General features: G+C 35.9%; 1 protein-coding gene across 1 annotated transcript; it reads right to left on the bottom strand.

Moving 5' to 3' along the window:
- Window positions 1-36,882: 36,882 nt before the first annotated feature.
- Window positions 36,883-63,027, bottom strand: LOC124237228 (UDP-glucuronosyltransferase 2C1-like). Its single transcript, XM_046656685.1, has 6 exons — window positions 62,307-63,027; window positions 55,768-55,916; window positions 49,893-50,024; window positions 43,168-43,255; window positions 41,606-41,825; window positions 36,883-37,162 (listed from the first exon to the last, which is right to left on the bottom strand). The coding sequence occupies exons 1-6, from the start codon at window positions 63,025-63,027 to the stop codon at window positions 36,883-36,885; spliced, it is 1,590 nt and encodes a 529-aa protein (XP_046512641.1).
- Window positions 63,028-72,089: the final 9,062 nt, after the last annotated feature.

The raw sequence follows: 72,089 nt of genomic DNA, 5'->3' as shown, positions 1-72,089 counted from the left end.
GAGTTTTGAATACATCATTCCCCTCTCTTCTAGCCTGTAAAGTATCTGCTGAGAAATCTGCTGACAGTCTTATGGGGGTTCCTTTGTAGGCTATTTTCTTCCACCTTACTGCCCTTAATATTTTCTCTTTTTCATTCACATTCAGCTTTCAGCAAGCTTCACTACTATATGCCTTAGTGTTGGTCTTTTTACATTGATAAAGTTTGGAGATCTATTAGCTTCTGTCACATGGAGTTCCATCTCTCTCCCCAGGTTTGGGAAGTTCTGAGCCATCATTTCTTTGAAAAGGCTTTCTCCCCCTTTCTCCTTCTCTTCTCCCTCTTGGATATCTACAATTCTTATGTTGCATTTCCTAATTGAGTCAGATATTTCTCAGAGAATTTCTTCATTTCTTTTTAGTCTTAGTTCTCTCTCCTCCTCTGTCTGCAGCATTTCTATATTCCTCTCCTCCAAATTGCTAATTATGTCTTCTATGTTATCAATCCTACTGTCCAGAGAGTCCAGATTTTTCTTAATCTCCTCCATTATGTTCTTCATCTACAACATTTCTTATTGGTTCTTCCTTATAGTATCAAGCTCTTTTGTGACATAGCTCCTGAACTCATTGAGTTGTCTATCTGTATTCTCTTTTAACTCATTGAGTTTTTTAATGATGGCTATTTTGAATTCATTGTCATTTAGCTTATAGATTTTAGTGTCTTTGAGATTGTTTTCTGGGTACTTGTCATTTTCCTTCTGATCTGGAGATTTAATATATTTTTCATACTGCTTAATGGTGTGGATTTGTGCCTCCGCATAGACATAGAGATTGGTTACTGCTTCCACTTGCTTCTACTGGTGGAGGGTGGGCAGCAGCTGTGTAATCTGCACTGACCAAGATCCCTGTCAGCTGTTCCTCACCAAGCCTGGGCCCTCTTCATGATCACAGTGGCCCTGTGGGGTCTCTCGTCAGCTGTGGGGACATTCGCAAGGGGGCCTAAGGTTGCTGGGGCCTACTGTCACAGACCACCTAAACACGCTCCCTCCTTAGGGTCTGCAGTGGTGTTATGGGCTTTCATAGTGTCTGGGTGCAGGTTCACCTAGACTCGCAGTTCTGCCACCATCAGGTCCTGCAAGATCTCACTTGTCCACTATGGGCTGCTGCAGAGCTATGGGTATCTACTGCAGTCTGCGGTTAGCTCACCCAGCTGTGCCATTTCTGCCCCAGGGCCTTCCAGCCTTGTGAGTACTGGGAAGGGCTTCTCCACTAACACTGAGCAGAGCCTTCCCTGTGGCTGCTGTGGGACTGTGGATTTTTACCCCTGGACGAGGGACCAGTCAGGCTGGGGCTCCAAATTGTCATTGCCCACTCACACAGTTGTGCTGGGTCTCCCTTGCCCCCTCCAGGCTGCAGCAGGGCTGTGTGTGTTAAATGCAGCCAAGGGTTGCTCAGCTGGAAGAGCCTCTTTTTGCCCCAGGGCTTCCCAGCATTCAGATTGCTGGGTGGGGCCTCTCCATTAAGGACCTAGCAGAGGATTTCCCTGTGGCTGCTGTGGGACTGTGGGTTTTCTCCCTGGGCCAGGGAGCCTTCACGTTGGGATCCAAATTGTCACCGCCCCCTCATGCGGTCCCACTGGGTCTCCCTTGTCTCCTTGGGGCCACAGCAGGGCTTTGTGTATTAAATACAGCAGGTGGGTTGCTCATCAGCCAAGCCCCTTTTGCCCCAGGGCTTTCCAGTTAGTCTGATTGCTGGGCAGGGCCTCTCCACTAAGACCAAGTAGAGGCTTTCCCTACAGCTGCTGTGGGACTGTGGATTTTCCCACTGGGCTAAGGAGCAATCGCGGGGGGTTTAGGGCTGTAGTCACCTGTTTCCACAGTCATGCTGCTGATGTACACGCCCACCCTTGATGCTGTGGCGATGCGACGCTGTGGGCGTGTCAGCCAGTAGAAAGTCGCTTGCAGGTAGTAGGCTGTCTGGGGGTCAGAGAGTTTTCACCTGTCTCCACTTCCTCTTGGGGGGATGTCCATCCACCTTCCGATGTATAGCAGCACGGGTCTCTCAGGCATCCTAAGGTGCTGTGTGGATGTCCTTTGTTGTAGCTCAAAGGGGGAGAGACAAAGAAAAACTGCTCAGTCCACCATGTTGCTGGTGTCACTCTGGCAAATGAATATATTTATGCTGTGGCAATAATTTTACTCTTCAAAAATAAAAAATAAAACAGTACAATTGTCTGCCCTGAGAGGTCTCAAACTAAGATCTGTTTTCAACCCATATTTCCCTTCCCAAAGACTACTACTGCCATTGTGATCTTAAAGATTAATCTTTTTTCAAACCACAAATGTCACAAAAATTGCTTAAGAATAAAGTACACCTATGCTGGTTGGAAACTTTTCTCTAAATGCATTCTAGAACCTACCCTCATGACAGATAAGCTTCAAATTTCAATCATCAGCACTTATTTTCTTCATGATAGAAGCTGTATAACTCACTGATATTTTTCAGCTGAGATAAATTCTCACTCTAAATCTTGTTTGCTGCAAGAAATATTGATCTGCAAAGAATTCTGTTTTTAAACGTAATTCTTGAATGTAGCATTTAAATGTGAATGTGATTCTGGAGATACAGTTTGTTTGATACAGAATAGAATCGGCTCTTGTTTGCCATATTAAGGTTTGATTCAAGAGACTTGATTCAAATTTATAGTTATCGAAATGCTTATAGGTAGGCAAGAAATGTCAGCAAGATGGCATAATAGGAGGTGTATCATGCATGTCCACCCACAGTAACGATAATTTGGCAGTCACCCATGGACAAAAGTGCTTTTGTGGGAGCTTTGAGATCATGATAGGAAGTTGTAAAATCCTGATGGAGCCCAAGACTAAGGATGACCATTTTAAAAAGTCAGGCCTGCACCCAGGTGGCAGGCTGGCTGATCATAGTCCCAGCTGCAGACCCAGAAACAGCCATATACTACTGTGGGCTTGTCTAGAGCCCTGAAATGCCTTGGTCCTGCCACTGGCACAATCTACCAAAGGGTCTGGGTGGAGCCACACCTGCTGCTTCCTTGAGTAACAAGCCTCTCGACCTTATTCCCTACTGCAGATCCTGAAACAGCCCTGTAACTCAGCTCCAGTCCTTCACAGCTATGATACGAGACCACTGCTGCCAACACAGAAACCAAATGGGAAACATGCCCATCTGTAACTTGGAGGCTTGTCCACTTGCCTCACCCCAAGTGTGGGTTCTAAAACAATGCTTTGATTTAGCTCTAACCCCTTCTAGTCATAGTCCAGGAGCTGCCTTGCCTTCCCAGGGACCCAGTAGGAGAGGCACCTTTTTGTGCCCCTAGAGGCAGGCCTGCAGACCTTGGACCCAGCTATGGACATTAAAAGAATTCTCTGTCTTCTTCCAGCCATACTCAGCTGTGAACCAGGGCCACTACTGCCTTCCCATTGACCTGCCCAGTGACCTAGTGGGGGTCCTCCCAGAGACTTGGGGAGAGCTTCACCCATGCAGCTCCTGGTAACAGGCCTGCCATATGTGGACCCCACTGCAGACACGTTAGAAAACAATAAGAATTAGGTGCACATGGTATCCGAGCAGGGACAAGCAGATTGAGCAATAGAGCCTAATATAGAGCCCAGAAAAACATTTATGCATGTGTGAGTATTTGCTGTATGATAGAGATGGTTAGAGACCTCAAAGGTGAAGAGTATAATTTTCATTATACTGCATTGGGACAATTGCTTATCTTTATAGAAAAAAAGAGAGACAGAGAGGGAAAGAGACTGGCCTCTTGTCTGCCAGCATACATGAAAATAAACACTAAGTTATTGAAGACCTAAATGTTAAAGGCAAAAGTATCAATTATTTTTAAAACATATTATAGAGTAGCATTTTCATGGTCTTGAAACTGGGAAAAGTCTTTAAAAACAAGACGGTAACAACGCTAATTGTAGAAAAAAGAAATAATGATAAATTTAAGCATATGAAAACAAATAACTTCTACTCATTACAGACATAATGAAAAGAGTGAATAGATGAGGTACAGAGTGACCAGAGAAATTTGCAACGGATTGTATCAAATGTCCCATCACCCAAAATTAGGTGGTCCAACTTAAGTGTGGAATGGCTTACTGATGACTAAGTTATAGCAATACTTGGGAAGCAACACCCTGAAAGGATGAAGTTCTGTTTTATAAGAGGCAGTGCACGCTTTGATTTAGAGACCATTATATAGTGCTGTCTTCCTGTAGCCAGAATACTTCGGTGCAGGAAACAAAGAGTAGAAGTGGGATTACACTGTTACACCTGCAGATTTTTTGCTCTGCATTCCAGCAACTCATCTTAAACTTAACAGGGAATGCTTCCACCATAGGATACAATAATGGTTCCATTGAATTGGAAGATAAAACTACCATCTAGCTTTTGGGGCTTTTTATGCCACTGAAACAATAGACAAGAAAAAAATTAAAAAGTTTAATCTGCTGTATGAAGTGATTCATTCTAGTTACCAAGGCAAAGTTTGGTTGCTGCTCCACCACGGAGGTGAGTAAGACTGTGTCTGGACTTAGGGGATTCCCTGGAATGCTTCTTTTACTTCCACACAAATTTTAAATGTTAATAGAACAGTGATGCAATCAGAAAAAGGCAGGATGATTAAAGACACAGACCTTTCAGGAATGAAAATTTGGGTCACTTCACCAGGTAAAGAACCCAGAGAAGTTTATGGTTGAAGGCCAGGGAAAAATGAGGTGGAAACTAAAGAAGGAAGCCATACTTATCAACAAGGATATCATGAACAATCTACATGACCAGTCTACAGACTATAGTAGCCTTGATATTTTCCCTCTGCTTGTCACATGCATGTTTTATTTGTGTACACTATTTCTTCTCTCCCTTTCACATTTTATTTCACATACAAGTTGTTAGAGGTTAACTCACAATTCCATCTGTGGATAACAGAATCTTTATTGGAACTGTAAATGAATTTGAAAACTGTTTTTTAAATATTTATTTTGGGGAAATAATATATACACAAATTCAATTATTTATATACAATTGAATGTAAAATTCGTGGGAATAGAAGTCAATTCACAGAATACATAGAATAGGATTGAAGTAAGAATATTATTATGTGCTGAATAAGTCTAATTTTATGGAACCATTACCTCTAATGATTAATTATCTTGGTCATATATCTCCATTCTGGAATCAGATGGCCAAGCAAGAGACAAGCTCTCTGATTTGGGGCAAGACACATTACTACCTATAAAATATGGATGGCTTAGTGCTGTTATGATTAAATAGTGAAATGATGTACACAAAGAACTCATTTCAGTTTAATTTGAAGACACTCAATAAATCTTATATTTTGTAAGCCATCTATTCATTTATTTATTCATTCAACTCACTTATCTCTCATTTACAATGGGACAGACAGTGTGGTAGGTAGTGATGGATGCCTGTTATCATGAAAACTAAATTCATTTGGGGGAGAGGATGACAGATATTAAACTCCCATTTCAACAATTTTTATGTAAAGTAATCTCACCTCTCCAATTCTGTGTGTTCCTTTTGCAGTACTTGTGATGATTTTTTCCTTGCTTTTATTTTTTTTTAAAGGTTGGCACCTGAGTTAACACCTGTTGCCAGTCCTTTTTTTTTCATTCTTCTCCTCAAAGCCCCCCAGGACATAGTTGTATATTCTAGTTCTAGGTCCTTCATTTTTGTTATGTGGGACGCCACCTCAGCATGGCTTGACGAGCGGTACCGTGTTGGCTCAGAGGATTCTAATGGTGGAAACCCTGGGCCACCGAATCGGAGTGCGTGAACTTAGTCACCTAGTCACCAGGCAACCCCCTGTTTGTTTGTTTTTTCTATCTCCTCTTGTAGACTGTAACTCCTAAGAAGTAGGGACCCTTTCTGACTAGTGTCTCTCTGTCACCAGTGCATAACACAGTATGTAACATCTGTCAATAATTTTTGCTAAAGATTTTTAAATAAATTATCATTCTATTGCACTTAGAAATTTGATAAGTACTCAAAAAGATGAGAACAAGAGACTCTAAAAAATAACTGAAAGAAGTAACAATTGAGGAGAAAGAAAGAAAAGATCCTAAACTTCCCAGTCTAAAGGGGAAGCCTGAGGAAATAGTTTTAGAGTTCAGAGCACCCAGACAAAGGATTACTCTATCCCTGGAAAAGCTAATGAGAAGTGTTTTTAAGGTTCACAAATGTGCTGTGTCCCGCTTCACCACAAAAGATCTCCTGCAGTTCTATGAGTACATCCTGCAGCACACATCCGACGGTTCTTCCTGCCAGAGCCCAAATGTGGCCTCTGTTATATGTCCCATGTCTCTCTGTCTAGGCACCTCTTCAGCGTACACAAGTGGAAGGAACCCCAGCCAGTGCCCGAGAAGAATGGGTCTGGGGAAGATGAGGAGGAGAACAAACCCAGGCACAAGGATAACTCATCTGATGATGTGTCAAACATAAAATGCAAAGTGTGCACAAAAATTTTTGTAGCTGAAGCTGCCATAAATATCCACACTTGGCGTGGCCTTCATTAAATCCAAAAGAATGAATTCCATGGAGAAATAGCTACAGACGTCCATAAGGAAAATCTCTGACCACACAGGAATGAAAAGGCATTTTTGTTACAAAACATTTGCAGCATAATAGAATTAATAGTACTGTCGGGTCTGTTGCAATATATTCTCTTTCAATGTGCTTTCTTCATGTCATATATGTCCTTGATGAGTATTAAAACAACATTTGAGTTTAAAAGAGTTTGCATATATCGAAATTAATAACTTTCTATAGTGTTGGTTACATGTTCATATCAGTATTTAGTGGAAAATATTTTGAATTTTTAGAGTTAATTCTTTTATTTTTTTAAATATTTTTTATGACAGATCTCTTAATAGCAGGAGCAGTTCCTAAATTCAAATAAACCATTTTGTATGTTACAAAAAGTAATGAGTTAACTAATTCCAGGTTAAGATAATGCCTTTTTTAGTGTTTTTAATGTTTAGAACTTACTAGATAAATTACAAGTGATTGTTGGTTTCAAAAACACTAGGGACTTTTAATTATCTTAGCACTATCCTCAGCATGCCTGCTCTAAGTAAGAGCTTCCACATTTGAGACACAACTGTGGTCATGGGTTCATCACAGTGATTTTCAAGGCACAGAAGGCAGTGTTTAAAGCAGACTTGCAAGTAGTTTCTCTCCCTGTGGTGGATAAAAATTTAGGCTAAGAATCTAGTAAGAGATGTATATTTCCTTAATTTAATCTCGAGGAATGGGGAAGGATGTTATTATAAAGTAAAAGAGAGGACTGGTTGTTTTCTGGGCAAATTTGCAAGCTTGATTTAAAGGGCATGAGGAGACAAAGTTATGAAAAGAATGGGACTACTGTAAAAGTTACAATTATGTAGTTAGATCAATAAATTTGTATAGGCAAGTTTTTGTCATGTAACTTACTTAATATTACAGGGAAACAATAAGCGACATCAAATATTCCTCTGACTCTTGACAGTAAAACAAGATAGAACTGACTTAACTGTTTAATGTTGAAAGAGTTGGCATTTCCTTTCTGGGTCCAACTGCCACACATTCTGGTACCTTGAGTTGGTGTGCACAACTTCAACAACTGACTTATGATGCCACAGTCTGAGTCTGACAATTGGTTGCTAGAGTAAGCACTGAGCCAGCTGGTTTTTGTTCAATATTTCGATAAGTGTACTTATTGTTTGTTTTGCTTTATTGAAGTGCAACAATGGTCCTCTTATGTCTCTTCCATTTGTAGTTCTCTAGGAGAGTTATATTATATTTTAGGGGTTTTTCTGAATGTTTTTTATTTTACATTTTATATATTGTATTTATCCCTGAAACTGTTATGTACTTAAAAATAAGTTCTTTTGTATGTGTATAGATACTTGTGTGATATAATGTAGTCAACATTCAATGCCTCAAAAGGTCCTGCTGCCATTGGGCGTTATGCACTATGTCCATCATAATTATGTTATACATCTTTCATATGTAAATAAACATAGGACATTAGCCTCCAAAATAATAATAATAATAATAACGTAGAAAACTATATTAGATAGTAAGGTGGAGGAAAATCTGCCAAAGAAGATGAACTTTAAGGTGAATTTTGAAAGATGAGAAAGAGATCAAAACAGAAAAAAACAATTGCAAGGCTACTGAGAAAGGAAGAATTTCTCCCCCCCCACCTTTATTGAGGTATAGCTGACAAATAAAATTGTCTATATTTAAAGTGTAGGATGTAATGATTTGATAGATATACACCTTGTGAAGTATTGAGCACAATTTGATTAACTTATCACCTTTCATAGTTAGGTTTTTTTTGTGTGTGCAAAAGATCCCTTAAAATTGGTTTTAGAAGACTTACACTACACTACTGGGGGCTGAAACAATAGACACCTTAGGCACCTCTGTGCAATCCCTCCACCACATTGAACATAGTCTCAGTCTCAGAAACTTCGGGTGTGGCACAGGCCTCCAAAGTGAGTGGACAGAGAGAGAGAGAGGTACGGACAGAGAGTGAGAGAGAAGGAGACAGTGACAGAATGGATCACATTTTCTAACCAAGCTTGGAAGATAAGCTGCATCACTTCTACGGCATTCTTTTCGCTAAGACAGCTGAAAGATCTGACAAAGCTCAAAGGGAGGAGACATGATGGGAGATTGTAAAAGTATTTGTAGTCACATCTCAAATTACCACAAATATAACTCATTGCATTAAGCCACCAGAGGTCACTAAGCTGCTGTGAAATTTATTAAATATGACGTTAGAAACACAGTAAAGCTATTAGGAATTGTAAGAATTTAGAATTTTACAACTATTGAAATTTTAAACATTGTAATATATTTATCCCTAAATATTTTCAATAAAAAGTATTTGTCCTAAAAAAGGGTCCAATTCAATAAAATTGATACTATACCAAAGAAAAGTAGTGGTGTTTTCTTATATCATATTCAGAAAAAAACACTGATAGAAGCCAAGAATGTAGTCTGACATAGGAGAACACGGAGGTAAGAACACCAATCAAGAATCTGTTGAAAATTTGTAGGTGAGGCATAATTAACACCTGATACATGTAGTGATTTATTTATCAGTTCTCAACAAGAGATGACAGTAAAGAGAAAGTCTTCATTGAATAAACTGTCACCATTGTGGCAACACAGGTTTAATTTTCTTAAATGAGTACAAAAAAAGAGCATATATTCTATCTCATGTGTCAAACAACACCAGGACAATAAATTTTTCTCCTAGTCCTTTGTTATTTAATAATGAGATGCAGCAAATATAGTTTAGTAATTTGTCCCAGAGTGACAAGATGTGACTATTTTATAGTGTGTTTATTAAAACATGTAGATTTCTCACTAAGACACGATTGAAGACTTCACCTCACTGTGTCAACAATCCAAAGTTTTGTCATAGACTTTGTTCAGTTACAACCAGTTGCCTTCTTTACAACGCTCTCCTTGATAACACCAACCCAGGCTCCAACACCTTAGAATCATCTTCCTCTGACTTCCCTTTTCTGAAACAGTGATAAAACCCTGTCAAGGAGCTATTCCCTATTCCTGTAATAAGACAAATAATCCTAGCTTTGTTTGATCCGCAGATTTTTTTTTTTTGGTGTTATTTTGAGAAATAAACACATGAATTTAAGAATTTAAAAGGATCTAAACTCCGAACAGAATTCCTTCAAAGCAAAAAGCTTTCTTGAATTTAAATGTCACTCCGTGTCCTATATATTTGTTACTGAATTGATCCACTTTCCCTCTTGGCAGTTTTTCAGGAAGTCTCTTTTGGTGTGTAGACTTTCCTGATTGTGAAGGTTATGTGTAATATGACTGGATTATGAGGTTGCATATACTTGCTTTGGTAAAAGAAGGAAAGCGCTCCTATTAAATCATCTATATGTACAAAAATAAGACCCTCAATTTATTTGCCACAACCTTTCCAGGTGTTTCAAATTCCCACTACCCTAATGCTCCCTAAATGAATCCTCAGATGAGACACTGATCTATTAACCTTTTTATCCGGCAATATTACATTAATTGAGTGAAAAAGACACACATTTATGAATTTACGAAATAATTTTCCTTTTCTTGAAGTCTCATATTCTTTTTCTTTCTGGCACATCCTCTGCTAGCATTCGGCATGTTACGCTAATCTCAGCTCTCATTAAGGAAATAACTTTTCAAAACTTCCTGTAGTTACTTTCTTTCTATTTTCATTCAAAGTCCTAATGAAAGCACAATGACATGTATTGATATTATTTTTGTACAGAAGGTTTCGAGCATAAGTACAAATTTGCTCTTGACTACAGGTGCTATCTTATCTGGGCCCAGATATCGCAAGAGAACTAAAGCCTTGACTGACAATGAACATGACAAATTTTGCTTGTAAACTAGTTATTTTGGGTAGATTTTACTCCTTGAGACTGATTTAATGGGTGAGACATCTGATCAGTGTGTGTGTGAAATAATTGGAGGCCACAGCATAAAATTACTGAAAACTTTCATTTATATTTCTAACTCTATAGTCTGTTGCGTAGGTGAATATTAAACTAGGCGTTTCCTCCCTAAGACGTTACTTACTATATTTGTTTTCTAGACAGCTAGTGAGATCAGACAATTTAAAAGTTTGAAATAGAATTATATCTGGTTTATGCACCACTGAATAATTTTTAATGCACCATTACCACTAATTACTAAGAGATGCTGATTTCCACAAATTTTATTATCAGGCTACAATTATCTCTGCTCTCTTTTGTGCTATGAAGTTCTTTGATCTCATATAGAACCAGACCAAATGCTGGAGTGCATTCATAAATATTTGCCAGTATCCACTTATATATATACATACTCATATATGTATCTCAGAAGGAATCCCTCCAGTCTAGATACAGGTGAGACTGCTTAAAACTTCAAACAGATTTTAAAATTTTCATCTGCTTACCTTGTTTTCTAAAATTAATTTCTTTTGCTAAAAGGGTCAGTAGTTGAATTGAAATCACAATAGCTAATATTAATCATTATGTGCTTGGCACTGTGTAAGGGCTGTCCATATTTAGTCGATTCTTATTATTCCCAGCAGTTATGTTCTGTGAAGTTGCTGCAAACACATCATTAGTGAATACTGAATCATTGCTCCCAGCAGAAACACAAGCTTAGGCTCCTACAAGCCTCTCATTACAGGATTTTCATCAACTGATCAACACATAACCTTCTTTGATGTGTGCTTCTGCTGAAAGACACCTTGTTTAATATATGCTGTTGATTCATTAGCATTGAGATCATAGCCAACACTGCTACAACTCATGGAACTGAATGAAGCTTATCTAACAAACATATTTTCTCCCTAAGGCATGACATAGTCATCTTGCTTCTGCTGAGGAACATTACAAAGCACTACAGCACCATCCTTGCGCGTCCTTCTAAACAGTGCAATCACCAAAAAAACCACAAAAATGCAAAAATGTGGCATTAAATAGATTGGGAAGGGACACCTCAGTCGTAGTTATCATATGATTTGTACTTCATTGTAAGTAATTGCATATATTTATTGAACATTTATCATTTTTCTGACCAACTAGTCTATAAGCTCCTCATGGGGTGCAACTGTGTCTATCTCAATCACCTCTTCTTCTTCAGTGCAGAGTATAGAATCTAGCATCTAGTGGACAAAAAACACACATTTGTTGAAAAAACTACTCTTTCTTATGTGTTGGACTCTGAAATAATATTTTATAGTGGCTATATCCATATGATCCTGTATTTCTCTCATCCTTGTAACAACTGTTGTGTAGCCCAGAATCTTCAGTAATAATGAAACATGAAACACATAATATGTATGAGAATGGTGTGAAGAAATTTTAGGTATTGCCCCATGTATTTCTATAAGACAGTATCTGGATTGGGAAAGAAAAATTCTTTTCCAGAGGCCAATGTTTTATCTTAAGCAAGGGTTTAGTAGATTTGCACTGGAGTCCTCCAACAAATTCAAAATTAGGTGAGTGGATGAGAAAATTCAAAATCCCAATAGTTTCATATCAGCCATATATCAGCTTTCCCCATCAATACATACAAAGTAGTGAGTCTTCCTGAAAAGAAATTAGGAAAAGGAAAATACATAAATTCATGAATTGATATCTATTTAATTTAATTTTTTTTTTTTGAGGAAGATTAGCCCTGAACTAACTACTGCCAGTCCTCCTCTTTTTTGTTGAGGAAGCCTGGCCCTGAGCTAACATCGTGCCCATCTTCCTCTACTTTTTATACGTGGGACACCTACCACAGCACGGCATGCCAAGCGGTGCCATGTCCGCATTTGGGATCCGAACCGGCGAATCCCAGGCCGCTGAGAAGTGGAACTGCGAACTTAACCTCTGCCCCACTGGGCCAACCCTGATATCCATTTTTCTTGGAAAAAATAAGAATAAAGTTTCAGGTCTCTTTAGGCCAAGATGTTCAAGATATGCCAGTGTTTTAAAATTTAAGCAAGCATTTAAATAACAACCACCCCCAAAATTGGAAAAAAAAAAAAAAAAACATGTTAAGTGAGAGAGTTAAATAGTTATCAAAGTATTCTCACCTCTACAGGCTGTCCAAGTTCAAAAATTTATAAATATTCATTCCTCTTTTCATGCATTATAAATTCAAGATAACTGATACATTATATTTCTAAGTGAGTATATCTCTGTAATCATTTAATTATACAGGATGGATACTACATTTTAAATGACCATGTTCTCATTTTCCATCTTCATAGTATTAGGTTTCTTCTTCTTTTCTGATATTTGTGACAGTTTTACCCAATCCTACAGCATTTTAGACATGTTTTATTTTCTTTCCTAACTGATGATCCTCAGTCTCCATGGAAAACCCATGTGACAGGGTTTCACATGGGACATGTGCCAGGCTCAGAACCCATTTTATGCTCATTGAAATGTAGAAATGCCCTAAGGTCCACATAAGTGGTTGAATAAGAAATTGTTTTCTAAACACCATAATGATCTTCCACATAAAATATAGATCTCTAACATGAGGATTTACATTGTTCACACTTGTCTCAATCTCTTCTCCAGTTGCCCACAGAATAAACAGTTTACCCATGGGAAGCTGAATACCCTTTAGAAGTCCAGAGAAAGCAAGCAGAGAAACCCCAGTCACTCAAGAGTCCTCCTTAGTGATGCTGCTCTCACCAGGAAACAACAAGCCTTCCCTTCCATAGCTCAAAGACTCACTCTCCCTTGTGTATTTTATAGAAGAAACTACGTTGCAGGACCAAAGTCCTGGACCATCCGTGATCAGGAAAGTGCATGTTGAATCAGATGCACTAAGCGAAAGCATGTCTTTCACCTCCATCTCCATGTCATCTATTTTTTTTTCCTGAACAAACTTGAAACATTCTAACATGGATTCATTATTACAATTTAATGTAAAGGGGTTGCTGCTTGATAACTGCATGGAAAGCATGTGAGCATGAGGCACTATCCCATCATCCAGTCTATTAAATATTTTCCCATACCTAATTTGTGTCTCTAGTCTACAGACAAGTTATATATATGGAAAAACTAAAGTGAGTATTACCCAGCATGTAGGAATGGGCGGTAAGGGAGCTTCACCTGCAAAAAACCTGAAAATTGTCCCTTTTAAGTATTTAAAACTTAGCCAAGAAATCTCCTTTGTCAATTTCTATCCCTAGAATAAATCAACAGTACTGTGATGGGTGGCCATTCAAGGAATGACACAAAATGTTTGGAAAGTCAGGATGGAAAATAGACTTTGTTGTAAAAGTCTATTTGTATCAATCGTTTGTACTTCTATCCCTTTATTTACCTAAAATGTTCCCTGAGCTTGTTTGTGCCTTTAGATTATTTGCTTATTCTTACCTCCCACAGACCCTCTAACCCACTCACCCACCACATTCACTGTCCAGCTTTCTACTTTGATTGTTTGCCATTTTATGCCTTCTTTTCCTTCACATTACTGTGCATGCCCTTACTATGGAATCTCATCTAAGAGCATATTTTCTATGACTTATTATTTCTGATTAATTTTTAGCAGGTTAATCTTAGACATTTTGTTAGTTCAATTGTTTACTTAGTCTTTTATTGTGGGCAGACCTACCCACCCTCCCCCTACTCTTACCAACCAGTTTTCTTCTCTGATTGTTTGCCATTTGATGCCTTGTTTTCCTTTGCATTGCTTTGTATCCCCTTGCTCTGGAATCTCATCTAAGAGTTTATTTGCTATAACCTGTGGTTCTTTAGTTTTTAGCAGATTTGTTTTTGAGTCTTCAGTCTTTGGTTTTATTCTCCAAGCCACTGCCTCCTGTGTCCTCATAAATTATGCATACAGTCAAAGGTTATGGTTTTAAAACTCAGATCTTTATTTCCTCTGTAATCTTTAATTGACTTTACATACCTTTGTCTATTGAGAATAATTGTTACAGTTACACTAATTATAGTCAAGTTCAATTAGAAAGGGATTTCTTTTTTCAGATTTCAAAATATTTTCCATAGTGCCAAACAAAAATATTCTTTACATATGTGAGTAAAAGGTGATGAGGGAGCACCTTTCTGGTAAAGCTAAGTTTGGCTAGTTGAAAGATGTGTACTGGCAATGGAAAATGTCTGTTAAATAGGCCACCTAGATCAAGAAAAACTAGCTTTCTTGATCTTCTGTGTTGTAGTATCTTTGGTGCTTAGCAATGTCTCTTTAAGTTATGTGTGGATTTTTGAAGTCAAAACGTCTCACTTTTCTTTCAGTTAATGCAGTACACCAAGGTGTTAGGTCCAGGGGCCAGACAGCTGTATTTGCATCCCATTCCCGGCATCTCTTCCCCATGAGAACTTGGGTAAGTTATCTGAACTTTCTGTACTTCAATTTTCACATCTGTAAAATTGGGATAATAATAGTGTCTATAAAAAGGATTTCGATGTGTGTCTTCTATGAGTCAACAAATATAAAGGATCTAGAAGATTTCCTGGAAGAGAGTAAATTCTCAATAAATGTTGACTAATTTCCTTCTGCCTCTTGGAAGCAAAAATCATAGCAGAGCTCAGTAAATGTTGTGGTTGAATGAATGTGTTCAAAGAATCATTAGCTACCATTCAGATATGAAAAATATACTAAATCTCATATTTTGCTTTATTTTTTAAGCTGAGGGGAAGTAGTAACTGTTGAACAAGAAAACAGACATTAATAACTCTAAAGTAATTCCCAAAGTTTTAGGGTTGCTTAGCAGATGACTTTTAATCCATTGAGAAGGAAAGAGTAATACTACATAATACTCAGAGACAACTCATCCATAACTAAGGATTTTCCTCTCATCAGAGATATTATATGATTAGACGAAAGAGATAATTCAGATATAATAATAGAAAGATTAAATTTAGAAAGCAGATATCAGAGACATTGGTTCTGAAAGCTGAAAGGAAGCTGAGCTGTGAGCTCATAGAAATATTTAATTATGAAGACAAGTAAACATAGAGCTTAAACAAGGTAGGCATACATTCTTATACATAAAGTAAACTTTTCACTAGAATCATATTGGTAAAATATATTTCCTCATGACTGACTTTCTATTGAGTTTTAAATATATTTAATGAAGTTTCTTACTGTAGTATATTAAAAATAGCTATTAATTCTTTGCAACTTCTCTTATCAAGAGGTGGAGGCTAATTTTCCATCCTTTGACTTTGGACTTACCTCATGACCTTTTTCAACAGTGGAAGGTGGAAGGGGCATTCATGTTCTAGGCTTAGAACATTCACACAATCAGTTCTGGAATTCTGCCATCCTCTGAAATAGCACAAGCTTGCCTATTAGAGAGGCTACATGGAGGAGACAAAGTATCCAGCTACTCTGCCAAACCCTAGCCATGTGAATGACACTTTCTTGGACAATTTTGCCCCAGCTAAGCTGATAGCCACCTGTAGCCTGATGAGTGAGCCAAAGCAAGGTACAAAGAAGCAAGAGTTCACTGAATCCAAAACAAATTGCTGGCCCACAGGATCATGAGGAAGTAATATGGTTGCTCTTTTAAACTCTAAGCTTTAGGATGGTTTGTTACACAGCAACAAATAATAGAGACATTATGATTTGTGAAAAATGTTGTGCATATGTAGCTCTTTAAATAAAGAAGCCCTGAGAATATTAATACGGTAGACCAGTGTAAAATGGAGTTACAGCTCTAGTGCCACAGAATTTGACAATAATTTGCACAAACTTTCTTGCAAGATTGATAGATTTTGACAGAAAAATATCTTATGTCCATTTTTACACTAAATCTAAGAAAATATAAATTCCTTTAAATTTTATATATATTTGTATATATATACACATATACATATGTATATATACATGTGCATATATATATATATATCCACACACACACAGATACACTCTAACACACACAAAGGAAGCAAGGTTTCTTTCCGCTTACTGGAGGGATAATGTAATAAACAAACCACTGACTTACCTAATACCTCACTGTAAAATTCATCCCACTTCTTCTTGTTAAAGATCTCAAATGCAAAGTTAAATTATAGGAAATATGACATATTGGCCACCCTTTCTATAAAAGTCATTTTGTTACTAAGTTCTGATATAGCAGCAGGTACATGGGAAGGAGGGAATGTAAGCCCTCCGCAGAGTTTTTGGTATGTATTGCCAGTGGTTAATGGAAGATTGCAGAGCAAGATAGGTTAAGTATTTCAGACAACAGCTCACCACAAGAAGAAAGACATTTTCAAGAAAAACATCAAATTTAGATTCTTGCAGTTCTTTCATTAGTTTCTTTTTCAAAACTATATCCTCGAAAGCTTTTGAATAGATCAGAATATTTATAATAGTTTTTTTCATCTTTGAATCATATGCCCGCAATGTGTTCTTCAGCAATTCATATGACGACATCTCGATCTATTTCATGAAAAGTAAATCAAGTTTGTTCTTAATAAAGGATGTAGGATAAACTTCAAATTTAAGAGCAGATTTTTTGTTGGGATCCACACATTTGGATGATGAAGATACCAACACAGTCACTTCACGGCCCCCTGAACAAGTTCATCTAGGATCATCTTTAAATTCATCCAATGATTGTATCCCATTGGCTGCACCAGCACTTTTCCACAGAACCCACAGCTCAAATAACAATACAGTACAAGAAGAGAAGTCCATTTCTTAGACATCCTGGTAAAATTCAATCTCTCTATAAACTTCTTTTAAATTTGATGTGGCTCTCATTTATATCCAGGAAAGAATCAATTAAGGAGTTAAAATATAACTGGCACATATCAAGTTTACAATGATTAAAAGAACTCATAGTAGAGGTTTTGGAAAGCAAATAAAAGAAAAATTAAATGATCTTGTGCTTGTATGTGCTTGTAATAAATGCCAGGATCATTATAAACACTATTGTCTCTAGGTTAAGAGGACATTACCATTCATGTTCATGTAGGGAGTCTCCTGCTAAGACAGCAGCATTGTGTCAACACAAATCTATTCTAATTTAATTCAGCATTTACAGGCAGGCTTTCAGAATTTCCTCCTTCATATTTGCACACCAGTTATATTAACTCCATTTCATTTCTCTTGCCTTTATTTTTCTGACTGTAGATACTCCTTCCCTTTCATTTTCATTTGTATCCGAACATGGATGACTCTCGAGTGCAACTTTACTTTCTTTCGTTTATTTGAAAATATTGGCTCTGAATTATGACCTTTTTCTTTTCTGAACATTTGCAACATTCCTTATGTTACTCTTCCTTCCTCAGCTTTCCTTAGAAAACATTTTATCTTCTAAGTACCATCCTTTGAACTTTGTTTTTTGGATTGCCTTTGTAATCCAGGTAAATTGTACTTAGAAAAAAAGTCTTACCAAGAATTCCCATCAAATGATAAGTAGGAAGGGAAAGATGGATGTCACGGGATAGATTTGATAGAATTAATAATTTATTAATTTCATGCTGTTAGTAATCTGTTGAGCTGAAGTGAGACCTGAATCTCTCTGAAAAAGAATTTGAGGGCCGGCCCAGTGTCGCAGTGGTTAAGTTCACACATTCCGCTTTGGTGACCTGGGGTTTGCCAGTTCTGATCCGAGGTGCAGATCACTCACTGCTTGTCAAGTGATGCTGTGGCAGGTGTCCCACATATAAAGTAGAGGAAGATGGGCATGGATGTTAGCTCAGGGCCAGTCTTCCTCAGCAAAAAGAGGAGGATTGGCAGCTGATGTTAACTTGGGGCTAATCTTCCTTGAAAAGGAAAAAAAAAGGATTTGAACATAGATTCTAAGCAAGACCTTACCAGCAGAATTAAAATATCCTTCAATCTTGGTAATGCCTTTCGGTGGACGTTTCCTTGCATTACCCAGATTGTCCTCTTGGCAATGTAGAAATTATTCCCCAGCTGATGAGAAGATTGTCAGCCGACACCCCTCTTCTACCTGCTTTCTTTGAGGGCTGCCTGTGCTGAAGAGAATTATCTAGTCTAAAGTGATGTCTCCTTCCTAGGGAAGCCCATATCCAATACCTGGTCTCCTCATTTCAATTTGGGCCAGCTCTTAAAGGAGATCTTAGCTTCCGAGCTCCCAGTGGGTTGGTTGAGACGTATGCTGAAAATTTATTATGTCCCTATTTTTTGCAATGTCCAATCTTATTTCCTACCCTTCACATTCACAGACTTTGTTTCCAAGAACACCCCTTAGTAATCTCTCTTCAAGCTCATCTCCACCTCAGACTCTGCTCACTGGGAGCATTCAACCTTTGATAATGGATACCAAAGGTGGAATAAGAGAGTACACCATGAGATCGGATTTCAGATTTGGATCATTCACCACCAGTTGTAATGAGGAGTCTATCACTGATGGTAGGTGGGATATAAATAGCCTTGGAACTGTGGTAACTGTGAAATTTTTACTAGTTTCAGGGATGATGAATAGGGACCAAATAGAGTTGAAAGGGAAGTCTGCGATGGTTGTGATATATAAGGTATTTGATAAATATGGGAAAAGTAGAAATTGTGATGACAATGGAGCTGGATGTTTATTTATGCTGAATTCAAATTTTGAAGAATATAATGGAAAAGTGGCATCTTTTATCCTTCAAATTAAGGCTAATCATGAAAGTCAGAGAGGCCTTCTTTACAGCAAGAAAGAGATTCTCATCCTTTTCAGAAGTTAAAAAAATCTGTATCATTTGGAAAGCAAAACATGTCCAGGTCCACTGAAATTCCCAACCTAGTGAGATCTCTCACAAAGGTCAGGACACTAACTGAGAAAGAGCAGAATCACAATACATCTGATAAATGGGTAATTGTACATGACAATTTTGAAATCCCAGCTTCCCATGAACCCTCTGAGTCCTTGGAAGTGGCCCACTCCTCTCTGTTAAAGCATAGCACTTCTCCATCATGTAAGGATGGTGTAGGGTCTTCTTCCCACAGGACATCATGTACCCCTCTCAGATCTGCTCTTATCTCCCATCTTGGCTATAGGCCAATAACTAGGGTATTGTCACATTGTGATTCAGCCCAGTATAGGCTGTTCTAACAAGGGAGGAAAGATATTATAACTCAAAGAACAGAATAATCTAGCCAATATTTAACAACAAGAACTGGGGGATTATATAGGGAACTACATACTGAGCAAATGAATTATGAAAAATAGAACATAGACTTTCATAAGGAAGCATAGTTTTATTTTAGAGAAGTCTCTCAGGACATAGGATTTAATACCAGTGTTCAGACTCCATGAGCTGTTGGTAACTGAAGACTAGGATGTCCTTGAATTGTCAAGAAGTGATGGCCCACACAGAGTGAAACTGATGTTTGTGATGCCAGTATGGCTGGAAGTGCGATGGCAAACAGTGGGAGAAAGAATCAAAAGGCTTAGCAGTGAATATGTTAAGATCTATATGTAGGTCTGGAAAATCCAACAAATGATTGTTTACTCAAGTTATAAGGAATGCTGAGTGTCGCTGTCCTCTGAGGGACAGGCTTTTAGGTAGTTAGAAAACTCAGCTCACTGATATTAACCATAATCAAATGCAAAAATAAAAGAGACCAAATGATGGTGCTCAACCATCAGAAGTCAAGTGGTCACAACGATCAGAGTACAGTAAGATCAGATTTGCAGCCAGCAGGCCCAACCCGTGAAAAGCTATGGATATAGTTATAGAACAGGAAGCCCTAGGGAAAAAATAGGCCATGAAAAAGAGCCTTACACAACATATACCAGCTGTGTGGAATCTCTGGCAAGCCTAATGGGAGAACGACAACACAGCAAGATGATGCTATATAGACTGAAGAATTACATGGATTTGGAAAAATAGATCCTGGCATGCTTCAGGGCCCTGTTAGAGATGGAACACTTGACCATGAAACATCATGTTAATGCTTCCCAGAGAACATCCATAAATAAGTGCTAAACAGTAAAATGGGAATAATAACTCAGCCAGGTGACATCAGTCAGCTTCTGTCATCAGCCATCCCAGTCCACGCCCCAAGAGCAAATTAGCAATGTGGCTATAGCAGCAGAGAGTCAAGCTATGCAGGGGCACAAATATATATGTTCTTGTTTAACAAAGGTAATCTAACTACTCCCTAAACTAAATGTCAAGAGTGTCAAATCTGCTAGCAATAGAACCGAACACTGTGTCCCTTATACAGCATTATTGTTTGAGTAGAACAACTGGACACTTGGGGGCCAATTTCCCAAATTGGATCCTTCCATCTGGCTATATATTCTGACAGGATTAGCCAGATATACTCGGAATCTTGTTACCTTTCTTATGTGCATAAGTCATATATGTAGATAAGAAAGAAAACGTTGCATTACATTAACCTGGAATTTTAGCAGTTTGGACAGTTGACAATCCTGAGGGATATAAAATTGATCAAAAAATCAAGATAGTTTAAGGCCAGAGATGAAAATTGATTTTAGCAGGGCAAAACAAATGCTTCGCTGAGAAGTTAAATTTACGGTAGAAAATAGTTTGGGCTATTTTGAGTTTCCAAATTATGCACATTCAATACCAAATGTCTAGTTGCCTCAAATTGCATGTTATTTTCCCTTATGCAGTGATACCCCCAGTTTCTGTTGTAGATCCTGTTCCTTGTAATGTAATCTGGAAAGTGACTCTACTCAGAAAGCTGGAGTGATCTTAGGGTTCACCTTATCAATTTCCTGTCTCTTAGTTATATGTTCTTGTGATGCCTAATTTTAAATGTCTCAAAATAGTTGTTATATACAATTTGTCCAGCTTTCTACTTGTTTATGGTATAGAGCTAGACTGGTCACAGTTACTCCATGAGGGCCGAAAATGGAAGTCAATACCTAACTCTAAAGCAGTTCAAACATCTTGGAATATTTTTGAAAAGAAAAATTAAGGCAGAAACTGAAGAAGCTTGTGTCAAGAAGGGAATCTTCTTAATAGACATGTTTAATGCCTAACTGAACTTATATCTCAGAGAAACTGCACCCTCTTGTTTTTCCAATATTAAAATTAAGCTAATAAAATAAACATCTTTTCTTTCTAAGAAAGAGCAAAATGACTAACACTCAGGCCAGGAAGTACCCAATAACATTCAGAGACGTTTATTCATAATGGTTGAATTCACTTGCTGGGGGTCAAATGTCTTTTGCTCTTTTGTGGTTCATAAGAAATATAATTCAGAAAAATTTTTGATTTATGAAAATGCATGTCAAAAGAAAGACATTGCTTTTTTCTTCTTCATTACATATAAGTTTCAGATGGCACAAACTAAAACATATAAATGTGAAAGAAGGAAAAGATGATTTTTTCTTTGAATGGTTTTAGCACCTTTTCCTGATAGAGGAGGCAGTACTGTATATTAATAGAGAAATAGACTTTTTTCTGACAACAAAAAATTATGTGAGCAAAAGCACAAAGTGGGAAAAGTGAACTAGGTGATTTGAAATGCTTCACTTGATTATTAGAGTAACAATTACTTCACATTTTTGGCTCCAGTTTTAGGGAACTATGCTACAATATGTCAGATGTGGGCTGGGCAGTAGGATAGATAGTCACAGTCCTCTAGAGCTCTTCAGATAATCTGACTAAGACAAAGAAATGAAAACTACAATATCATGTAGTGACACGTGTGTGTGTGTGTGTAGCTTACCAGAGATAAGTAGGGTGCTTTATTTTTTCTGTGTTTTATGCCTATTTTGTTGTCTCCATTGTATGGAAAATCTTAGGTCAGTTACCTTTAAGTGTGAGCACATCTTTCATTAAATGTGCTCATTCCTTTGATTTTGGAGTGTATATTCTTTAATAAGGTAAATCATTTTGCATGTATGGCTCATTCAAAACTATTACTTAAAGCATAGAATTGGAATTTTGCCAGATGCTTGATCTCTTTGGAAAGACAAGAAGTGTTAAAAGATGACTGGTTAAGAAATAGCCAATGAGAATTTGACATTTAGAAGACATTCTTAAGCATAATCCTTGGAAAGTCTTTAATGATCTTAATTGCAAAGAAAAATTAAGAAACTGTCCTGTATATTACGGATTTTATTTTAGTTTATGTTTAAACAATATCACTTTTACTGATAATTTTATTTAGGAAATGTATCATCACATTTTTCAGTTTACAGATGTTATTTTACTCTAAAATTATCCCATACTTTTTAGATGAAGTCATACAAATCCTGTTGTTAAGTTCCCAGTCAGAAACATCTCATTAGTGTTGTATTTTAAACGAATTGGGCTGTGAGATGAAGACAATTTTGTTAGTATAGATTTTAGATTAAAAACTTCTTGATCAATTGAGATATTTACATTTTTCTCTTTATAGATCTCTCTTATAATAAAATGATTTTTGTGAAGAATTGTTAAAACTTTGTGAGATGGTTTCTAAGTTTTCCCAATACTTGTAATCTTCATCTATAATTTTCTATTTTTTCATTGATTACAGATATTTGTTACCTAATCTTAAAACGTAGAGGAAAAGATATTGTTAATATCACCTCTCCTGAAGGACTCAATGTTTATGTATTAAAGTGATGAGAGAGAAGAAAGAAATGTCTTTGGGAAGATATAGAAAGTACAAGAAAAGATAATCTAAAGTTGTTTATGTGGAACAATAGCTTCATATATGTCTGTCTTTCTAAAACACTTTCAGTACGACAACCAATCTTAAAGAAGCTAGACATTTCTCTTGTTCCAGTATGGGAAGATATAAGTACACATATATTTTGAAAGAATAAGAATTCAAAGGCATTAACCTCATAAGATAAACCATTTCAGAACGTGCACAATCAAAGGTGATGGACAGAGGGAGAACATCAAAGTAAAGCCCTTTAAAGCCACAGGAATAATTACTAAGTTGTGTAACAAATGACTTTCCCAGATAGCTCTATTTTGTTGTAAAAAGCAGTCATATATCATTAAAAAAAATCTATATATAAAATAAATAAATAAAATCTATAAAATAAAATAAAATGCAAAATCTAATATAAATTTTTGTAGGAGGTGATTTCTTCTTGAAATACAAAATTCTGGCCATTTCCTTTGAATTCAAATTCCTTTGAAGGAATTTGCCTGTATGAAGAGTGATTCTAAGGATGGATGTGGCAACATGAATCTCTCTAAACCTAATGGAAGCTGAACTCTAACACTCAAATACAGAAAATCTTCTATTTATAGATTCAATGAAACTATAGGAAGTAAAGCAAAATTGTTATCCCAAATATTTTCCAACTAAATAATTAAGACAAGTTCAGTGTTGATATCCTTCCATTTATTTATTTTTAATTAGTTTTTAATGCCCCAGGTGCCAATTGCCCACCTTTCCCAAATATACAATGAACTCCTTGTGCATGCCCCTGAAGGCAGCAGTGAGAGAGGTTTTTGGTAGACAAAATCTGTGCACCATAAACAGGCCAGGGCCTATGGGCAAAGGAGAAACCAAAAACTTGAACAATAGTACCAATTTCTGGAAAACAAAAGAGAAGTTTCACAAAGCTGGTCTTTTGAGTTTTAAGATCAATAAAACACATAGAAATCTCAGATTTCTGCCACAAAAGGGAGCAAAAAGTATGGAGCAGATGCATCTATACAAGCTTGAGAAAGCCCCAGATCTAAGTAGGACAAATGAAAAGTATTTCCCACCTGCAGGCAGCTGTATAGATTGGAGGAGGAGACTGAAACTTCAAATGCAAAAACAGCAATACAAAACTCCAAGAAACATGAAGAATCAGGGAAACATGAGATCACTAAAAAATAACAATAATCTCCCAGTAGCAAACCAAAGACTCATAATTCTGTGATTTACCCAATAAGGGATTCAAAATGGCTGTTTTGAGGAAACTCAGTGAGCTACAAGAATGGACAGAAAGATAATTCAGTGAAATTAGGAAAGCAAATCATGGACAAAATAATAAATTTAAGAAAGAGATAGAAATCATAACAAAGAACCAACTAGAAACTCTGGAGCTGAAGAATTCAATTCATGAAATGAAAGATGCAATAGAATCAAAAGTAGAATATATCCAACAGCACACAGAATCAGTGAGTTAGAGAAAAGAAATTTTGAAATAACCCCGTCTGAGGAGAAGAAAGAAATAAAATTAAAAAGAGTGAAGAAAGTTTGTGTGATCCATGGGATATAATCAAAACAATATCCAAAACATCTGAGTTCCAGAAAGATCGGAGGGAAAAGGAGGAAGAAAGTTTATTTTAAGGAATAGTAGCCTACACCTTCCCAAACCTGGGGAGAAATTTGGATATCCAAATTAACAAAGCTAACAGATTGCCCCAATACTGAAATTCAAAACAATCTACTCTAAGACATGTTTTAAAGAAACCACCAAAGATCAAGAACAAAGTGAGAATCCTAAAAGCATCAATGGAGAAGAAAACTGTAACCTACACAGAGACTCTCATTAGGCTCTTGGTAGATTTTTCAGCAGAAACTTTACAGTCCAGGAGAGAGTGGAATGATATATTCAGAGTGGTGACAGAAAAACATTGCCAGCCGACAATCCTCTCACTGGGAAAGTTATCCTGAAGGGGAAATAAAGACTTTCTTAGACAAATAAAAACTAAGTGCATTTATTACCCCAAACCTAACTTACAAGACATTCTGAAAGGATTTCTTTTGCTGAAATAGAAAAAGACTAATTAGGTGCCGGCCCAGTGGTGTACTTGTTAAGTTGGTGTGCTCTGCTTCAGCTGCCTAGGGTTCATGGGCTCAGATCCTGGGAGTGCACCTACACACCGCTCATCAAACCACAATGTGGTGGCATGGTACATACAAAATAGGATTGGCACAGGTCTTAGCTCAGGGACAATCTTATGAAAGCAAAAAAAGGAAGATTGGAAACAGATGTTACCTCAGAGCCAATCTTCCTCAAAAAAAAGGCAAAAAAAATAAAAAAACAGAGTTGCTGGTCCAAGCCATTACAAAATCCACCTCGGAAAATGCCACTAGATTTCAAGAACTAAAGATGATCATTTGTACTTCATTGCTCTGCCCTGTAACCTTGTGACTCTCCCTTCTAGGCCACGTTGTCTTTTTCATGGAAGATGGCAAGTATTTGCAGCCAACTAGTTTTACTAGCCCATTTCCTGCTCACAGATATCTGGAGATCAGACAGCTGTTTTTCATTTTCTATTCTCTTTTGGTTGAAGCTGAAGTGTCTCTGATGGTATAAAATCAATAACTCTGTGGATCTCCTGTGTATGTCATGGAGATACACACCCTTAGGTAAGAGGCTCATTCCTTCTTAGGTCTTTCTTAACTAATCCTCTCTATGTCGACTTTTACTGAGATGACTGAGGAGTATCTTCCTAGGTGCTCTCTAGATCGATTGAGATGTACGCCTTGATCTCTTCAGTCTTTTGTGTGACTGAATACTCTAACCTTTTGATTTTTCTGGAGTGTTAGTAAAATGTTTCAAAGCCACACACTTAGCTTTTCTTAGAGCGTTTTTTTCTCACAGTGAATCTCTTAATATAAGCTGCTTTAGCAATTTGGACAGACTATGAATTTTACAGACCTTCAAGCCCATTTTCCTTGTTGTTTTACAGTTCTTCCATCAATTTATCTCTCTTTTCACACTTTACTATAAGCAGAAGAAGAAATCCAAGTTAGTAGCTTGAGATTTTGCTGGGAAATATCCTCAAATAAACATATAAGTTCATCACTTGGAAATCCTGCTTACCATGTCATCATGGGACGCAATTCCCCAAAGCTTTCTGACTTTATAGACCAAGAATTCCTTTTCCTCCACTTTACAATAATATATTTTTCATTCCCTTGGGAGCCTTCACTGGCAGCAACATTGATGCCCATATTTCCATTTACAGTCTTTTTCATGGTTTAGGTATTCTGTAAGGCAATTTAGTTTTCTAAAACGCAACCCTTGCTCCCATTTTTTTGAAGGAAATAAGGGATAATTTGCTTATATTTTATTATCCATAGATGTTTAGCTGAAGATTCATGTCATTCTATGTTATGCAATCAATAACATAATGGCAGTGACTTAGGAGTAGGAAATAACATGTATTCTTCTTAGAGAGACAGGAAAACTTAGTTTTTATTATATAGTAGGGGGAAACATTGTTTCCTAGAGTATTGTAGACAGAAATCATTGACTTGAGTCTAATATTTTTTTGCCACTAGATGCCTGGTCACTTCTTTTCTGTGGTTTTGATGTAGGAAGAAGAAAAGCCCATGAAATTGTCGTAAATCATAATATTATCATTGACATATCCACAAGAAAGAGGAGCTCACATTATAGTCAATTGACCATCATTAGCTAAAATGTAAAAATTATAAGGTTCTACTATTGGTGACCTAATCTCACTTTATAATACAGAAATATTGAATAGATCATGACTTTAACTAGAGCTTGATTCTGCAATCATATCCATGGAATGAATTCCAAGGAATCTCAGATTCTTTTTAAATGATTTGTCCTGAGATAACACCTGTTGCCAAACTTTTTTTTCTTCTCTGTGGCCCCACAGTCCCCAGTACATAGTTGTAGGTCCTTCTAGTTTCGCTGTGTGGGACACTGCCTCATCATGGCTTGATGAGTGGTGCTGGGTCTGTATCCAGGATCCAAACAGGTGAAACTTGGGCCAGTAAAGCAGAGTACGTGAACTTAAACACTAGGCCATTGGGCTGGCCACTGGAATATTTTTCTTAATGGCAGGTTGCTATATGCTGGGTCAGTTCTCCAATAACATTGTAATAAATGTAGTGTAGATTGCTCAGAAGGAGTTCAGATGAGGCATGAACCTGGCCTGTAGCTCAAGGCAATGGCAGAGCTGATCATATAATTTTGGAAAAATAATAACATTTTTAACGAAGGAGACATTTACTTTTTTCAAAGTTAGATTTGATTCTGCCTACTTTTTTCCCAAATTTATACTTGCCTGTTCATACCCCAACTGAGAAAGTTGGAGTTTTTTACCTCATTATTCAGAAACAATTACACTGATTAAGTCAGATTCTGAATGGGCAAATGAAGAATCATTAAATTTATTAACCCATGTCAAAACATTTCTGTTCCTGTTTCCAAATTGAAACTAGAAAAAGTAGTAGCTAGTTTTGGGATAATTTTGGTCTCTCTCTTCTGCTGCAGAAGCAGAGTAAAAGAGGATTCATGGTGGCCCATGCCATCTTTCTCGGGAGACACTGTAAGTATGCTATTCCCAAATTGTTCACTGTACTCAGTTGAGAAAAAGAGGGAATAAGAGCAGCGGTGGGAGTTGGAGTTCATTTTACACCTAGAGTCAGAGCTTGTCAACTCAACATTTTACCAATTCTACACTGAGTAACAAGTGTTTGGAATGATAACGTGACTCTATCTGATGCTGCTTCAGGTGCCACACCTTATTTAGAAAATTTAATGGAAAAAATCCTGGTTGAAGAATGAATCTAGAAGTTGCTTTCTCCTTGCCCATAATATCCAAATCTCATCCTTAATTTATATTCATATAACTTTCTGAAAGCAATGCAAAGCAAGATTTGCAAGATTTAAGTCAATGTAAAAAAATAATGCAAAATGGAAATAGGAAGATCTTTGGCTACACATGTATTTTGAAATTTTACCTCCTCTTTTGAAAAGTAATTACTAAATATGATGAACAGTTTAAAGTTCATACAACTCTCTGTGGGATGTGGGGAAGGGACACTGTGATCACGTTAGTGTATTTTTCTGTTAGATTTTTGATCATTGATCCCAATGAAACACCAAAATACCATATTCTCCAAAGCTGTGGACCAATTCTTCCATTTCCTGTAAAGAAAAAATTTGCTCATCCAAGTAAGAAATGCATTAGAGGGATTTCTTTTTAAATGGTTGCCTACAATTGAAAATAGAGGTAAATTGCTAATAAATTGCTGCCTTCTAACATGCCAAACTGTGAGACACCTTTGGTTGAAATGGCTGATATAAAATCTCTATCCCTTTAAATATAGATAAAGATGACTAGTGGAAAAGTTAGAAAAATGAACCAGATTCAACAGGAATTGATAACGATGAGTTCTAGGTGCTTAAAAGCAGGAAAAAGAGATTTTCCAAATTCTGGCCCCTAGATTCACTTATATACCCTTCTATGTCGGATAGAATTAGTATTACCAACTTATTTTTCTTCTGGGTAGACTGTCAGGATTCTTTTTAGTGAGTAGTTCTTATGTCTCTTTCCAAGTATCCAAAACCAGAGAATTTACATCGCTTTGCTTTGCTTTAAGAAGAGAAGTAGCTTTATTAAATCACTCTGATGCACATAAATAAGAACCTGATTCACAATGCTCTACCTTATGTTTCAAATTTCCACATTACTAGTGCATTAAACACCCTGAATTTCTGTCTGTTAAGAGTTCCATTCGCTATTTCCTTATGACAAGACATCAATTGTCTTAGAGAGAAATACAATTTTGAAAATGATTTTTATGCAGGTGAAAGAGTTAAAAATGGATATGCTGTTTAATAACAGCTTCACATTTGGCAAACCTTTTTAACAATGCAGCAGTTTGTTTCAATCAGATCACTAATGAGATAACAACTTGACCATATATCTCAAGGCTGGTCTAATTATTACCTGGGAACTGAGCCCTTTGTTTGTGGATGATTGATGCATTTTGTCCCTAGATCATCAGGATGGTGCATTTTACTCCTTTGGTATCAATTATTGGGTAAATCATCTAGCCAACATTATCTGTGGACTAACATGAGTTTAGAAGACAAATTTAAAGGAAATCCACACTTTATTTCTCACTTAAGATCCACTTTTATAGACAATGTAATATTTAACTAGACATTTCCTCCACAAAGACTATAAACATTATATGTTTCCAAGTTTGACAGGTGAGGTTGTGTAGGTTAAAGCTTACAGAACTATTGTGGATTTTACAAGCATACATGGTAATAATTTTTAATTCATGCATTTTTTCTTTTTATCTTATCTTTGTTCAGTTACAATTTACAAACTATAAAATGCACCCATATGTGTCTACAGCTAAATAACTACTAACAAACACGTTAATTGATGTTACCACAACCACAGATGTGTTCGGTACCTTGATCTCTGGTAGTCAATTTGGATGTATGTTGGGGAGTGTGAGAAGCAGTTACAGCTGGACTAAAGGCACTCATCATTTTCATAGAGAGCCGTGTATCTGGGTTTCTAAGTACAAAAACACCTGATGATCTTTCTTCTTTTTAATTTTACTATTTTTTCTCATGCATATTGCCTTGACATTCCATATGCTCACAGGGAGATATTTGTGGTTCAGGGTTAGATTTGGGGCTTGTTGCATTAACTTGTCATACTTGGGTCCTATTAGCATTAAACAGGGCACTAGACACATGATAATCTACAGTAGAGTTTTTAGCTATAGATACAAATTTTCTGTAAATGATACAAGCTCAGATAGTATAGTAATGTTTTCTTCAGTATTTTCTTCTTTTTATTACTCTGATTGAAAATGTACTTAATCAAAATTTAATATTAATTATGTACCTATTTCTGGACATAGAAGCAGGGTTTAGGGGAATCGTCAAGGAATAATTCAGGATTTTGGGGTCAGCAACAGAAAGTGCTATTACCAACCCAAATCTAAAGGTCAGGAGAAGGTTGTGGTTATCAGAGCCCCATTCTTAGTGATACTGTCCTTACTGGGTGCTGCAGCTTCCCATTGGCAAGTGCTGTTGGGCATGGTAGTATTAAGAGCTATCCACTGTATCTTCTGGATTTTCAAAATAGTGCTCCTTGTTCATTGCTAAGTATCATCCTAATTTCCCTTCTCTGTCTGTTAGTTCAGGCAGAAGACAGAGGACAGGCTCAGCTTTCAATTTCACAGAATTACTTCCTGATGAATGCATTCCTTCTTCAAGAAATAAGAAATGAGAACCCACTGATCCCTAATGTGATGGGAACTGGAAGCAAAAATTGCTAAAAGATATATTTTTCATAATAGTACTAGGGGCTACTTTCATATTCTTGTCTTGGAGGTAATAGCATCCTATACTGACCCAGGGAGTAAGGTCTCCACCACTTCCTGTATGACAGGCCTCCAGAAGATGCTATATCTCAGCTTTTAATTCACCTGTCCAAGAACGTATTGTCACTTGTTTTAAGGTAATGGACATATCATGGTATGTGCGTTTCAAAATATTGCAAAGACGACTTATCCTATTTACTTGTCATCATGTGTTTATAACTGCCTTATGTGAAAGATTGCTTAGAATTCAACTTAACTGGATCTTAAGTTCATTTACTGATTTACATCACCCCAGGTGAATCTGACTATCCTGATAAGTAGATGACCACCTCTTACTGGACATTTAAGAATACGACAAGCACAGGTACATTTAAGAATAATGATTCAACTTTAATGAGGTAACCCAATTAAAAATTTTGAACCAAAGAATGTGAGATGTTACAACAACATCCAGTGCCTAACTAGTATGAGAAGCCAATCTGACACAATATCATCAACCTATTCCCATTGAGCGATCCGTGCACTTGGCTCCCTCTGTACCTCCAAGAACTATCAGTAAGCACAGGACATCTGGTGTCAGTCGACGCAGAGAGAGAAATTTGGAGATGACTCCTATACCCCTATCCTGTATTTTTCGTTTATTTAACAACTTAGCTTTCTAAGGAAGTAAATTTCTAAACTGTTAGTGCTTATTATGTGGTTTGTGTGGTCACTTAGACCTGCTGCCTCAGGCAATTAATTGATTTTTTGCTGCAACCTGTGTAAAATTAAAATTGAAACCTCAATACAACACATGTATTCAGATCATCTAGTCCATTTCCATGCTTCCTTTGTTGTAAATTGTGCTCCCTAATCAGTGGTGATGTGTGGTATAACATCACAAGGGAAAGGGTGGTCACTGATTTCATGAATAGTGGTCCTGGAAGAAAATCTGAAGGTAGAGAAGGACAAATATGTAGTCTGAATATGTGTCACCCTATGAGGACCAAAACCTGCACATTCCATAGTGGAAAGAGTCCTATGTATAATTTTGACACCAACTGTGTTGCTCAGAAAATGATGGTTGAAACTGGGCTCTCAATATTGATCTTAACTATTAGAATATTAGACATATCCAATGGCAGCAGCTTGTTCAGCCCTGAAAGGGGGAAGTACATATTATGCAGCCCATGCTTCCAAGGCCATTTTGTATGTGGACCTATTCACAAGAAACAAGGAGGATGGGGAAATAAGCTGGCTGAAATGCACAGGATGGGCTGTCATGTTGTAGTCACTGAGTTTCTCTTGTAGTGGTTGCTCTCTGATAAGTGTATCATGGATCACAAATATCTTGAAACTCTGAATATTGTAAGGTATCTATTGCCACGGTAAATCCACTTATTCTCTTTGTTGGTAGGGATAGAGGAGAAAAGCATTTTCCAGATTAATAACTGAGTACGTGATGCAAGGGGATGTGTTGCTTCATTTAAGATATCATATCTGTGATTAGCTTTATAAATTAGTTTGTGATAAATTATAGTCATTTCTATGACCCACATTTTAGTACTCCAAACAGGTGTGTTAAATGAGGTTGTGATAGAAATCATCACCTCTGTATCTTCCAAGTCTTTGACAGTACGTGGATATCTGAAAATCCCCCAGAGTTGTGACAGTGCTTGTGATGTATTATCTTGTTGGAAGGTGAGGAGCAGGCAATTTCAGTGGCTTCCACTTGGCCTGTTGTGAAGATCTTTAGCTTGGGTAATTGAAAGGATGCACAGACTCCATAGAGAATACTCATGAAATGATTTTAATACAGGAAAATTAGAGCTTATGGAGTTAAAGTAGGAGAAAGAGAGTAAAGGAGAGCACCAAGGGTCCAAAAGACTTCCAGGCACAGATTCCCGGGGTCCTTTCTTGTTTGTACAGGACAGACTTTGTTTCAGGAAATGAATCATCGAGATTTGTATGATGAATTTTGATTGGTTGTACAATATAAGAGTGATTAATGGGGGCCTTTCTGCTCCTCTATTCCTGTAACTAAGCCAGCCTGTCTTGTGGATTACAGCAGTTACAAGCCATCAATACACAAACTGGCCTTGGAGGCTAATGGGAAAAGGGGAGGAAGACTTTCAAACTTAAACACCAAATCTAAAAAATTACTTAGTCACACAGCCTTCTCTTGGCCCAGAATTAATACTAGACTCCAGACTTCCATGAAGATAATCATGGGCCTGTCACCATCCTGGGGAGGTGACTCAAATGGAAATTCTGTCAGTTACTAAGTGCATCTACATTTTGGTTTCACAGAAAGAAACAAGATGAGTCTGTGATCATACTGGATCCATTGCAAGAACTGAGGTCACATCTTTACCTATCACTTGAACTTTATGAACTCTAACTCTTACTTTTGTACAATAATGGTGTTTTGGGTCTCCAGAGATTAGTATAAGTTCAAAGCGTTTATTAAATAACCTCTAGAAGATCTAAATATTTCTCTTTCTCCTGAATCCACTACTATTGTAAATACACTCTGTGTAATTTAATCTAATAAAGATATCTCATCTGGAATTGAAATTGGAAATATCTTCTGATTTAGGTTTGAGATAAATTGCTTCATCACAAAGGAGCTAAGCAATTAGAAGAATGGCATCAGAAGAAATGCTCAGAGGAAGAATTCAGAACTTGTGGGTCAAGATTGCATTATATTTTTGAGGAAGAAGAAAAAAATGAACAGCACCTCATAGCAACCTATCATCTGGACCCAGTAATGAGGAATAGGTCAATGATCAAGTTCATGTTCATAATTCTTCTGGGATGGTCATGATTGGGTAGTGGGACCACTGCTCTGTAATAAACTCTGGCAGATAATGTTCTCAACTAATTTCTGTGAGTCTCTAGGATTGGCAAATATAAAAAAGTAACAGGTGAACTCACATTTTGAATTTTAGGATTCTCCAGGTGTATGGCATTGGGTCTTGTGAAGATCTGGAATGGAAGCTCACCACTCATTACAAAGGGATGGTGCAGAAGTAATACTAACAGAGTTGGTTTCTTCTACCTTTCACACAAGCAATATAATACCATTAAGACACCTAGAAAGTGAGTCTTCCTTCAATTCCAACTAGTTATTGATGAAATGGCAGTTTTATATCAATAAAGGAAGAAAGATCTAGTTTATTCTAAACTCCCTAGGATTTTTAGGACCCCCACCCTCATCATTACCTGGGTGATGAGACCTTATGTCTAGGAGTTCCTGGAAAAGAGAGAGGAATTCTAAGGAGGAATGCTGTTTAGGGCCAAGGATCTCCAGGACAGTGGGGTGGTTTCTTTTCATGGTACAATCATGACTTTATGAAATGGCAATTGCTTTAAGAGTGAAAGACAGGTGGCTGCATGTCGTGGTGTCATACGGATTAATTGGTATCCTATATGAGGGATTTCATCTGAATTGATGAAAGGTCCATCTCTGAATGGGGGAAATGAATGGCAGAAAATGAGAGTGAGAGATTAGGATTTCAGCATTTTTACATGGGATTCCACCCAGAATCCAGAACAATGACAGAACTGGAGTGGGATTTATAAGTCAAGAGTCAGGGGAGAAAATGAAAGTAGGAGTAGAAGGCAAGTAGTGATTCAGTGTGCAGTGCAGAACTTAGGTTCTCTGTTCCAAAGGCAGCGGACTCTTCTCAGTCCCAGCCGCATAACAGTTTAAATATCATGGATACTGTTCCATTAATTTCTGGAGTGTGGTAGATCTGGGTCTACAGGTGAATCATTATTTTTGGTAAAATATGTACAATTTAACAGAAACAAATATTTCTCTCATTGTAAAAGGCAAGCAAGTTGCAGAATCAAAGCATACAGCAATATGAATCACTTTTTATTTATAACATATAGAACATAGTATTTTGTTCACATATATATAGATGTGAACATGTACAAAATATTTGCATCTACCTATTAGATTTTCTTTTAAGGTATAGTCCAGAAGAAAATTGAGCAGATTTTTATTGCATAGTCACAGATGACTTGTAAATAGTTTTAAAATAAAATATTTTAAAATATGTTATTTTAACTAACTAACAAAGCCAGAGTCATTAAACTCCTGAAAAATGTATTCTTATTGAAACTTAATCTGGAAAAAATACAGAAAATTACATGTGTTTAGCCCCTGCAAACTGAAAATTATTACCAGAATGTTAATATTCTTAATATAATTATACAATGATCTATAGGTCATTTAAATAGATAAATCTTTGTTTTTAAGAAAAGCATTTGTCTCTACGAGATACAATATATTCATCTATTTGTCAGGGTAATTCTTTTGAATAAATAGAAATTGCTAACAAAGTATCAAATCTTGAGCGTACTTTAACAACTCATGTTATATAATAATGAAAAATGAAGAGATATCTTGACTTTGACATAAAATGATCAAAGATTAAACTATGCTTTTAAAGACTATACTAGGAAAGAGCACCATCTTATTGCCAGAATCAGTAAATCAGCATCATTGCAAATTAGTGCTCTGATTACATTAAGTAGATCTTAACCCAAGCAGCTTTAGTATTTACATTTTTAAACTCTACACCTTAAATCATTATCATTAATTATTTCAAAATCTTATAAAATTGAGATAATAACCTATTTTTCTCCTATATTTCTTTAAAATTGATTTCCCGTCTAAGGATTAATTGCTTACCTTCCTCTTATTTGTGTCACTATTCCTGTAAAAAACAGAAATCCCATTATGCTGAATGAAATAAGTCAGAGGGAGAAAGTCAAATACCATATGATCTCAATCATAAGTAGAAGATAAAAACAATGACCAAAAAACCACATAGCATTAGAGAGTAGATTGTTGGTTACCATAGGGGAAGGGGGGAGGGGGGAGAGCAAAGGGGTGATAAGGCTCACATGTGAGGTGATGGACTATAATTAGTTTTTGGGTGGTGAATAAGATGTAATGTACACAGAATTCGAAATATAATGTACATACAAAAATAAATTAATTTAAAAAAATTAAAAAATAAAAAGATAAAAACTGTAAAAAAAAAAACCAAAACAACCCAAAAGTCCCTGTAATGATTTGTATTGTTCTCAGACATAGCCATAATTTTAGGCCTCTTAAGCTTGGGTTATAATATCAAACTCTGTGCTGAATCATTTACTGAACTTGCTTAATAGACAAAGTTATCACAGTTAGATTGAATAATTCTTTGACCTTAATGACAAGGAATTAGCAAATATGTTAGAAGAGAGACTTTTTAGAAAGGAAAGGAAGAGAAAGCCTTATTTCTATGAAAATTCAACCTACATCTTCAAGTTTACTGCAGAGTTCTGGCCAGTGCTAAGTAACAAGAATCTTAAGTACTTGTGCCTACTATAGTCATAAGGGTACAGTTTATGAGAGGACCAGGAGAAGTGATGGAGGAAAGGAAGACGAAGAAATGGGCAAACTGATTGAGTTTCTGGGTAGATGGAGAATTCACCCCCAAAGCAAATAGCATTTCTGAGAAATGCATTGTTCCCCCAAAGTATCTGAAGTGTAGTAAATAGGTTTGCCTCTTATTTCCAAATATGGATAAGTAAAATTAACGTAGGAAAGGAATTTAAAAAAACATTTGAGTTACTTAAAGGGGTAGGTATGCAATTCCAATCATTTACTTTTCTCCACCATATCACCAATCATGCAAACTTGCCAAAATAAAGTTCTCCAACTAGTTCTCTGAAGCCAGAATATTACAATACAAATAGGTGCTATCATTATTAATTTCCAAAACAAGACAACCTTCAAATCAGACACAAAAAATAGTGTTTTGTATTGCAAGGAGGAGAAAGTCAGACGTGTCACATGAAAGGAAACGAATGGTATAAACATGCTTCACAGAAGTGTAGAAATCCTGACAGTCTCCTGATATTTCTAATTGAAAGGGAAGCTCTGGCTATAGCATGTTCCATCCTACTTCTTGTCTAGTCACTTTAGAGGATGTGCAGTAATTATAAGATACAGGAACCAAAATGATGTCAAATATTTATAAAACATTCCATATGATTGACACTGAATATAGAATTAATCATTATGTTCCTAAAGCCTCAAACAGCATCTCAATTTGTTGAACTGAAACAAATAAATCAACTAGAGCACTAAGATTTCAATAGTAGCAACTTCCATGTTCTTATACATTTGTCTTCTCTTTTTAAAGACTAGATTACTTAACACCTTAATTCTAAATCATGTGGCCAACTCCATGGAAGAATTTTAATCTCTCACTTGATAAGCTGAGGGAGGCACAAGAGCTTGGAAGAGTAGGAGAAGAGTCTCTTCAAATCAGTAGTGGATTAATTAGGTGGACCCTATCAAGATTTCCAGCCAAACACAAAGAAAATTATTCTCTCTTTTTCTTCTTTCCTGTCTTCCCAAACTTCCAGCAACAGAACAGGCAACATTTTGTGACCAGAAAGATGATAGTTGCCACACAGGCTAGCAGGAACCCAATCACATCCAAAGAATGGTACTGGTACCAGGTGAGATCGTAGGAGGCTGGCCGCAGGTGTTTGGCTCCTTTGTGGCGCATGACAAACTCAATCCAGAAGACTGCTCGATCCAGGGCCTTCATGGGCTGATCATGGTGAATTCTTGATAATTTCATAGCATTCTCTTTATATCTAAAGATTGGATACATAGATAGCAACTTGAAAAATTCATGAAGAACACGATATGCTTAATTATGTTATGTTATTAAAAGTTACTAGGTAATTATATAATAAACATGTCGTTGATGATATCACCAAGAGCCCAGAATGCATATGATAATTGATTTCCTCATGAGAAACTTCTAGATATGGTGGCCTAACAGTTGGAATTATTCAATATTTTGAATTCTAAGTAATAATGGGAGGTAGGGGAGAAAATAATTTCTGATGGAAACAGCATTTGAAAAATTTAGAAATAAGAATGCAGACTATGTCTGTTAAGAATACAGAATTTTGATCTAATTTGCTAAGTGTGGTTTTAGGAACAAGATAGTGACAGAAAGGATCACTGAGGGGCAGATCTGTGATGAAGAGACTCCTTTCTCCCCCTATATGTTTGGTCTGGATTGTAAGTGTTGACAAAAAGTGTCTTCCACAGTGGCAGGTAATAGATTCTGTCTATGATCCTCCTGCCTCTGACATTTCAGACTGAACCAAAAAGCTTAATGTGACCCTATGGGCAAAATGTAGGGCCTGAGAGTGAGTGGAGACTGGAATCTTTGCTTCAAGCTACAGTGAGATGCAAGTGTCAGTGTTGTGAAGAGACAACAGCAATAGTGAGAACACTAACCCTTCTAACTTCACTCAAGGAACAAAAGACTAGGCCAGAGTTTCAGTTTGAGATTTGGATGGCTGACCTAGAAGAAGGATTTCCTTGAATTTGTGAAGGGGTTGAAGGAGGTAATTCTTCCACGCTGAAGTGCAATCATCATTTGAGGAGAAAATATAACATTACCTTGTAGAAAACAGTGGAACTACATGTAGAAAGTTCTAATGAAGAGAACAGGAAGTCAGGAAAATTATAAAAAGCCCTGCTGCTCTTTGCTTTTTAAACAACAGGCAGGCTTTTCTTAAAATGCAAGAATTTAAGAAATAATTTCCTCTGGATATATGTCAGGAAAGAAAAGAAACAACAACAAAATCTCCAAGACATGAAAGTAAAATATTTGTTAGAGAACAAATTAAGAAAACTGAAATAACTCAGGAATAGAAACTCTAAGGTAAAACACGAATAAGATCATTAAAGCCATATCAATACCAAACTAAGGTTAAATAATAGTGGAAATTGTGGGCATAGACAAGATGTATATGTTGTAGGCCTTAGCGATGAAGTAATGATAATACATCAAACAAAAATTAAGATGTGAGACTTAAGAGACAAGCATGAGAGGTTGAGAAGTGACTTTAGAGTGAGAAGTCATTCTATATTGACCAAATTGGAAACATTTTGCAAACATTTTCCCTAATCTTTAATGTCAATATTACTTCATAGGTTTACATGTAATTTTAAAGATTTATGTATTAAAGAATATTTATCCAAATCCTGGCCATTCTTTTAATTTGATTATGGTTTCTTTCACTCTCTGAATATATTTACTGGATTTATTTCAAATAAAACAACATGATTAATGTAATCATTTATTGCTGAGAAATTATGTGTCTATTTATGAGCACAGTTACATTTATTTGAAATTAAATAATATTACCAAGAAACATCAAAATGAAAGGATTTTTTCAGCTTTACTTAGATATAATTGAAATACAACAATGTATAAGTTGAAGGTGTATGACGTGTATCTTCACACAGTTATACATTGCAACATGTTCACCACTGTAGCATTAGCTAATAACTCCATCACATCATATAGTTACCATGCTTTTGTGTGTGTGTGTGTGTGGTGAGAACATTTAGGATCTACTCACTTAGCCACTCTCAAGTATGTAATATGGTATTATTAACTATAATTACCACGCTTTACAAAGATCCCTGGTACATATTCATTCTTTACATGTAAGTTTGTACCCTTTAACCTGTATACCTCCACCCTCTGAATCCCTAGGCCCTGGTAAACACCAGTGTCTACTCTCTGTTTCTGTTAGTTTGGCTTTTTAGGTTACACATATAAGTGATTCCATAAAGTATCAGCCTTTCTCTGTCTGACATGTCACTTAGCATAATGCCTTGAAGATCATCCATGTTGTCACCGATGGCAGAATTCCCTTCTTTCCCAGGGTTGAATAATATTCCATTGTATACATACACAACATCTGCTTTATCCATTCATCCATTCACAGCCATTTAGGTTGCATCCATATCTTGGCCATTGTGAATAATGCTGCAAAGAACATGGGAGTGCAGATAACTTTTCCATATCCTTTTTCATTTCAGTTGGATGTATACAAGGAGTGGGATTGCTGAATCATGCAGTAATTCTATTTTTCATAGTTTGAGGAAACTCCTTACTGTCTTCCATAGTGGCTGTACCAATTTACGTTCCCAGCAAAAGTGAGTGTATGCTCCCTTTTCTCCACATCTTCACCAGCACTTCTTCTACCTTGTCTTTTCATGACAGCCATTCTGTCAGGTGTGAGGTGATATCTCATTGTGGTTTTGATTGCATTTCCTGATAATTAGTGATGTTGAGCCACTTTTCATGTACCTCTTGACCATTTGTATGTCTTCTTTGGAAAAATGTCCATTCAATACTACTGATCACTTTTTTATCTAGTTGGTTTTGTTTGTTTCTTTGTTTTCCTCCTAGGTTATATGAGTTCTTTATATATTTTGTATATTAACTCATTATAAAATATATAGTTTGCAAATATTTTCTCCCATTCCATAAGTTGCCTTCCATTTTGGTGATCCTTTCTTTTGCATGTAGAGTCCTTTAAGTTTGATGTACTCCCACTTTGCCTTTGTTCCTTGTGCTGTTGTTGTTGTATCCAAAAACTCAGTGGCAAGACTTATATAAAGGGACTTTCCTCTAGGTTTTCTTCCATGAATTTTATGGTTTCAGGTCTTACATTTAAGTCATTAATTCAATTCTAATTAATTTTTTTGAGTGGTGTAAGATAGAGGTACTGTTTCATTCTCCTGCATGTGATATCCAGTTTTCCCAGCACCATTTATTGAGGAGCCTGTTCTTTTGCCATTGAATCTTCTTGGCTACTTTATCAAAATTAGTAGACCATATATGCAAGGATTTATTTCTGGGCTCTCAATTCTATCCATTTGTATTTTTTTTCCAGTATCTTTCCTTATTTTTTTATTACTATATATTTGTAGTATACTTTGACATCAGGAAGTGTGATGCCTCCAGCTTTGTTCTTCCTCAGGACTGCTTTGACTATTTGGGGTGTTTTGTGGCTCCATATCAGTTTAGGAGTTTTTTTTCATTTCTGCGCCCCAAAAGGCTTGAGAAACTTATTGCTAATCCTGCTCCTCACCTTTCCTGGTGAGGCACTATTTCTGGTTGAGAAGTTCCCTCCTGGCACTGAGCAATGTTTGGGGATGGGATGATGCTGGCAGAAAGAAGCTATCGTCCCTCTCTTCTTGTGCAATTGTTCTTAGTTTTTTTGTTTCACCGTGTTGCTAAAATTGGTTGAGCAGAATCTTGAGGTCTCCCAAAGCTGATTTTGTTCATGGATAACTATCTAATTATTGATCTTTGTTAGGAGACAGAGAAGCTGGTACTTCTATGTTGCCATTTGAACCTCTCAATTTTACTTTATTTTCTTAGGCTTTCATTTATTTATTTATTTTATTTATTTATTTTTGGAGGGAGGGAGATTAGCACTGAGCTAACATCTGTTGCCAATCTTCCTCTTTTTTTTTCTTTTTCTCCCGAAGCCCCAGCACCTACTTACATATCCTAGTCATAAGTGATTCTAGCTCTTCTGTGTGGGCTGCTGCCACAGCATGGCTTGATGAGTGTTTTGTAGGTCCAAGCCCAGGATTTGAATAACTGAATTCTGGGCTGCTGAAGAGGAGTGCATGAACTTAACCAGTCGACCATGGGGGTGACCCCTATTTTATTTCTCTTGTTCTAAATTAAAATATTTCAATGTAGAATACTGTTTTTGTTAAAAACTAGCAGGATGCAACTTTATAAAATAATTTCTCTTTTTCTTTATCCTTTATAAATTAGCAAAAGAGAATGTCTGAAGTAATACAGCTCTATTTGTAATTAGAGCTGCATGAGGGGAGTTCAGTGATTTGTAATTTTTGTTTCTCTATTTTTTGCTATATTACCTAAATTCTTTATAATAGTAATATCTGCAATTTGTGAGAAATTAACAATAATTATTGTAAATAAAAATAAAGATTTGTATCTCTTTAACAAGCTTATTTTCTTTACATTAACTTAGTGTTTCTTTGAGGTTGTAATCTATTACCCATTAACTGTAGGTGAATCAAAATGCCACCATAGAATTTGAGTGGTATAAGATAATTGTATTTGATGTTAATTATGTGCTGGGGATTATTTAAAAGTAACCAATTTAAAAGTGAATAAAACAATTTACTGCTTTTAAAACCCTAGATGCTTGTCAGTAAAGAATATATTCTATACTCACGAAGGGTTGTTAACAACTGCCTTCAAAGCGTTAAGCAGATCGGAAGTGGTCATCGCATGCAAATCTACTTCAACAGCTGCCCCTTTGGCCTTCACACGAGCAATATTGCCAAACTGATCACTGAATACGGGAATTCCCACCATTGGTACCCCGTGGTAAATAGCTTCATAGATTCCATTTGTTCCACAGTGAGTGATAAAAGCTCTGGTTTTGGGATGACCTAACAGGAAAAAAATATACCATTATTCTAATTTGAGATAGTTTCAGAAACAGAAAATCATCTTATGTGTAAAAAAATTGATTCAATTAGGCAACATCTTCTCTACAATTCTGTGCTATGAGGCCATATATAAATTCCTATAAACTCTAAAGAAGGTAGCAATTAGTTATTCCAGCAATTAATCCATTCCATATACCTCTGAGAAGACTTCTGTGGAGTTTAAATGATGGAGAATAGTTGCCAGGTCAAAAATTTGGGGGCTAAGGAATACATCAACAAAAACAATGGAAAGATTGAAAAAATGAAACTCGTGTGTGCATGGGGAAGTAGGATGTGCAGGGTTTCAATGGGAGAATGTTGGCATAACAGGCTAGAAAGGTAGGGCAAGTTCATAAAGCAGTCTGTTTAAGATAATGAGATTTTTCACTTGACTTTATAGTAATGTGGAGCCATCTATAATGTTAGAAATGGTGAATAGAATTACCAGAATTTTATTTTCAAATAGTTATAGTGGGGAAGAGAGAAGAGAGGTTGTTGAAAACGGATACAGAAACTCAGGAGATACTGCAATATTCTATGTCAAAGTTAATGAGACCCTGATTTAAAGGTGTGTTGACTCTGATTCTGAGGATGGAGAGATTGTGTCATAAATGGGAGAATTATAACTTCCATATTTATGTTGAAACCTGACAAAGACTCTCCTTGACCAAACTCTAGTCAGGTTCTTCTGAACCTTCTTTTCAACTAGACCCTGAATTTTGGGCTTCTGTATGTTGTCTCTGCATTGTCTAATTTTAGCAAGAATCCAGCTAAGTCAGTTTAGTAAGACTCTCCCAGCCTCAATATCTGGTCACCATTTATATCTGATCAGTTTCCTTATCCATCAGCACACCACAGGTGATGTCTGATCACCCTGACCTGCCTTCAGCAAGAATCTGGGTAGGTCAGTTTAGCCAGGGTCTCCCCATGCCCTTGAGGTTTCCCAAGTGTAATTTTCCATCCAGTGACACCTCCTCCCCTTCCCATCTGCCCTGCTACTCTGTTCCTTGGCTATAAAATCCCTACTTTTCCTTTTTGTTCTCAGAGCTGAGTCCAGTCTCTCTGACTCACTGCAAAAGTCCACTTCAGTGATGGTCTTCAATAAAGTGTGCCTTACAGTCCTTAGCAAGTATCATGGAAAATTGTTTCTTTAAGAAACTTCAGAAAAAAATGTAAAGAAGACATGAAGTGGGGTTTTTTTGCTTGTTTTGAATCAAAATTTGTTGTATATACTTGTTGTTGAGTAATCATTCAGATTATCCCTCATTCAACTTTGTTTAGTTTTGCTTCTCTTTGATCTTACCAAGAAGATCATTCTGTGGAATCCAGTCATATAGCCGTGTGTTGGGTCCTAATGTATCCGGTTTCTTTCCTGTGTATCTCCACAGAACCTGTTAAGAAAAATGCCTTTATTAGATTTTCAGAATCACGTTATTCAGATCTTAGGATCAATCTAGTTCAATGCTTCCCGGTAAAAAATGAGCAAACTCAGGTCCTAAGTGATTAAGTAATGGTGTTTCTAAACCCTTGAAACTGGAACTATCCTTCAAATGCTTGCAATAGTCCTAACAGATAGGCTGCCATCAACAGGACACTTCTCATTTGGTAGATGAGAAAAACCAAACAATCTGTATCTGAAATAATTATATATTGGTATTACTAGGCCATTCTGGTAAAGGGAATTTTTTTTTTTTTAATTTTATTTTTCTCCTTTTTCTCCCCAAAGCCTCCCGGTACATAGTTGTATATTTCGTTGTGGGTCCTTCTAGTTGTGGCATGTGGGATGCTGCCTCAGCGTGGTCTGATGAGCAGTGCCATGTCCGCGCCCAGGATTCGAACCAACGAAACACTGGGCCGCCTGCAGCAGAGCGTGTGAACTTAACCACTCGGCCACGGGGCCAGCCCCTGGCAAAGGGAATTTTTAAATGGAGTTTTATGAAGCAAAGGGAAGGGATGTTACTTAAATTCACTTTAAGAATTTTTTCGTGTTTTGAGCTTTTCTTATTTGGCAGTAACTAGAAGGGGCAATTGTCTTTTTTATTATGGTAAAATATGCATAACAATATTTATTATATTAACCTATTGCAGGTATATAATTTGGTGGCATTAATTAATTTGGTGGCATTAATTATATCCACAATGTTGTGTAACTATCACCACTATCTACACCTCCACAGTTTTCATCATGCCACACTTAAACACTGCTTAATTAAACAGTAACTCCCTATTGCCCTACTGTCCAGTCCCTGATGACGTCTATTTCACTTTCTGTCTCTAAGAATGTGATTACTCCAGGTACCTCATAAAAGTGAAATCATACAGTATTTGTCTTGTTCTGACTGGTTTATTTCAACCAGCATTGTGTCCTCATGGTTCATCCATGTTACGATGTATTCGAATTTCCTTCCTTTTTAAGACTTAATAATATTGCATTGTGTGGACTTACTACATTTTGTTTATCCATTATTTGGTTATTGTGAATGATGTTGTTATGACTATTGTGTTGAAAAACCTATTCAAGTTCATGCTTTCAATTCTTTTGGATATATAGCTAAAATTGGTGTTATTGGGTCATAAGGTAGTTCTATGCTGTAACATTTTGAGGAACTGCAAACCTGTTTTCCACAGTGGCTGCATCATTTTTCACTCCTACCAGCAATGCATAACAGTTCCAATTTCTCCACATCCTTCTCACACTTGTTATTTTCTATTTTTTCATAATAATCATCCTAATGAGTGTGGAGTGGTATCTCATTGAGCTTTTGATTTGTATTTCCCTAATGATTAATGATGTTGAGTATCTCTTTATAGACTTATTGGCCATTTGTATATCTTCTATGAACATATGTCTATTCAAGTTCATTCTAATTTTTTAACTGGGTTTTTGTTGTTTTGTTGAGTTACAGGAGTTATTTATGTATTGTGGACATTAATCCCTTATCAGACACATGATTTGCAAATATTTTTACCAATCTGTAGGCATTCTGTTTTGCTATCTTAATAGGATCTTTTGATGCACATACATTCTCAAGTAGTTGAAGTCCAGTTTATCTACTTTTTCTTTTCTTGCCTGTGCTTTTGGTGTCATTATCTGTGAAATAATAGCCAAACTCAATGTGAGAAAGATTTTCTCTAATACTTTCTTTTGACAGTTTCATAGTTTTACGTCTACAGTTTAGGTCTTTGGCTCATTTTGAGTTAATTTTTGTATCTAGTATAAACTAAGGGTCCAATTTCATTCTTTTGCATGTGGCTATCAAGATTTAGCCAGCACTACTTTGAAGAGATTGTTCTTTCTCCATTGAATCGTCTTAAATCTTTGTTGAAAATCAACTGACTACATGTGTGAGGGTTGATTTCTAACTCTGTCTTGTATTTCTTTGGTTTATATATCTGTTTGTGTGCCAGCACTACACTGTATAACTTTTTGTAGTTTCATAGTCAATTTCAAAGTTAGAAAATGTGAATCATCTAAATTTATTCATTTTCAAGATTATTTTTTCTCTATTTGTGGCTCTTGCAGTTCCATATGATGTTGAGGAATATATTTTCCATTTCTGCAAAAATTCTGTTGTATTTTTCATAGGCATTGTATTGAGTCTGAAGATTTCTTTGTTCAGTGTTGACATCTTATCCATGTTAAGTATTCCTATCCATGAACATGTGATGGCTTTTCATTTATTTAGGTCTTCTTTAATTTCATGCAGTAATATTATTTTGTAATTTTCAACATACAAATATTTCACCTTCTTGTTTAGATTTATTCTTAAGCATTTAATTCATCTAGTTGCTCTTTTAAATGGAATTGCTTTCTTAATTTCATGTTCAGATTGTTCATTGATGGTGTATATAAGCACAACTGATTTTTGTGTGTGGATCTTGTATCTTGCAACTTTGTTGAATTTGGTTACTGGTTCTGATAGCATTTTGTGGATTCTTGGAAATTTTCTCGATATAGTCTTATGATATCTTCAAATAGAAAAAGGTTTAGCTTTTCTTTTCTAGTTTGGATGGCTTTTATTTCTTTTTCTTGTGTAATATCATGAGCTAGAATTTCTGGGCCAATGCTAAATAGCAACAGTAAAAACAGACATCATTGTGTTGTTCCTTACCTTAGGAGGAAAGCTTTTAGTTTCCACCACAGAGTAAAATTTAGGTGTGGGTTTTACAAAAATATCATTTATCACATTGAGGAATTTTCCCTCTATTTCTAGTCTTATCAAGAAAGAACATTGGATTTCGTCAAATGCTGTTTTTGTGTGTAAGTGGAAATGATCATTTTTCTTTTTTACTTCATTCTATTAATGTAACATGTTACACTAATTTCATATGTTGAACCACTCTTGAACTCCTGGGATAAATTGCATTTTATTATGGTGGATGCTCCTTTCAATATTATGTTGGATTTGATGTGCTAATATTTTGTTGACGTTTTTTACATCTATATTTACAAAGGAGCTTGTACTGTAATTTCTTTTTCTTGTGAAGCCCTTATCTGGCATCTGTATCAGGGTAAATGGGGCCTCACAGAAAAATTTAGGAAATGCTCCCTCTCCTACAAGTTTTTGGAAGACTTTCGAAAGGGTTAGTTTAATTCTTTAATTCTTGTTTAAATGTTTAATACAATTTACCAGTGAAACTATCTGATTCAGGACATTTCCTTGTTGAGAGATTTTTCTTTGTAATTCAATCCCTTATTTTGTTGTAGGTCTGTTGAAATGTTCTATTTCTTTGCCAATCAGATTACAAATCTTATCTGTTTGAAGGAACGTTATCTATTTCTCTAGGTTGTCTAATTGTTTGGAGTACAATTGTTCATCATATCCTCCTTATAATCCCTTTAATCTCTGTAAAGTGAGCAGTGTTCTCTCCATGTTCTACTGATTTTAGTCATTTACATCTACTTTTTTCTCTTTGCCATTCGGTCTAAAGGTTTGATAATTTTGTTGATCTTTTCCAAGAACTAAATTTTGGTTTCATTAATTTTCTCTATTGTTTTCCTATTGTGTGTTTTATTTGTCTTTTCTCTAGTCTTCATTATTTCCTTCTTTCTGCTTGCTTTGGATTTATTTTGTCTTCTTTTTCTAGTTCTTCAAGATATAAATTAGGTAGTTGATTTTATATCTTTCTTCCTTTCCAGCTATAAATTGCCCTCTGAGAACTACTTTCACTGCATCTCATCAGTTTCAGTCTGTTCCATTTTCATTGATTTTAAAGTATTTTTCAATTGTCCTTGTGATTTATTCTTTGACCCTCTGGTTCTTAACTTCAGTAGGAAACAAAAACTCTACTCCTTTTATCGCCATCCCTCCTTCTGTTAATGATGTCACAAATTACATATTTATACATTGTGTTCCTAATAATGCCAATTAATAATGGTTTTTATGCCTTTTTCTTTTCAATCAGTGAGAAAGTAAAAACATAGAGTTACTTCCAAAAGTGCAATAATATTACTTTTTATAATTGGCTGTGTAGTTACCTTTACTATAGATCTTTAGTTCTTATGTTTTAGTGTTACAGTCTAGCAGCCTTTAATTCCAACCTGAAAGACTCCTTTTTTCATTTCTTGCAAGGCAGGTCTAGTGCTAATGATCTCTCCAACTTTTGTTTACCTGGGAATGTTTTAATTTATGCTTCACTTTTGAGGAAAGTCTTCCATGATATAAGATTCTCAGTTGAGAATTTTTTTGTTTCAGCACTTTGTGACTACCATCCTACTGCCTTCTGGCCTCCAAGGTTTCTGATGAGCAATTGGCTGATCGTCTTATTGAATATCATTTATGTGATGAATGATTTCTCTCTTGCTGTTTTCAAGATTCTCTCATTGTCTTTGCTCTTCCACAGCTTGAATATAATGTGTCCTGTTGAGGGTCCCTGAGTTTATCCTGCTTAAAGTTTGTTAATCATCTTGGACTTTTAGATTCATTTCTCCCTTTAAATTTAGGAAAGTTGTATCCTTTATTACTTCAAATATAATTTTGCTCCATTTTTCTCTTTCTGGGACTGCCATAGTATATATTTTTCTCCACTTGATGATGTCTCACAAGTCTCTTAGGCTTTGTTCACTTTTCTTCAATGATTTTTCTTCCTGTTCCTCTGACTCAATAATGTCAATCATCCTTTCTTCAAGTTTGCCAGTTCTGTCTTCTGCCTATTCCTATCTGCTTTTCAGTCCCTGAGATGAATTTTTTGTCTCAGCTATGGTACTCCTCAGCTCCAGATTTCTTTTGTTCTTTTTATAATTTCTTTCTCTTTATTCATATTTTCATTTTTATCTTTTATTGTGTCTTCTCTTTATCAGTATCTTCCTTTATTTCTTTGATAATCCTTAAGACAATTGTTCTAAAGTTTTTGTCTAGTAATTTCAACCTCTAAGCTTCCTCAGGGATACTTTCTCTCAATTTATTTTGATCCTTTGAATGAGCCATACTTTCATATATCTTTGCATGCCTTGTGATTTTTGTAGAGAACTGGATATTTGATTCTCATAATATATTAACCCTGCAATTCAGATTCTCCTCTTTCCTTGTGGTTTTCCTTTTTTTTTTTTTTTTTGGTTGTCTAACGGTGTCTGTTTGCCAAGAATCAAGCTGACGTGAAACTTTAAATCTGCTCAAATCTTTTCTGAGCCTGGCTGTATCTCTCCCTAGATATGGACATGGCTTTATAAATTCCAATGTATGTGCAGATGCTTTAAAGTGGACTATTTCTTCCAAGTGGAGAAAATGGATAAATGAAAAAAAAGAGAAAGTGTTGCTCCTTCAAATCTCCTGAAACTTGCTTTTTCTAGTGAGAGTTGAAACAATTGTGGCCAACTTCCATGTCTCTACCTCGGTGATTAAGCCAGCAGTCAAGAATTAGAATACAGAAGCCCAATGTTTGGAGGATATGGTCATTATTGCCAACTCTGGCTGTACAGAGTTGTAGCGGGAATACAGGCATTTTACCTGACAGGGGTCTGGAAGATGGAGAATTTGAAGCTGCTGCTCTGCTAAAGACTGAAATTGACCAATTTTTATTAATCACTATGTACCAGCCAAGCTTTCCCTGGAAGTTGTGAGTGCTGTGATGGACTTCAGAGTTCTGGTATGGTGACTTCAGACAGTTTCTGCCAGTACAGTTGTTTTAGGTTAAAAGGCACATCCTTGGTGTTTTCTACACCCTCCTGATGCCACCGTTAAGCATTTTATTTTAATGAAATATTTTTAGCATGATCATTTTGATTAAATATTTAAATGTATACTGCTGCCACAAACGACTTTTCAAAGAAATTTGGTTATAAATACAAGTATTGTTATGATCATTTAGAACTTAATATGACTTTTATTTGTCTATTTTATCTAAAGCTAGAAAGGAAAAGTATTCCTGGCAGTATAAGAACAAAATTACTCAATTATAATCCAGAATGATGTTAATAAATAACATCACATTCTGTAGTAACATCATAGAGTGAACTGCACAAATCTTTTACTATATTACTAACAATTTTAACTGTTTAAATAGAAGAATCATTATTTAGAAGTACTCCAGGAATCGCAGCTGTCAGCTCCAGGTGCAACCTGGGTCTGATCCAAAACCATAAATTATAAGGAAATATAGTCCCAAGGGACCTTGTGAATTGAGGTCGTGTTTTTGAATATCTTTTCCTTTATGTTAGTTGTACCTGATATGCATGCCTCAGATTTAAAAAACAAAGAAACACCACAAAACAGGATTAGCTTACATGGAAGACTTAAAACCTACCCATAAAGTTGACAGATTGTTTAAGACCAGTGAATGATTTAGTTTTAGTTCATTATTTAAAATAAGTACAGCAAAATACTTTCCTGAAATTAATGCCAGTTTTAAAGCAAGAAAGCAGTCACATGTTTGTAGCTAACCTCTTCTAACATTTAATACTTCTTTAAGGCTCAGTTAAATTGACAATAACAGTACCAATAGCTTTTTCTACATTTGTAAAGTACACTTTCAACGAGACTTTCATGGACTTTAAAATAGCTATCCTTCAAAAAAATAAGACTGTCAGACCTTCTGTGGAATCTGGGCGAGGGCTGATGCAATCGTGTTAGACTTTTCTTCTGTGAGATTTTGGATCATTGACCCCAGAGTAAATATCACAACTCCATCTTTGCCTGAACTCTGGACAAACTCTTCTAACTCCTGTAAAGAAAACAGTCTTTGTAATATGAAAGTCTAGAGTTTGAAGAATAAAACAGTCACATACATTTCTCAATGTGTCTGAATTATTAAAACAGTTCTGACTTTTCATACATAAACCATTTTACAGTATGAAATATAACCCGAAATCACTGGTTATTAGGAACATTAGAATGATTTAAATTGTAGGTTTCCATCTGAATTGTTCTAAACATTTCTGAGATGTGTTTGTGTGTGTGTTTGTTTTAACAAATTTTTGATTACTTGCTATCTTCTGCAAGGTGCTCAGCTCTTTACAGGTCTAATTTAGCTTAAGTATATGATGATCGGAAGAGATATGTATACACATGCAGATGAGAAAGCTGTCTCAGAGAGATTAAGTACTTTGTTCAAGGCTACACAGCATTAGGTGGCAGAACCAAATTTCTAAACTAAGCTTGTAGATTGCAAAGCCAATGACCACATTTAATGCTCTCTACTGCCTTCCAACATCCTCTTCACAATGCTCCAAAGGAGGAAGATTTGACTCTTTCCCTAAAACAAATAGCTCTGGTACTTCACTTCATATTTAGTCTTGGATACCGTGAAGATTGTCCTTCAGTCAGCATAATGACATGCTAATGGTTTATTTACTTTGTTTTACTGTTTTTTAAATTTTCTTTTATTTTGGTTCCATTTGTACTTTATATAAGCTTCCGCAAACACATTTAGGAATGAGGTAGCCATATAACTTTCTGACCAAATAGGTAATATAGAAACACCTGTAATGCATGCTCTGTAGAGAACAGTAATATGGAAATGTACAGCTTTTCATTAAAAATAAAAACAGCATATTTAATCATGTTGAAGTAAAAAGAAATCTTTACACTCTATGATTAAGTACTAACCAAAATAAACCAGCCAAATAAGACAAGAAAAAAATGTGTGAGGATTTAAAGGAGAAGATATAAATTTTGTAAACATGTACATGACAATATTGGTGAAGTGAAAATAAGCAATATGCAAACCATTATAAATAATAGTTAATCAGATTCATAATTTTCACACAAAAATCACTAATATTTCTTCACAACAGCAATAACCAACCTGAACTTTTAAAATGAATCATTTTTCACTATTGTAATTGAAAATATAAACTGTTTAAGAGTAGTAATTCATGTGCTTTTATTGAAAGAAGTTTCAAATTCTAGCAAATGAGATAGAAAAAGACCCTAATAGATAGATGTATTGTATTAGTGTTCTCCAGAGAAGCAGAACGAATAAGATGTGTATCTGTATCTATGTATGTATATCAATCTATCTATCTATCTATCTATCTATCTATCTATCTATCTATCTGTAGAGACAGATTTATTTTAAGGAATTGGATCATGAGATTATGGAGCCTGGCAATTCCAAAATCTGCAGCTTAGGCCATCAGGCTGGAGATCCAGAGAAGAGCCAATGTTGTTCAAGTGTGAAGGCCTTCTGCTGTCAGACTTTGCTTTTACTTGGCAGAGGTAAGTCTTTTGTTTTATTCATGCTTTCCTCTAACTGAGTGAGGCTCATGCACATAATCCAAAGCCATTTGCTTTACTCAGAGTCCATTATTTGAATGTTAATCTAATCCAAAAATAACTTTGGAGGAACATTCAGAAATTTTTGACTAAATGTCTGGGTACATAGCCCATGCAAGTTGACACATAAAATTAACCATCACATTGTGGTTATAGATGGATTGATTTAATATGTAAAAGCTATCAATCTCTTTAAATTAATTTTCAATTATGATATAATTTTCTTGAGAAATTGACAAATATTTTTAAATTTATATAGAACACTCTTTTTATAAATAATTAATTAACTTTTTGAAAAATAAAAGGAAATATTGGGAGTTTCTTAAACCAGATAATAATATGTAATACAAAATGTGTGCAACTAGCCTCCTAACAGACAAAGTGAACAACAGAACAAAACAGTGAGACCAGAAAAAGAAGCACAAGTATGTAAAAGCTTGCCTTATATAAAGGTGGTATCACAAGTCATTGATACAAGAAGAAAGAAAAATTCACAATGAGTAGATTATTTACTATTAGATGGTACTATAAAAATATATTCGCTACCTAGATAAAAAAGAAAAGTGAATCCTTACCTCATACTATACATTATTATGAAATTTAAGTGGATTAAATGAATCCATATTAAAGTAAAATATTATAACTTTTAAAATAAAATATAAAAGAATAGCTTTATAATCAGAAATGAGAAAATATGTTAAATGAGACTGGAAATTACAAACCGTAAGGTAGAAAAGGATAGATTTGATTGCATCAAATTTAGTATTTTGTGTTTAAAGAAGGAAATCATGGAAAATGTTAACAGATATATGAATTCACAGAGGAAGATATTTCCAATAGCTTAAACAAGGATTAAACCCCAGATATTCTAGATTATGGAAAAAATTTATATCACTTGGCGAAAAAAAAAAAAAGAGAGATTATCCAAAAGAACAATATACTAAGTATATGAGTTTAACAGGGAGAAAATGAGAATAACTGGTAAGTTTCTGAAAAGATGTTGAACTTTGCTGTTAATTTAGATTACCAAAAAATACAATGATATGATACAACTTTACCTTTATGAAACTGACACATATTAGAAAATAGAATACTATCGAGGGCTAGAGACGATGTGGAAGATGGCATCATTTAAGCATTCCTGGTGAAACTATATATTTGTACAGATTTTCAATGAGAGTAAGTGCACAATGAAATAAAGCATGCATCTACCCCCATGACCCTACAATCCCACTGTTAGATATATAACACAAATTTATGCAAAGGTCCATAAGGAACATGTTTCAAATTTTTCTTCACAATATTCTTTGTTGTAGGATAGAGCTGGAGACAACTAATTGTCCTTTGTGAAATAAATAAACAAAATATGGTAAATACATACACCAAAATTCTCCACAACTGTCAGAATGAATGAAATATATTTAGAAATAGAAACTTGGACACATATTAAAAAACAAAGTAATCAATGAAAGAAAATGTGAATTATAGCATAACTCCATTTACATAATTAAATTCAAATCAATGCTATATGTTGTTCAAAGATCCAGATATCTGTGTAAATAGGAATGAAAGCACGAATATTATGAGCACTTGACTAGGTGTCTACTGGTTGTCGGGTAATGGCAGAGAAGAGGATAAAGGAAATATGTAATAACATGGCCTGATTATGGAATGATGTGAGTTGAGATTATGATTAACACATTCTGAGGACTTGAGGTTCAAACAAAGCAAACAAAAACAATACATAAATTCCATATTTCCACAAGCATATGTTTTAGCATTCAAAATTAAATTGACATTTTTTATCATGTAATAAGAGGGCAATTTTTCCCTCCTCCTCTCAACCTTTTCCTATTTCTTCCTTAGAAGGAAGAGATTAAGGTCTGTTTGAGTCTTTCTTCAGAACCCTGATTGGGTCACATTTACTGGGAGATTACTTTACTGAGTGTGATAAGAACACATAGACATGGGTTAGTGTGGCTCTTTCCCTCCAGCTTCTGTAGATGAGGTTAAAGTTTAAAAAGAAAAAAACCTGTTCCAAAGATAGGCCTTGTATACTGTTTTATTCTTTTCATGTTTAAATTGATATTACTCTGACATAGCCTCCTGATTATTGGTAGGGTTTTGACTCAAAGGAAGCAGAAGCTATGGACAGCTGAGTCTAAACAAATGATCCAGACTAATTTACTGCATAGAGAGTAAGGCACAAATGCAATGAACAAAAGGGCTTCCAAGTATTAGTCATTTGCCATTGTACGTACACTAGCTCCAACACAGCAGACAAATATGTTTATTGTTTGTGGAAAGATTCAAGTTTTAGCAGGTCCTCCCATCATGTATCTGTCTAATAAAGCCTCAAACCTCATGATTATTTTAATTTTCACCCTCACTATGGGTTACTTTGCACATTCACTTTGCCTCTTGAGGTTGTACCTAACATGTAGATTTAGTGTTCTTAATCCGATTTTTATAATTAGGAATATCATTGAAAATCCTGAAATATTCTGATACCAAAATTTAACATGAATTATTCAAAAACTTAAATGTCGTGAAAGAATTGGCTATATTAGAGAATCCTTACTGCCATCATAGATGCAGGAATCAATTTTTTCATGAGCACGAGAGCCTGTGCATTATTTGAATAAAGATTGTGATTGTGTTTTTGTAGTGTCCCCAAGGCCCTACTGTGGTTTGGCGGGAGGAGACAGGGGAAATAAGATTCCATGGTAGATACTATGCAATTCTGACCCTTTCTGAGTATTCTTAAAGGTCATTAAAAAAAACATCAGATCGATACTTCATGACACACTGTTGGTAAAACAAATAAATACATAAATGTACAAATACATATAAGGGTGCTATTGGATCAATAATACAATAGGTGGGTTCCAAATATATTTGAATTATTAAAATATATCAACTATGCATATAAGTAAGTCTTACACTGTCCCAATTGTTGACTTGTATGTTTTTAGAATTGAATCTTTACAGTGCATAGATCTTTTATCCAAAAAGTATGAAATAATATGAAGAAGGCTCAGAATATTTAAGTGACTACATTCTGAGCAGAAGCAATGGTTTAAAAATATATAGAATGGATTTCCAGTATTATTTAACTTGTCAAAATTAAATTCCATTACAAGGAAACAATAAAGACATACAAAGAAACAAAAAGCCAAGCATTCACTCTTGAAGTCTCTCCCTTAACCTCCACCTCCAGCCAATCAACAAATACTATTGACTTTCTTTATAAATACCTCTTAAATCTCTGCACTTCTGCTCACAATCACTAACATACTGTACTTTGATCTCTGTAATCTCTTGCAGGAACTGTTGCAACTGTATTATCTCATTTCCCTGCTCTAAATCCTGCTCCATTATAAAAAATTCAATAGCCAAGATTTATGAAATGGTAAGCTGTATCACATTACTGCTTAAAAATCACACATTGATCCTTCATTGACCTTAAATTTGGAGTAAATACTTAGTATTACCCATTTGGTTTTTCTTAACCCACCCCACCATTATCTCTCTAATCTAATTTCTCTATTCAAATCAAACAGTTCATCATTACTGAACTTCTGCCAAATTTTTTTTGATAGACCATCATATCTCTGTTGGATACATTTCAAATTATTATAATTTTCTCACTATTGTACATTTCTATGATGAGGTGATGCTACATAACATGCATCTACAAAATCTCAGTGGATTAAAACCCCAGTTTCTTTCTTTCTTATGCTATAATTCCATCTATTGAGCAGCAGTTCCTACATATATTCTTTAAGCCAGAATTCACGTTGGCAGAGTAGCCAATATTTGGAACACAGTCTGTTGACATAACAAAGGAAAAGAGAATTCTGGAGTCTCTGGACTTGACAATTAAGTGTTCGGCCTGGAAGTGCTCCATGACACTTTAGCTCATAGTCGTTGCCCGGTGAATACTTCATGATTCCACTAACTCAGGGCTAGGGATTTCATTGCTATCAAATATACTTGATGAACATCACTAATGATTGCCATGATAATGTTACAAGTTACCTATAATAGTATAATAGTCTAAGAGGATGAAGTCCATTAATTCCTGTCTCCACGTTTTCACTTTAATGGCTAGACATTATAAATAATAAAAAAGAAATCATTCCAAAAGAGAAATACTCAAGGAAGAAAACATGAAGACATTTAATTACCTTCGGGAGGGGCTTTGCAGGCTTGCAGTGTAGTCCTCCAACAAATTCAAAGTGAGGTAAATAAGGGTAAGGAAATTCAAATTCCCAGGAAGTTCGAATCAACCACATTTCAGCTTTCCTCATAATCTCACATATTGTGGTAGGTTTTCCTGAGGAAAAATGAAGGGTGACAGTGGAAAAGCAAAGATACAGTAAATGAAAAATATTTTACCATCCAATTTTCTAAGAAAAATCCTTAAAGAACCAATATTGGACCTATGTAACCCATGTGAAATCCATTGGTCTCCCCTCAACCAAGAGTATACCATAGTCAGATTATGAATAACCAAACAAGGATTTCAGTCCAGAACAAGGCAAAAACCTGCTGACAGTACAGTCTCTCTGCTTGAGCTAAGCCTGAACCCTAGACCCTGCTCAGAATTGGCAAATGCTCCCAGCAGTAACAGGAACCTCAGGCAGTGATCCTCACCTCCCTGTGGTCTTGCCTCTTCCTCTTCTCCAATTCCAATTTATCTCACCCTTGTTCCTCTGAAAGCCTTTTGATATCTTTGAAAAATGACTTTTGTAATTTTCCCATCTTTTTCTAATATTTTCAAATCTGCTTCCATAATTAATTTCATCCTACCAGGAAACCTTTTAATAAATTTTTGAAAGGTGATTATTTCCTTTGCTATACAAAATGAAAGTTCCTGTTTCACAAGACTTTGTCCTCTTTGGTGAAGATATAGCACTGCATAACAATCTGGGGGCAAAATATTTGCTATTCTGACATTTTTAGTTGGCACACAGTACAAAACGGGTACCTTTCAAGTGAAGTGGTAGCCATTAAACATTAACAGTAAAAGAACTCAAATTAGTGACTCTGAATTAAATCTTTTTCCCTTAGTTTGGAGACAGAGCCTCTTTTTTAAATTCCTTTTAGTTATTGTGATGTAAGAAAGCTTACCCAGACGTTTGGTGTCGTTCGAAATATCCATTCAGTGCTACCGATATATGAAAACATAACTACTACATAGTTTCCCATATTTAGACTTTTTGTATATGCTCCTTGATGTTCTAAACGCACTAAAGTTTGAGGGATTTTTTGAGGAAGATTAGCCCTAAGCTAACATCTACTACCAATCCTCCTCTTTTTGCTGAGGAAGACTTGCCCTTAGCTAAGGTCCATGCCCATCTTCCTCTATTTGATTAGGACACTTGCCACAGCATGGCTTGGCAAGCAGTAGGTATGTCCGCACCCAGGATCACAACTGGCAAACCCAGGGCTGCAGAAGCAGCTCATGCAACTTAACCGCCGCACCACCAGGTCGCCCTCTAAATGCACTAAGGGTTTGATCAGAAAATATGAGGGATTTTGAACTGACCAGCACATTTTATCTGTATAAGACATCACAAGCAAATATCAATACTTTATGAGTTTGAATCAGGTAATGACAATGACATTCAATTCCCAGTTTTATATGCAGAACATATCCCATTTTGGTGTCTTATAGGTGCCAGCAATGAGTATAATCTTGTTCTCTTTGTGTGATGCTTCACTCCCTCTTCATTTTGATGGGAATTTATTAAGATATAATTTACATACCACACACATCTTCCTTTGAAATACACAGTTTAGTAGTTTTTAGTATATTGGTAAAGTAGTGCAACCATCATTACTATTTAATATTAGATAATTTTTATTACTCCCAGAAGAAATCCCATATCCATTATCAGTCATTCTCCATTTCTCCCTCTTCCCAGCACCTGACAAGCAGCAATCTACTTTATTTTTCTATTTGCCTATTCCAACATAATCTTATTTCATTTCTTATAAATGAAATTATACATTATATGGTCTTATGTGCTACCTTCTTTCACTTAGAACAAGATTTTTAAAGTTCATCTGTGTTGTAATAAATATCAGTAATTCATTAGTTTTTTTTGGTTTTTTTTTTTTTGAGAAAGATTAGTCCTGAGCTACTCCTATCCTATCCTCCACTGATCCTCCTCTTTTTGCCGAGGAAGATTGGCCCTGAGCTGACATCTGTGCCCATCTTCCCCCATTTTATATGTGGGATGCCTGCTACAGCATGGCATGATAAGCAGAGTGTAGGTCTGCATCCAGGATCCGAGCCAGTGAATTCAGGGCTGCAGAAGCAGCATGGTCGAGCTTAACTTTTATGCCTCTGGGCCAGCCCCAGTACTTCGTTACTTTTTATTGCTGAATAATATTTCTTTGTATGGATACACTTCATTTTGTTTAGCCATTCATCAGTTAATGAACATTTGGGTTGCATCCATTTGTTGGCCACTATGAATAATGCTCCTATGAGCATGCACGTACATATTTGTGTATACATATATTTTCACTTATCTTCGATATATACCTAAGAGTAGAATTACAGAGTCATATAGTTTATTCACTCTCGTTTATAACAAGATAATATATTTATCCTGTTAAATCTCTCCTCAGATAATAATCTAGTATGTTTAATGCACCTTATTGAAATGAAGACAATATAGTCCAAGAAGAGTGAAAAATAATGGATTTGCATAGAGATTATGAGAAAATGTTCCAAATTTGGAAGTCAAAATAAACTACAGCATGCTCTTTTGATAGCATACTGGGTTATAGTGGAATAACGAATGAAGGATTACTTAATTCTTTAGGAGAATGTGCCTGTGTTTTCCCCCCTTATTTATTACTGATTTACCATGAACTTTTGAGTCTAAATACAATGATATTAAGTGTCAACTTGAATATTTCTGTCTGGTAGAAAAGATCGCCCCCCAAATAATGATTTTATGGCCCTATAAGACATTAATCAATATTGTGTCTGCCTAGTAGTATAACCTGAACATTACTGTTTTTCCCCAAAATGTTTATAAGTAGTTCCTCCAAATATTTTTTGAACTAGATTTGCAATCTTACTGATTTCCTCCTGGATGATTTGAATTTTTCTATGACATATTTCACTTTCTGATTCTATAAGAGCTATGAGTTGTATTTTTAAAAATTTGGAAAATATACTAGAGCACATTATAAAATGAAGATCCTAAATTCTGAATAGCCAAATGACAATCTATAGCTAAAAGCACTTTTAAATTTATGAGAGTTAAAATAAATGTTTTCCTTCTATTTATCAAGACTTAATTTGTCCCAGATTATTGATATATTCCCAGAAAGAATATTCTAGAGTCCTAAGAGTGAAGAAAGACTCAGAGACAGATTCATATCCTATCACTAATGCTTCACTATGTAAGAGTTTCCCAAAGAGACTATGAAACTTCAGGAATCAGAAGTAAATAGACAATTTAGATCCAGTGGGAGAAGAGTCACAGCCTAATCCTTGACTCAGAAAATGTCTCCAAGATGAAATTCTAAGTTATCTTTTCTCAGTTTTGCCTTTGCTGCTTGAACTCTGACCATGGATAAGTGATAGGTGCAGCAATTTCTGCCCACTTTTTTTTAGGGTCAAGTCTAGAAGAAATAAGCACCTGCTTCTGTCACAGAAAATCCAGAAAAAGTCTCAATGCAATGTTTTGGCATTGATTAGGTCATATGCCTCCCTTAACATCTGGGATCTTGGTAGGCAGCATACTTCATTATAAACACTCATATTTTTTGTGAGTTGGTGAGGAAATAATTTCTCATAAAAAATTTAGAACAGATACCAGAAAAAAGGAAATAGGATGCTTCTTCTTTTAAAATAAGAGATCACAAGTATAAAGGGAAGTTTGATTTATTTATTTTCTTTATGGGGGACATTTGCCCTGAACTAACATCCATTGACAGTCTTCCTCTTTTTTTTTTCCTCCCTAAAGCCCCAGTACATAGTTGTATGTTCTAGTTGCAAGACCTTCTAGTTCTTCCTTGTGAGCCGCCACCATAGCATGGCTAGTGACAGAGGGGTGGTGTGGTTCCAAGCCAGGAACTGAACCTGGGCCAGCGAAGCACAGTGCAGTCAGCTTTAGCCACTAGGCCATCAGGGCTGACTCTTTAATACTTTTTAGGAATGCACTTAAACTTTAGTAATGATAAAGTATTAGAGATACTTGTGTTAAATAGTAGCAAGGAAAATAATCCTAAAATTCATAGGAAACCACAAAGACTCTGAATTGCCAGAGCCATACTGAGAAAGAGGAATAAAGCTGCAGGAATCACACTTCCTGATCCCAACTATATTATAACACTATAGTAATCAAAACCATATGATACAGGCATAAAAACAGACACAGTCCAATGGAACAGAATCCAGAGCCCCCAAGTAAATGCATGTATATACAGTTAAGTAATAATTCACAAGTGAACCAAGAATACTCAATGGGAAAAACATAGTCTCTTCAGTAAGTAGTGCTGGGAAAATTAGATATTCACATGCAAAAGAATGAAACTAGACACCAATCTTACTCCACTCACAAAAATTAATTCAAAATAGATTAAAGACTTAAATGTAAGTCTTGAACCTGTAAAATTCCTAGAAGAAAACATAGAGAAAAGTCTTCTTGATGTTGCTCTTGACAGTAATGATTTGGATATGTTGCATAAAGCAGAAGAAACAAAAATAAAAATCAATAAGCATGACTACCTCAAACTAAAAAGCTTCTGCATAGCAAAAGAAGTGATCAACAAAATGAAAAGACATCTTAAGAAATGGGAGATAATATTTGCAAACCATATATCTGATAAGTAGTTAATATTCAAAATATATTAGAAACTCATACAACTCAACAGCAAAAGACCAAGTGAAAAATGAGGAAAAGACCTGAATAGGTATTTATCCAAAGAAGATATTCAAATGACCAACAAGCACATGAAAAGATGCTCAAAGTTATTAATCATCAGTGAAAAGCAAACCAAAACCTCAATGAGGTATCACCTCACACCTGTTAGGATGGCTATCAGCAAAAAAGACAAAATATAACAAACGATGGGTAGAATGAGAAGAAAAAGAAAACTTTGTGCACTGTTGGTTGGAATGAAAATTAGTACAAAAACTGTGGAAAACAGTATGGAACTTCCTCATAAAATTAAGAATAGAACTACCATATGACCCAGCAATTCCATTTCTGAGTATATATCCAAAGAAAAGGAAATCACTATCCTGAAGAATTTTCTGCACTCTCATATTCATTGCAGCATTATTTACAATAACCAAGACAAGGAAACAACCAAAGTGTACGTCAATAGATGAATGGATAAAGAAAATATGGTTATATATATAATGGAATGTTATTCAGCCATGATAAAAAGGGAAATCCTGCCATTTGCCTCAATATGGATGAACCTTGATGGAATTATGGTAAGTACAGTAAATAAGAAAGAGAAAGACAATTACTGCATGATATCACTTATGTGTGAAATCTAAATAAAATAATATAAGCCACCCAAATTGGCAGATACAGAGAAGAGATTGGTGGTTGCCGGATGTAGGGGTTGGAGTCTGGGCACAATAGATGAAGTTGTTCAAAAGATACAAACTTTCAGTTCTAAAATCGGTAAGTCCTGGGGATGTAAGGTACAGCATGGTGACTACTTGAAAGTGGCTAAGAAAGTCGATCTTAAAAGTTCTCATATCAAGAAAAAAACATTGTAACTCTGTGTTGATGAACGTTAACTAGACTTATTGCAGTGATTATTTCACAATATATGCAAGTATCAAATTACTATGTTGTACACCTGAAATTAATGTAATGTTACATGTCAATTATATCTCAAAAAAACCCTCTCAATAATGTAATCAGGGTACTGCTTACTCAAGATAAATAATATCTTATGCAAAATAATTCTTAAGATAATTATATGCACATATTTTTAAATAAAAAATTCAATCATGCAAAAGGAAAAAAGAAGGAATAAACAGACTTGCTGAAATAGTAAGACACATTACACTTGAGGTTAAAGCTCATTAGTTCACATTTATTGCATTTTTGATTAGAACAAGAACAACAAAAGGTGAGATAAGTTAAAAAATCAGGAAACAAGGTCGTTCACAGAAAAATCTTCCATTTCTTTTCCTCTTTGGGAGACAAGAGCAGAGGAAATCAAGATATATTTATTTTCTAGTTTTGTGCTCACCATATGACAAGCCCTGCAACCATGCACCTAAGCCTAGGTAGGATGAAAACAGAAAGCCTAAGAAATAGCAAGTTAATCAGAAAGAAAACAGGGTGTATAAAAGAAGTAAACGAGAAGTAAAAGAAGTAAAAGAAGTAAAAGAGAAAGAGTCCAAGTTGTTGGAAATGAAACACACTGTTAGATGCAGGTTTTCCAGATACTCAAAAAAATTAGTAGCAGCAAGCAGGATTTATGTATAAAGAGTATTCCTTCTCTGATATGTTGCAAGTACTCAATCATCTAAAACAAACACAAAAGGATCATTTTTTTCCACTTACAATAGGTAAGACACTGTTGAGTCACAATTTCGCTACTCCAGGATGCACAGGAATTTGGGTCCTCACTTAAAAATACCGTTTTAAAGTTTTTATATACTCAGATAAATATTTACATTTTACATGTGAAATAAGAATCTGTATTGCAAGCAGATTTTTCTTACCTAAAACCTTGCTATAATAGTCATCCCATTCCGGAAATAGAAAATATAAAAACATCATATCATTCATTGTGTAAAATAACCAATTCTCCAACCTCTGTACAAAAGTCATGTTGTCTGTCAGTCCTGTCGTGCTGCCAGGAACATAAGAAGAAGGAGAGGGAAGCCCAGCACACACTCTCTCAATGACATTCCCCTCAGAAAACCGAAAAGAGTATATAAATGGAATATTGAGAAGCTCAGCCAAGAGCTCCCCACAAAAGCTTAAAGGATCAGCAACACAGATATCAAACTTAGCTGCCCGTAGCCTGCTGAGTAACTCCTTATTTGTGATAGCACTGTCACATACTCTTTTGAGCGTCCTTAAAAAACTCTCGTTAATTTCTGCCAGTTTTGGTAGCGTGTCCCACCATGAAAGTCTCGGCAGTTCAAAAATCATTGTATATAGAAGGGCATTGAGCTCTTCTATTACAGTTTCTTTAGTTACTGAAAGTTGAAGGATTTCTACATTAAAGGGAAGCTTGGTATCATCCATCATAAGGCTTGGTGAAGGTACCAGGATGGTTATTTCGTGCCCACGAAGATGGAGTTCTTCCAGAATAATTTTCAAATTAATCCAATGACTAAAATCCATGGGCCATACAAGTACTTTCCCAGTCCTTCCAGAGTCAAAGAAACACAGATGCAGCATGAAAAGCACACAGAAGCCTTTCACAGTCTTCATGATCAGCTCCTGCTCTAACAAAATCTGGGCTTAAAGCAAGTGCATGAAGTTCACAGTCCAAAGGCCTCTTCTTTGACTCTCTCAACCAATTTATAGTAGATTGGGCTGAACTATGAACAGCGTACTTTGTTTATTCACTACAATGAAAAGCAACTGCTTTGATAAAGAAAAGATTGATAATGTCAATAAAATGAGTTAGGAAGGAAATATTCATAATCAGAGTTTCATAACTTCTTTTAGAGGAGAGGAAAATAAAGAGGCTTAAAGTTAAACACAAATCTAAAATAATTTCTAAAGGATGTTAAGAAAAATCACCATGATACATGCATATTCAGTTAAGATTGTGCTTTTTGAATCTTTTTCTCTGGTTTTATTTGAGGTTCACTTGAACAGAATTTTCTCTCTAGTATGTCTCTTACTCATAAGTTTGCTAGATATTTTAGACATGAAGGAGGCTATCATCTACTGCCAAAAGGAGAGAATATGAGCCCTGTAAGAGGTGTTAGGCAGAGACAAGTTTTAAATCCGAATATTCTACTGCTAAATGGGGTACTCTTTGTGCTAAGTCACATTTATCTTACAGAGAAAAAGAAGAATTTTTTAAATTACTGCAGGTATGAGTTCAAGCTCTGATTCTAGCTTCAATTAATGCTATGTTGAGAAGAGATATCTTAGAATAGAAAAAGCAAGACACGAAGAAGTTAACAATAATCTTACCCTTTTTTCCAGCACATCCATTCTATTTTCTTTGCTTTCTAAATTGAAGAGCCTCTTCATAATGTAAAATTCTTTTATTTCGCTTTGATCCCCACACCTGAAAGCCACTGTCACATGCAGAAATGGATCCAAATATATTTAGTACAATGACTTCATCTATAAATGTTTGCTTAAAAAGTTGATTTTTTCCTCAAGTGATTAATCAATAGGAATATATCATAATAATAACACTATCATTTTTATCATTATAAGAATAACTGGATAATAAAATATAGGATTGAGCAATTATTCAATTGATCATCATACCTATAAATTCTATCCCCAAAGAAAAATCAATCTGTTCTCCTTCCTCAGTCTTCACTATCATTAATCTAATGCTGGCTGTTTTTTCTCCACCTAGACTAACGGCAACAGCCTTCTGATCATCCTGCTTTCACTTTTGCACACCTGCAACCCACTTTCCACATATGAACTTTTCTGATTTTTGAAACAGTCTACTTCAAAGAATGATATTCTTGAGAAAAATACTCTAGTAACTTTCTTTTTCAGTACATTAAAATCTACACTGTCTGACTTGGACCTCAAGATCTTGACTCGTTTTCTACTCTTATGTTGTTCCAATTTCCTCCACTAATCATTAACAGGTCTCTTTGAGCTTTTTGATCATAAGAAATTATTTTCTGGAGTGACATCAGCAGATTTCAGACTAGCAGTTCTCTACTGTCATCAGCCCCAAAGAAAATTGATTTTGACAGTCACCCAGAGATGAGAGTACCTTTAGGAATCTGGGAGTCCAATGGGGAAGATTCTACTGACCATGGGAAAATAATTCCAAGAATAGATACATCAAAGAGGGTAAAAGGAACAGTTTCACTTTGTCTGTGTTCCTCCTCCTTCAACACAGGTTGACTCAGTGCCAGGAGAGAACAAAGTGACCTGTGATTTCTGCTATGGCAGGAAGAGTGATCATGTAACTGAGATTCTCGCTTCTCCACTCATGCAGGATGCTGCCCAAGAGGCCCATTTCTTTCTGCTTTACTCAGATTACTGAGGAGATCTGTGAGGCTGAGGGGCTAGAAGAACCTAGGATCACAGCCAGAGCTCAGAACTCATCAAAGTGTTGCTACAAACCACTTCAAGGTTCTTCCTACTAAACAGTTTGAGTATTCCAGTAGAAAGCTTTCCCACAAGCCACTGAGGACACTTTGCCTGCAGACCACCCCCAGTGGCAGAAAGATGCCCCACGCTACAGGCACTTCACTCTCATTACCCTGATGGCTCCAGATGTGTACTCCCATTCATGGTGAGAGTGATCCTTTGCAGACAGCTATTGGGCAAGTGCAAAATGCTGGGCCTAATCTGTGAGTTTAGCAGAATTATCATAAACTGGCACATTTCAAGCTTCTGCCCTAGGGAAAGCAAATGGGAGGCTCTCAAAACTTAGTCTGTTTTTGTGAGCTTGACAGAAGACGTAATCTGAATAAATCTCCCTCAAGTGGGAACAAGATGTGCAAAGCAGGGATATCCTTAAAAAAATTCTGAGAAGGCTCAGAATTCCTAGTCAGACTGACAGACAAAGCTCTCTCTCTCCCAAAGCCATTCAGTAAAGGCGGAAGGAGGTGATTGCTTCTTTAAACGTGAACACCAATGCAAGACTTCAAGGAACACGAAAAATCAAGGAAATATGACACCACAAAAGCAACAAAATAACTTTCTATCAACCAACAGCAAAGAAGTGAAAATCTGTGAATTGCCTGAAAAGGATTTAAATTGTTTATGGAAGCTGAGTGAGCTATCACAGAACAAAGACAGTGAAATCAGGAAAATAATATATGTACAAAATGTGAGATTCCACACATACAGAAATCATGAAAAGAATCAAACATAAAGCTGAAAAGAAAATTAAAGAAACTGTTTTGTTTAGATGAGAAAAAAAAGAAAAAGAATTCTTAGAGCTAAAGAATACAGTGAACTAAATAAAAAATGAACGAAGATCATCAACAGCAGACTCAATCATGCAGGAGAAAGAACTTGTGAACTCCAAGACAAGTCATTTGAAATCATTCAGTCAGTGGAGAAAAGAAAACTACAGACCAATATCCCTCAACTACAGCAGCAAAATTCTCAACAAAATATTAGCAAACCAAATTCAATAGCATTTTAAAAGGATCACACACTATGATCAGGTGAGTTTTGTTTCTGGGATACAAGTATCATTCATCATAAGCAAATCAATAAATTTGATACATCACATTAATAGAATGAAAGTCAAGAATCATATGATCATCTCAATAGATGCAGAAAACGCATTTGAAAAATACAACATCCTGATAAAAATAGTCAACAAATTGAGTATAAAAGGAGCATTTTTCAACATAGTAAAGGCCAAATCCAAGAAGCCCAAGGGTAATGCCATACTCATTGCTGAAAAGCTGAAAGCTTTCCCTCTAAAATCAAGAAAAATGCAACTACCCAGTCTTGCTACTTTTTTTTGAGGAAGACTAACCGTGAACTAACATCTGCCACCAATCCTCCTCTTTTTGCTGAGGAAGACTGCCCTGAGCTAACATCTGTGTCCATCTTCCTCTACTTTATGTGTGGGATGCCTGACACACCACGGCTTGACAAGTGTTTTGTAGGTCCACACCCAGTATCTAAACCTGCGAACCCTGGGATGCTGAAATGGAACGTGCAAACTTAACTGTTGCACCACCGGCCCGGCCCCACACTCTCCCCACTTTTATTTAATGTAGTGTTGGATGTCCTAGTCAGGGCAATCAGGAAATATGAAGAAATAATAGACATTTGAATTGGAAAGGAAGAAGTAAAATTTTCTTTATTTGCAGGTGATGTGACTTACGTATAGAAAATCCTAAATGCACCACCAAAATGTTGTTAGAACTAACCAGTGGATTCAGCAAGTTTCCAAAATACTAAATCAGCATACATAAATGAGTTACATTTCTGTACACTAAAAATGAAAATCTGAAAAAGAAACAAGGAAAATATTTCTATTCACAATAGCAGCAAAAACAATAAAATGCTTAGGAATTAATTTAACGAAAAACATGAACTCTCTATATAGTCATGTGCCACATAACAACATTTCGGACAGTGATGGACTGCATATACAATGATGGTCACAGAAAATTACTACCATGCAGCTTAGGTGTGTACTAGGATATACCATCTATGTTTGTGTAAGAATACTGCATGATATTCACACAATGACAAAATTGCCTAATGATGCACTTCTCAGAATGTATCTCCATCATCAAGTGACACTTGGCTGTACTTAAACGTAAGATTTTTGGCCAGAAGTGGCCTATTGTTTAAGTTTGGCACAGTGTTCTTTGGCAGCCTGGGTTTGCAGCTTCATATCAGGGGCACAGGAATACACCACTCGTAAGCCCTGCTGTGGAGGTGATCCACATATAAAGTGGAGGAAGACTGGCACAGATGTTAGCTCAGGGATAATCCACCTCAAGCCAAAAAGAGGAAGATTGGAAATGGACGTTAGCTCAGGACATTCCTCAGGACAAAAAAGAATTAAAAACAAATACAAGACTTTAATGAAAGAAATGGTAGAACACACAATAGATGAAAGGTTATTACATATATACGGAACAGTAGAGTTAATATTGTTAGAATGTCCATACTACCGAAATCATCTGTAATAAATATAATCCCCATAAAAATTCCAAGGTATTTTGACAGAGATGGAAATAACAAAGCTAAAATTTGTATTGGAACAAAAAACGCCTCAAATAGCCATAGGAATCCTGAGAAACAAGAACAAAGCTGAAGGCATCACAATTCCTGATTTCAAACTACACTACAAAATTATGGTGATCCAAAAATATGGTACTAGCATAAAAGATCCACATAAGCCAATGTGGAACAGAGTACACAACCCAGAAAAAATGTCTCAAATATATAGTCAACTAATATTTGGCAAGGGAGCCAAGAATAGTCCATGGGGAAAGGGTAGTATCTTTAGTAAATGGAGTTGGAAAACTGGATAAACACATGCAAAACAAGGCAACGGGACACTTATACTACACCACTCCCAAAAATTAACACAAAATGAATACAAATTTAAATGTAACACTAGGACCTGTAAGCCTCCTAATGAATACACAGAAAAAATCTCCTTGATATTTGTCTTGCCCATAAATTTTTGGATATGACACCAAAAGCACAAGCAAAAGAAGCAAAAACAAACAAGTGGAAGTACATAATACTAATAAGTTCTGCACAGCAAAAGAAATAATCAACAAAATGAAAAGGCAGCCTATCGATTGGGAGAAAATATTTGCAAATCATTATCTCAGAAGGTGTTAACATCCAAAATATGCAAATAATTCATACAACTCAACAGGAAAAAAATAAAATCCGATTAAAAGGTGGGCTGAGGAACAGGTAGATATTTTTGAAGGAACTTGTAAAAATGGCCATTTGTAAAAATTAAAACGTGGTTGACACTACTAATCACCACAGAAATGTAAGTCAAAATCACAATGATATATCACCTCACACCTGTTAAAATGGCCATCATCAAAGGACAAGATATAGCAAGTGTTAGTGTGGATGTGGAGAAAAGCAAACACTTATGCACTGTTCTTGGGAAACATGGAAAACTGTGTATAGGTCCCTTGAAAAGCTAGAAATAGAGCTACCATATGATTCAGCAATCCCGCTTCTGGCTATTTATCCAAAGGAAATGAAAACAGGATGTAGAAGAGATATCTGCACTCCCATGTTCATTGCAGCATTATTCACAAGGGCCAAGATATAGAAACAACCTAAGTGTCCATTGTCACATGAATCGGTACACTTGACGTGGTATATTTATACAATAGAATATTAAACAGCCATGACAAAGATGAAAATCTGGCCATTTGCCACAACATGGCTGGCCCCTGAGAACATTAGGGTTAGTGAAATAAGTCAGACAAAAAAAGATGAATACTGTATGATCTCACATATATGTGGAATCTAAAAAAGCCCAACTCATAGGAACAGAGATAGGATAATGGTTTCCAGGGACTGGGCTTTGAGGGAAATGAGATGTTGGTTAAAGGGGACAAAGTTTCAGTTGTAAGATGAATAAATTCTAAGGATCAAAAGTACACATGACAGTTATTTTTAATAATACTGAATTATACTTGAAAGTTGCTAAGTGAATAGATTTTAGATTTTCTCACCACAAAAAGAAATGGTATTTATGTGACATTATAGTGGCATTAACTAATAATGTGTTAATTATTTGCAATCTAAAAGTGTAATAACTTTATAATACAATGTTGTTGGTAATTACATTTTCATAAAGCTGGAAAAAATTTGAAATTTCAAAAATAATGCTAGAATAGTATTTTAAAAATCCACTAAATCAAGTAGTCTTCTGAATTATATTGATATTAAATCCAGAAGAGTTAAAGACATTTGACCCACAGCAATGAATTCATCTATTGTCAGTATTCCTCTCTCAACGTTATTGGGTACATTCTGGCCTGAGTGTCAACCATTTTGTTAGGTATATTTTTTTTAAAAAGTGCTTATTTTTGTTCTGGTAATCTTGGTAAGTCTAGAAAACTGTGATGGTTTACTGTCTCTAAGGTTTGAATACGTTAGTCACTGCATGTCTACATTATGAAAATTCCTCTATTTTTACAATACTTCCCTAGAATTTGCTTTAATTTGTCTACTCAGATAATGTTCCAAGTCATCTGAACTGCTTAAGAATTAAGGTATTGACTTCCATTGCTGGCCATGATAATGTAACTGGAGCCAGACTAACCCTCTGCCATAAACAACTAAAAAACTAGACAAATTATATGCAACAATTATTTTTAAATAATGAAAAGTAGATATCAAATAAATATAATAATGAAGAGAAAGGAAGATAATGATGTGAACCCTTAGATGGCTCCACCTTTCTGACTGTAGCCAGTTTTCAGATTACATTGCAAGGAACAGGATCTCTTTCACAAACTAGGGGTATCACTGCATGAGTAAAAGAAAGTGGAGTTTGAGGAAACTATACATCGGGAATAGGATCTGCCTAATTTAGAAATTAAAATAGCCCACACTATTTTCTAATGAAAAATTAAGCTACTCAGAGGGGGCTTTGTTTTGACATGTTGAAAGTCTGATTTCACACATGGCCTTAAACTATCGTCACTGTAATACTGCTTTTATACCCCTCAGGCTTGTCAACTCTCTAAACAGCTAAAATTCCAGGTTGGTGGAAGGTGACCTTTTCACAGAGCCCATGTAGATAATAAGATAAGTCACTCCCAGTATATGTGTCTATTCCTGTCAGGGTAAATAGCCAGAGTGAAAGGGATCCAATTTAGGAGACTGGGCCCCAAGTGTCCATTTGGTTTACTCAAACAATGGTGTGGTGCCATATCAAGGAATCAGTGTTTCATTCTAGTACTAGCAGACTTGATACTCTAGATACCCAGTGTTGGGAGTAGAGTAGTAAAGTAGTAGGGAGAGCTTTGATAAATGGCAGCCCATACATTAGGCCCATACACAGCCTCACTCTCTGCCACCATGGACACTTTTCTAATTTGCTCTTGGGTCCAGAACAGGGATGACTGATGATAGAGGCTGGCTGATGTCAACTGGCTGAGTCATTTTATTGTTATTTACTACATCATTGTTTATTGCCTGTTCTGTGACGGATGTTTTCTGCTAAGTGTTAACATGGTGTCCCATGATTAAGTGTTTCGTCTAACAGGGCCCCATAGCATAGTAGTATGTGTTTTTCCAAATGCATGTAATTCTTCACTCCTGATGGCATTGTCTTTTTGAGTTGTGATTCTCTTATGCTTAACATAAACCCACATGGCATCATCTCTCACCACTGACATTTTTAATACTATAAGATCTACCTAGTAATATAGCCCTTCATAGGATAGACCCACTGCAGATTTCTTACATTCTCTAGGCCCACTCAAAGCTGGTATTCTTTTGTGGCACCTGGTATATGAGCCAGAGCATGGAATATACTTCCTTTGATTCCTGAAAATGCCTACAATTCACTCTCTTCCTTCTTTGTGAAGAGAAAGGCAAAATGTGAAAACCTATCCTCTATGTAGAAATGATAACCTCAAATAACCCCCTGATGACTGAATCTGAGTTTTATTGATGTGGCAGATACTTTAATATTCATAGAGTTTATCTCTCAATTTCTGGAGCTCATGGGTGTTACACAGTCCTACAAAATACTGACCACTTCTTGCTCATCTTTTCTTTTTGCATAACATCATCAACATAGTGGATGGGCACAATATTCTGAAAGATGTCCGTTGAACCTATATCTCTTTAAGCTGTCATATGAGAGAAGAAAAAACAATTTATTTCATGTAGTCCTGAGGCAAATCTGTAAATGTATGAAATTTTGTGCTCCAAGGGAATGAGAACTGTTTGTGATGGTCTTTTCAGATAGGGACTGAAGCAAACACATTCACCAACGCAATGGTCTCATACTACTTATGTACCTGAAGATGAGTTAATCTGCTCTAGCAGAGATACCACATCTGGCACAGAAGCTTAGAGTGGAGTGACTGCTTGCTAGAGTTTTTGGGAGTCTATCAGCAGTCTCCAGGATATTTCAAGTAGGCAGTGGCCAGACTATTAATTAGTGGAGACATAATAGAGTCCATCATCCTGCATCCTTTAAATCTTTAAGACCTTTAATTTTCACTATCCTCAGAACTATGATGTTATTTCCTATTTGCCCTTTGGTTGCAAAGTCAGAGGAGTGCTGGGAGGAAGCTGTTTCAGGGAAACAGTGGGTTTATTAGTGGTCCTTCCCAAAATATGCCCAAGTCCTACTCCCCGGAAGCTATGTAAATGACCTTATTTGGGGAAAAGTGCCTACTTAAGCTAAAGATATCAAGATAATTTAATTCTGGATTTAGGATGGAATCTAAACAAAATGGCAGGTCTCCTTATAAGAAGAAAAATGGAGAGAGATTAGAGACACAGAAAAGGAAACATGATGTGAAGACAGAGACTAGAAGGAACCCACAGCCAAGGAACACCAAGGATTGTCAGCAGCCACCAGAAAGTAGGAGGAAGGCATGGAATGGATTCTTTCCTAAATGCTCCAGAAGGAATGGATCCTGACAACTTTGATTTCAGACTTTTTCCCTCCAGAACTATGAAACAATCAATTTCTACTGTGTTAAGCCACAAGATTTGTGGTAATTTGATACAACAGCACTAGGAAACTGATGCAAAGTGCGTCTGTTTGGCCTTTCCCACTATGATAGACCTTATCCCATAGGCCAAAGACACTTTTTGAGGCCTGTCCCAAAGACAAAGTCTAT

Source organism: Equus quagga, chromosome 3, assembly GCF_021613505.1.
Source record: "Equus quagga isolate Etosha38 chromosome 3, UCLA_HA_Equagga_1.0, whole genome shotgun sequence".
In the NCBI taxonomy this organism is placed as follows: Eukaryota; Metazoa; Chordata; class Mammalia; order Perissodactyla; family Equidae; genus Equus; species Equus quagga.
Note: the sequence above shows the minus strand (reverse complement) of the source record. Positions and strands in the feature narration are given on the sequence as shown.

What these genes read in the sequence shown, in the direction of transcription:
- LOC124237228 (XM_046656685.1), bottom strand. Translation starts at nt 63,027, where the DNA reads ATGAAGACTGTGAAAGGCTTCTGTGTGCTTTTCATGCTGCATCTGTGT. An exon ending in TCCACAGAATGATCTTCTTG is followed by an intron (nt 41,826 to 43,167) that starts GTAAGATCAAAG and finishes TTTTCCTGTTAG; the next exon opens with GTCATCCCAAAACCAGAGCT. An exon ending in GCAGTTGTTAACAACCCTTC is followed by an intron (nt 37,163 to 41,605) that starts GTGAGTATAGAA and finishes TCCAATCTTTAG; the next exon opens with ATATAAAGAGAATGCTATGA.